Genomic DNA, 60,948 nt, shown 5'->3' on the forward strand with positions numbered 1-60,948 from the left:
TCTAAATGTTAGATAGAATTCACCTGAGTCACCATATTGTTAGTTGAAAAACATAAGTTACAATGAAGTACACACACATTTATGTACATAGTCTATAACAATTTTAATTTTTAAAAATCCCATACGAATTTTACTATGGAAACTGATGTCACAACATTCTTTTACTCCTATGACTTTTGGAATTTCATGGTTTTATTAGCAAAATAAATCATGTGAAAAAATGAGCATGGGGCTTCCCTGGTGGCGCAGTGGTTGAGAGCCCGCCTGCCGATGCAGGGGACGCGGGTTCGTGCCCCGGTCCGGGAAGATCCCACATGCCGCGGAGCGGCTGGGCCCGTGAGCCATGGCCGCTGGGCCTGCGCGTCCGGAGCCTGTGCTCCGCAAAGGGAGAGGCCGCAACAGTGAGAGGCCCGCGTACCGCAAAAAAAAAAAAAAAAAAAAAAAAAAAAAATGAGCATGAAATTTCAAATGCAACAGCATGCTGTTATATAGGCAGAATAGAGCATTTGGTTCTCAAAGCATTGCTCCTTCCTGATTATATCAGCAAGGTTTTGAATGCTTCTGAAGATGCTTCCCTGGCTACTTAGAAAATTATCTTTAATTCTGGTATTTTGCTTTCTGGAAAAAAAAATGTGTTTTTATTGAAGACGTGTTACTATTAAGAGTAGAATAAGGAACTTCTGTACTTTGATGATTTTTAAGTCTTCGAATCTTGAAGGGAAAAAATCTAACAATGTTTTATTAAGAGCTCAGTTGAGATTTCCTGGTTGGAGAGCTAACTATGAGTTGTGACGATGGAACAGGGATCAAAGATCTTGTTATGGTTCCAACTGCCCCACCACCCTAATTTCGCCCTTCAGGGAAGAGTGAGGACATGGCCGAGGCTGCCTACAAGGGATTTATGGCGATCTGACTCTCTGGCTGTCCGGTTGGTTGGGCTGTAGGGAGCAGAGGAAACACACATGCCCTCAAATTATCAGTTGAAACGAGGCAATGCACCTTAATATTATTTAAACGAACAGGAAAAATAGAGTATTTGCAGAATTAGGACCGGTCTGAGTTCTCACATAACCTGGAATCCACGGAGGCCATCCGAATGCCTCTGACCTAGATTCGGTTGGAAAATGGAAACATACACCTCAACAACAGCGAATAATATTTGGGGACGAGCTGATCTGAGACTAAGTTGCCACTTAGATGGACCCTTACCCCAAAGCTATCAGAATGGTGCAGCCAACAGATTTGTCTGTGAGGGGGAAGCAGAGGAAATGCATCGGGTCATTTGAAATTAAATCCCTTGCAGCTGACCCATGAGAGGTGCTGATGGCTTCCAGATGGAGTTTTGTCCAGTTCCCATTGGCCAGATGTCTGGGTCTGTCCGGCAGGATTGTTTTGTATGTCGAGTTGGGGAACCATGGAAATAGCATCAAGATTGACCAAAGTTTTACCCTTGACATAAGAGCATTCCAGTCAGAGAGGTGTGGTCTATAGCTTGAAGCTTATTCAGCGCACTGACTGGCTTCAAACTCTGGCTCTATCTCATCAGCGCTCTGTGCCTTTGGGCGAATTATTTAAACTCTGAGGATTAGTTACCTCATCTGCAAGACAGAGGTAATGAGAACACTGCTTCACAGCAGCATTGTGAGGAGCACAAAGATGATCTATGTTACGAGCTGACTCAGTAGGACTTAAGAAATGCTAGCCATTTCTAATTATGAATATCATCGTCATCTTTCGACAAACATCGATTGAGCACCTTTTACGTACCCATAACTGCGTTAGGTGCTAAACACACAAAAATGCATAGAGCATCATTTTGACCTTCTGGTTTGGTAGTCAATTATGGAAGACAGATGAATAAGAAAAGGAATTGCCCGAAGCAAGTGAGTGCTGATAGGAATCCAAACACGGTGCTGCGGGAGAGGGGAGAGGAAAGGGACATTTATGCACACCCACCATTGCCACTGCCCGGCATCATACTAGACAATGCCATCTTATTAGGTTTAATGCAGCCCCATAAGGCAGCCAAGATTTCCCTCACTTAACAGGGAAGAAGCAGGCAAAAGTAATTTACCCACATTCACACAGCTGGTAAATGGCAAAATTTTGTTTGTCTTCCTTTGCCCCTTCTCTGCTCCACAAGGCTGCCTTCTGAGTACCAAGAATGCCCAGACGACAGGAAGTGACAAAGAAGGGTCAGAAAATGTTTCATAAGCGAAGTGAAAATTTTTATTCTTTTTTTTTTTTTTTTTTTTTTTTTGGTGGTACGCGGGCCTCTCACCGTTGTGGCCTCTCCCGTTGCGGAGCACAGGCTCCGGACGTGCAGGCTCAGTGGCCATGGCTCACGGGCCCAGCCGCTCCGCGGCACGTGGGATCCTCCCAGACCGGGGCACGAACCCGCGTCCCCTGCATCGGCAGGCAGACTCTCAACCACTGCGCCACCAGGGAAGCCCGAAAATTTTTATTCTTGATGAATAAATGAGTTCTCTAAATGGGTAAAGGGCAGAAAAACACAAAGCAGTGGGAACAATATGTTTAAAAGTATGCAAGTATGAAATAACAACCTATCCAGAGGACTACAGTTCCATTAGGTCTAGAAAACAAGCTTTGGTATGAAGGTGGAGGTCTGTGAAGAGCCAGAAAAAAATGAGTGTGATATTGTGAATATCAGTGGGAAATAGATCACTAAAGGATACTGTTGGATGATCAGGAAGCATGTGCTTCTTTGTTATGAATGTGCTTTTCATCTAGTTATCTCCTGGGTTTAGCATAAGCCCTGGGGCAGCCATTCAGTGACTCTACAGCAGAAAGGAAGGATGAGCTGGAGTTGGTGCGAATTATGCAAAGATCTTGACACCTCCAGTGGCCCCAGAGGCAAAGAAAAGTGGGTTATGCATTTGAATGCAGTTCTTTTATAAATGCAATCAATTCCAAAGATACTTATTGAGCGTTCACTATGTGGCATGCCTGGTTTTAAGTGCCAGAGGTGTATATGCACGACCAGAACTACTTTCTGTCTTCATGGACTGTACATCTTAGTCAAGAGAGACAGAGACTAAAAGCCCCAAACAAGTAACTCATGCAGGATGGTGACAAGTGCCATAGAAAAACTAGAGCAGAGTAAGTGGGGTACATAGGGCCAGATGGGGAGGCAGCTTTTGCAATTTTAATGGGGGTGGGTGGGGGAGGCCTCATGGAGAAGGAGATATGGGAGCAAAATTTGAAGGATGCAAGAGAATGAGGTGTAACTGGGAAAAGGTAATTCTAGGCAGAGAGAGAACTCCTGAGCTGGGAATTCCTGAGGCAAGAACATGCCTAGTGTGTTTGAGGAACAGAAAGGAAGTGAGTGAGGGAATGTGAATATCAAGGGGTCGGAGGTGCCTCTGAGGTAAATGGGGGAGGCATTTGAGGGATCTGAGCAAATGAGTGACGGGGTCTGGTTTAGGTCTGGAACCGTCATCACACTCTGACTGCTATGGTGACAGTAAACATAAATAACAATGTAAACCAGGAGCAGCTGTATGTCTCAAAGGTCGTACTTGAATGTCTAAATCAATGACTCTCAAACTTTTTGACTGTGATCCATGGGAAGAAGTACATTCGATATGATGACCAGTATAAATGTACACACCTATGTAACTGACACAAAATCACATACTTAACACTGGTTACTCATGCTATATAAGTTGGACTGTGATGTTTCCTCTCCTAGTTAAGTTTATTCTGATTCATCTTTGAATTTTCTGCTTGTCACTCAATAAATTGATTTTATGAGTGTATCTGTTACAACCTGTAGACTTAAAAAATACTTGAAGAAGAATCTTTGCACGAAATGTAACGTCATAAAAAAAAATGTAGGGGCTTCCCTGGTGGCGCAGTGGTTGAGAATCCACCTGCCGATGCAGGGGACACGGGTTCGTGCCCCGGTCCGGGAAGATCCCACATGCCGCGGAGCGGCTGGGCCCGTGAGCCACGACCCCTGAGCCTGTGCGTCCAGAGCCTGTGCTCCGCAACGGGAGAGGCCACAACAGTGAGAGGCCCGCGTACCGCAAAAAAAAAAAAAAAAAAAAAAAAAAAAAAAAAAGTAACGTCATGTATCTCAAGGTGGTTAATAGTAATCAGTCTTGTTGCCTTGGTTAATAGTAATCAGTCTTGTTGCCTAACACCCTGGGTAAGGCTGGGTAATATTAACACATTAATTTTAATGTAATTGAAATAATATTAAAGTTAAGAGCAATATTCCTCTGTGGAGGCAACTGATGACAATATTTATGTTAGGTAATTCACAAAGCCACAACCTATAGATTAAACTATCAGATTAGACAAATCGATGTTGCATATTAAGTGGAAAATGAAATAATACAATACTGCTGCTCATTAGAAATCATGTGTGAACACAGTGGGTTAAAAGTTGAAATAAGGAATGAAATTTCAGGACTTCCCTGGTGGCGCAGTGGTTAAGAATCCTCCTGCCAATGCAGGGGACACGGGTTCGAGCCCTGGTCCGGGAAGATCCCACATGCCACGGAGCAACTAAGCCTGTGCACCACAACTACTGAGGTCTGCGCACCTAGAGCCCGTACTCCACAACAAGATAAGCCACAACAATGAGAAGCCCACCCACCACAACGAAGAGCAGCCCCTGCTCATCTCAACTAGAGAAAGCCGGTGCCCAGCAACAAAGTCCAAACGCAGCCAACAATAAACAAATTAATTTTTTTTTAATTATTTTTTTAAAAAAAGAATGAAATTTTAGCTTTTCCTATGACCATGCCTGGCTAGATATATATTTGTACTCAACCAAGTTACCGGATGCTCTTTTTTGTTTTCTTTTTCTTTTGTCATGGAAGGAACATTGTCAATTACAACTGACATTTTTTTGTAGCCTTGGAGTATCATGCCTATTGAACCAAACCACACACCCAGTGCCATGCTACTGGGGACAGCCAGGAAATAGGAAAAGTTGATGCTTACATGGCTGGACCCGTAATCAGTCACTTTTTAATTTATCCTAAGAGCACATTATTTATGTAACATTGAGTGACCCTTTTTCAGGCTCTTAGCCACCCTTTGAACCTTTGCCCATGTATAGTATCAACCTTCGGTTGATATGCTGAAATATTTGGATGCAGAGTTTATAGCAGAGACTAAAGCTGGGGGTGTCAAAACACGACAAGAAAGGCTTTTTCTTGTTTGATTTCTGGCAGGGATCAGAGTGGAAGTGATGGAAGGCTTGGGAATGAGCCCAATCCTGTCAGTGATTCTAGCCAACTTGGCCGACTCTATAGGTTTAGAGGGTTCATATGAGCTTTGTGTCCATAAACCTTTGAATACTTGCAGAGGAACTAATCTTACTGTCTGAACTTTTCTGAGGTTCAGCACATCTAATTGCTCTGGAGCCAAACTCCTAGCTCCAACCAGACTCTCTACCACCACCCTCACCCCCCTTCCCTCCACAAAGGCATTGAACTCTAATCAACTGAGCCAAACCTAAACTCACATAAAATGGCAAGAAAGTTGACAGAGTATAAGTCCGGACCTCACCTGCATTGAGATTGTTAATTACCTGCTCTGCTTTGCAGCATACATACCTTAAAAATATCCAGAGGCATGGTTTGTCTGTTTTTGTTTTGTTTTCATGTTTTTACAGGTAGTAGAGCTAGGCAAACTAAAAATGACCTCTATGCCACATATCCTTCAAATACAGAAATTTCTACTTTTCCCCTAGAAGATTTAGGCTGATCTTTATTATTATTTCTAGCAGATGAGGTTATCAATTCATATTTTATAAGTGAAGTACGTGGGTATAAAATTACTTCTGATCGACATACACCCTACATAGTAAAATAACTTGTGATCTACATACACTCCACATACTCAAAAATTTCATGATTCAATTTTTGATAACTGTATTATAATTTGTACTAGGCAAATGCTTAGTAAAAACAAGATTTTCCAAAGAAACCATGCTATCTGGCAGCGTGTCACACTGAGAAAAGAAGGAGACGGTCTCGGCAGGAAGATGAGCTTTTTCTTCTCAATTTACTGTTTTACATTATGCAGATCTCAGATATTCATCTTAGGGCTTTGCAGAGGTCTGCGCAAGTCTCCCCTTAGATCTAAGCTATCTCCAATGCACACATTTCCTTGAGAGCATTCTTATTGAAACCACATTTCCATCTTTTACGTCCCTGGCATTACTGTGCCCACGAAGCTGGCTCAGGATCAGGAATATGTCTCACACATCCCTGCCACATTTCCTGAGTGAATTCAGGGTTCCAGTTGCAGCTGCAGTTTCTCTAAATTGTAGATGCATTCAAGAAAGACCACGTCTGATGGTTGGAGAATAACCACCAATAATGTCCTCTTATTCTGGCAGGCACTTCCTTAAGGCATGTCTTATGCGCCCAATACTGCCAGAGAGTCCTCTGGATTTGTGCATCTTTCAGCTTCGGTCAGCAGGGTGGTTGGCCTTCATTTCCTAACACAGCCCAAATGTAGAAGTAGGTCACCGGAAGTGGCCCCTCCTGGCTAAAAGCACAAAGCCTTTACTAGAGAAGACAAGTAGGCAGGGTAGACAGATTACTGGTGCTTCCTCTTCTCCCATATCCAGGACCTCTGTCCAATGTCTAGCATTGAACATCAATCGTATTTCAAACACAGTATCCATAATGTGAAGAGTTTATTGGAACTTCCAGCAGGTAGGTAATAAGCTTCAAATACTTAAGACAAACCGAGCCAAAGAATAATAATAAGATAAACACTGTATTCATTTCTGCAAAGCTAGTTTGTTTTTTTTTTAACCACTCTCTTATTGATTCAACAAGAGGAAGCCTCCATTTTACTCCAGTAATTTAGCATTAGTGTTTGTTTCCTTCTCTTTCTACTCTGAGGTAGCTTTCTAATGTGTTTATGGATTTTGACCATATTTGGAACCACATCCATGGAGCTCAGACACTTTAATTTTAATTTGAAATTAGATTTACCATATGAAACAAAATTGCCGAAATAATTTTTTAAATCGGAAGAACCTCTGTACTTTTGAATGAATTTTAGTGTACTCCGGACATAGATAATTATTAGAAGGTATTTACAGCCTTTTCATAAAACTTTTCATCTCCAGGGTTCTAAGAGTCACTTACAGTTACATAGTGTCTTGTGAACATTCTTATTCTGGCCACTGTACAAATAAAAGAAATAAACACCCTGCCTTATAGAAGATAACATTTTAAAATTCATACTTAACTAGATAAACTCAGAATATTTACTAAAAAAAAACAGTGAAAAAACACTGACTCATCCATAACTTAGGAAACCTAAATTTCATTTCTACTGGTCTTTGCTTTCACTGAACTGACCAGTCTCCAGAGAATCGACATATCTACGTTTTATTGTGCAAAGAAGGTAGTAACAGAGTCTTTGCAGATTAAAGGCTTCTGGACTAAAGCTAATTAACCCCAAAGGAATTAATTTCTAATGGTGCCATTTCTGAAACTGGGGCTGGCAGTTGGGCGGAGCTGCTGGCAGCTGGTACATCAGCCCAGTGGAAAGGTCAGCCATGTGTGTTCCTTGGCAGAGAGAACTATGGCTTTTCCCCTGCCCCCAGCCCATTCCACAGAACCAGAGCCAGTTCCTAGGAGCATACAAGACAATTAATGAACAATTTCTCCATTATTCTTTCAGGAGGCACTAGCCACCAACCTAAGAAGTTTGGAGAGGAATTTTCCTTGGATATACTTTAGACCTTCCAGACTTAAATGTAGATAGACAAGAGGGTCCCAATTCATCTAGAGCATGCGTATCAAACCACAGAAGAGCATCCGTGTTGCATTCTTTTTTTTTTTGCGGTACACGGGCCTCTCACTGTTGTGGCCTCTCCCGTTACGGAGCACAGGCTCCGGACGCGCAGGCTCAGCGGCCATGGCTCACGGGCCCAGCCGCTCCGCGGCACGTGGGATCCTCCCGGACCGGGGCGCGAACCCGCGTCCCCTGCATCGGCAGGCGGACTCTCAACCACTGCACCACCAGGGAAGCCCCGGTGTTGCATTCTTTTCCTACAGGGGAATGCAGGTTGGGAAGAGAGAGTCATATGGGCAGAGACCATCTTGCCTGAGGGAGGCCTGAGGAGTGACTGCCTTCCCCACTTCTGGTACTTATCCTCAGATAAACAACTCAGGTTATGGGATGCAGAAAGAGAATCACTACGGCGGTTTTAATCTATGGATTTGCCCAGGTGAAATGAAGAAGATAAGGCTCTCCAGAAGGAAAACGATACTGAGGTTCTCTGCAAGTAGCAAGGGTGTGTCTACCCCATGTGTACAGACTATAACCCAGGGCTCAGCTTCCAGCCAGAGCCTGCTAGGGATCTGGTTCAACACACACGTTCATTCAATCAGACTGAGCATTATGGACTTAGGCGTATATAGTAGAATTTGCTAATGAAACCTTCCTACACTCCCTGCTCTCAAGAAACAAGCTCTCTGCAGAGACATCATGGGCAAACTTCTTTGATCTACCATTTGTAATTTCACTTCCTGTGGAAAGTAAATAGTGACTGAGAGCAAAGGAGGTCATTCAAGCTACCTGTTAATATTTTACATTTATTTGGGCTTAGATTTCTCAACCACTCCTCAGCTTATTTTACTTTGTAACAATTTTGCTTTTGAAAGCATTAAGCAGTTAGTAATAACTAGTAGGTTCTGCATCAGATTCTACATCCATTGGAGAAAGAGAGAGAGAGAGATCTTTAGGAAACTCATATGAAACAGAGAGCGATCTCCTCAATCAAAATTCTCCTCCCACAATGAATGTCCTCCCCACCACGATGTTATGGAAAGTCGGGGCACACAGATGTGTGGACAGTTCTTTTTTGGGCTCACCCCCCTACGTGGACAATTTGATGTCCACTTTATCGAAGGTCAGCTTTCATTTTGCCAGTCTGGTGGGTCAGGCCAGTGGTGGTTTTGCCATTTCAGAATGGAGGGGTGCGTGAGGGCCACCCTGCTTGAGAGAGAGAGGCCCCCTCCTTAGGAAAGGGGTCCAGGCGGCCAAGAGGAGGTTGAACCCAAGAGTCCGAGCAGGGAAACAAAGGGTTTTAATTCCAGTAAGACAGAGACGCAAGACGATCTTTCATGAATGAGCTAGGATGTCTTCACGGTCAAGACAACGGAAAATTGGTCTTACAGTGGGAAAAAAATGAGATGAAGAGGTGCTAAAAGGTTATGGAGCAAGCTCTCTGATGACGTATGTAAATTGTGGGTGGGTACACAACAGAAACACGTAACTATTTCTCCCAAGGGTGAGACTGGACTAACCTTAATAGTAGAATCATTAAGATTATGTAATTTAGGGAAAAATGACACACCAAACCTGTAAAATTAAAATGAAGGGAAAAAAAAAACGGAAAGAAAGAAGGGAAAGAAAAAGAGTGACAGCAGAACAGAAGAAAAATATGATATGAAATCATTTCCTGGGCCTAAAGCAGCATTTCCCTGATCTTCATGGTAGATGAGTGATTTTTTTTAAACAATGTTTCAAACAATTGTTTCATGTAGTCTTAAAATTCTGCCTCAGGGGACCCCAAGGGAGGTGGAGCTGGGGTGGAGGATAAGAGGAATGAATTTCCAGGTCCAGGGCTCCACTACCTCTCAAAAAACAGTTCCCACTGTAAATATAAATGGTTCCCATAAAATATTTGGCTTCTGGGGCATGAAATAGTTTGAAAACAACCTTCTAATGGTCGTAACTTGGGGCTTCCCTGGTGGCGCAGTGGTTGAGAATCCGCCTGCCGATGCAGGGGATGTGGGTTCGTGCCCCGGTCCGGGAGGATCCCACGTGCCGCGGAGCGGCTGGGCCCGTGAGCCGTGGCCGCTGCGCCTGCGCGTCCGGAGCCTGTGCTCCTCAACGGGAGAGGCCACAACAGTGAGAGGCCTGCATACCGCAAAAAAAAAAAAAAAAAAAATGGTCGTAACTTATGGTGGCCATTTAACCTTATCCTTGAGTTAACATCCATGACAGGACTTCCTAGCATTCCTTCAGGTCAAGTGAAAAATATTGGAAGGCTTAATTTACCTATCAATTTCTCTCTCCTCCCCTGTAACACCCAGTTACAAGAGTGTATTAACCCAGGCAATCAGCATGGTGTCAATTTCCTTGCCTCTCTTGGAATGGTATAACCCTCATTGGAAATAATTTTAGTTATTTTAGTAACTTTGCAGGGAAAAGTATAAGAACCAATGAATCGGAACCCCTGGAGTTCTACCCTTGCCTCAGTCTTCAACTTGCTTTATTAAGAGATGGTCTGTGGGTGGTTTTTATATGTCTGGTTCCTGAAAGAACCCCGCCACCATCACCAAATTCCCGTCTTTGCATTCTCTTTGGAAGCCGTGCCCAGCCCCATAAAGCAACCACTTGTTGTCTAAATTCTGAACAAAAGGAAAAATGGTCCGCAGCTTTCTATTGCACTTACGTGGGAAATTTCGGGCAATGCCACAAGGATTTAGTTACTAAGTGAGGTTTAAATGAAAACAGTTTTCACTGGAACTCAGACCTAAATCAGTGAGACAGTCAAAAATATCGGTCAGAATTAATTCACATGGAGAGGAGGGGAGTACTCCAAATCTCATTTCTTGAACTAGATAGGTTTCTAGTCCCTTGTAGAACAGCCTCAATCCACTATGTTTAAGTGTCATTGAGACATCTCAAAATCCTACCCATTCTGCCATTTCTAATTCTTAATAGATTTATAAGTTGTTTCTGCACTATAATTAGAGTATTATACTTCTAAATCAAAAACAGTCATCAATTTTCCTGTCCTTGTACCGGAATGTCTACCTATAATAGAATTGCTTAGAAACTCCTAGATCTTTGCTAATCACATTAGTGAATTCTTCCTTGGTACCCTATCTTATTATGGCAACAACATGTGCTTCAAATTCTGGCCACTCAAAAGTTATTTCTTACAGAAGAAGGAGTGCATTGCACATGGCTAAATGATGAGCATATGTTAACACACAGACACACACATGAACATACTTTGAGTCAATGTCTGTTATTGAGACCATAACCCATCTGGCCAATGAAAGTTACAGATTTGCGTTTGAGGGCTGCCTGTACTAATCCACCTAATTAATAAGGCTTATTCAAAATGGCAATCTCATATTGTTATATTTACTTACAGTATCTCTATCTTAACTAATAGATTCATTTGCTGTTCCTCATTTCAAGCTGTGGCTTTCTGTTCCTTGGCAGTTTTCAGTCTGAATCAATTTCAGTTTAGGGTCACCATGCCCTTGTATTCTATAGCCATCCAGTGCCCAGTTACAATCCTTCTTTGAAGTAGTGAAGACATCCAACCAGAAAATATTTTCTTTCGAAGCAGTTTCACATTCCCTTGGACACCTGCTAAATCTGACCACCTGTTGTACAATGTTGACATTTCAAGTGTTTTCTGCTCTTTTAAAATAGGAAATGTAAAAAGGGGAGTCTACTCAGGAGTTGGTATCACTCTTAAGTGAACTATTTAGCACACTCTATGCTGTTGGTCTATAATTTTACAATGAAAGGATATTTTGTGTTTGGCCTAAGATGGTTTAAATACTTAGTGAAGAACAGACTCGTACCACAACTGCTCGTCCTGGAACCCAATGAAGTCTGTTTCTTGATGAAATTCACACTGGCAACATCATTTTTGACAACCAACAGCCACTGTGGTAACAAAGACCTCTGAGTAGCGAACAGTCCCCCATCACCAGGTGTAGTGAGTTGAACTGTGGCCTTTGAAGAGATATGTCCATGTTCCAATCCCTGAAATGTATAAACGTGACCTTATTTGAAAAAAGGATCTTTGTAAATCTAATTAATGACCTTGAGATGAGTTCATCCTGGATTATCAAGAGTGGGTCCTAAGTCCAATGACAAGTGACCATTTAAGAGAAAGGCAGGGCTTCTCTGGTGGCCCAGTGGTTGAGAGTCTGCCTGCCGATGCAGGAGACGCGGGTTCGTGCCCCGGTCCGGGAAGATCCCACGTGCCGCGGAGCGGCTGGGCCCGTGAGCCATGGCCGCTGAGCCTGTGCTCCGCAACGGGAGAGGCCACGACATTGAGAGGCCCACGTACCGCAAAAAAGAAAACAGAAAGGCAGAGGGCGATTTAAGATAGATAACACAGAGCAAAAGGCCATGGGGAAATGGGGTCAAAGATTGGAATCATGCACCACAAACTAAGAAATGCCTGAAGCCACCAAAAGCTGCCAGAGACTGGAAGCATTCTACTCTTGAGTGTTCAGAGGGACCGCCGCCCTGTTGACACCTTGATTTTGGACATCTGGTCTCCAGAACTGTGACAGAATACGTTTCTCTGAAGTCACCAAGTTTGTGATAAATTGTTACAGCAGCCCTAGGAAACAAATATACTGTGATTTTCTATCCCTCTGAAACAGCAGATAAAAATATAGGATCACTTAAGTGTCCATAAATGTTACCTTTCATTTTAGGAGGCAAAAAGCAAAGCCTGGGTATAGGTGTGAGGCTGGAAAGAGGAGAATTTTGTTGAATCATATAGAATTGATGGTATGATAAGCTGTCCCATTTCAAAATCAAAAAGACATATTGACCCCTGGAGAGGAAAGATAACTGACGTGGAAGGAAGTTTAACATAATAAGTTAGACATATTCGATCATCAGGTCAGAATAATTTTTAATAGATTTTGGGTTGTGATTTTAAAAAAAGAAAACACTGCAAAGAGAAAAATCTTATAAAAATCTCCAGATATAAGACTGAATAAATAGCACATCTCCAAGAAAGTATGAGAAGGAGCTGAGGGTCCCCCAGTGTGTCTTGATTTTGTCCTCAGACAGGGTTTCCTTAGATGGACACACACTTTCCCTGTCACTTGATCCCTTTTGCATCTCCTCACAGACTGCACTTTGGGTCGTCTACCAAAGTTGGCACAATACTCCAAAGCTCACCGTGTATTTTATTGTTTGTATCGTTCCCGTTCATTTTTAGAAATACTGAGATTTTTAATTCAAGTCGTTTTATTTGGGTTTGCGTACTGTTATTTCTCACTAGTTGTGAAATAGGTCAGGTGTCTTCTTGACTGTACTAGTCTGTGAGAACTCACCATTCGAGGTATAAAAGCACCAGCTTCCCTTCAAAAGGACCGTGGGATTTCCAGGCTCTACCCGGGGCTTCCCTCTCCAGGAACAAATGTGGTTCCATCCTGCTGCCATTTTCATCTTGAGGAGACATCTTGCTTCAAATCAACGGTCTAGTCTTCTCATGAGAAGGTCATGGCAGGGCACCTCTTGTTTCCGGGAGCCTGGATTCCTTCAAGATGATGTTATTATTTTCTGTGTGGTTTTGTCTAGAGTTTGAGCACAGGCTCTGCCTCAGTTTCCCAGAGTAATATGAAGACTGGGCTCCAACCTCTCAGAGACTGCTGGAATTTGAGGAATAATTGAAAGGAAGAAAGACTCAGCAAACAACTTATGACTATGACCAGGGGCTCCTGGACCAATAAAGGTGACCACTGCCTCACTTGCAGGTCTCCATCATCTTGAATAGGCTAGTTGCCTCCCCCCAAGAATTTCTCTTGAACTCTGGTCTCAAAAATCAGGCTCCAAAGAATTAGGAATACCTCAATCAAGTCCTCCTAGCCCTCTCTGCCCCAGCCTCTTGAGAAAGATGGCAAAAAATACATTGAAAGAAAAACAAAATTTAGTTCAAGTTAATTCTGTGGCAACTCCTCCCTCTTTCCAGGTTATCAGGCCAGAAGTCTGGAGTCTTCTCTCAACTATCCCTTTCTCTCAGAACCCATATCCAATACATCCATAAATCTTGTTAGTTCCTCTTTCAGTTTATATCCAGAATCTGGACTCTTCTTACAACCTCCACCATTCTCACTTGCTCCAAACACCCATTATCTTTTTCCTGGGTTAAGGAAGGAGGCTCCTACCTCACCACCATTTTTATACCTTGCTTCTCCCACCCCTAACAGCATATTCTCCACTCAATAGTTTAAAGGGACTCTGTTACCATTTAGGTCCTATTATTTCACACCTCTGCTCAGAACCCTCCAAGCCTTTTCCAGTAACCAGTCTTAGAGCTTGTGCCCTGGTCCCCACACGTTCAAGCTCCCCTCCACCCGCCAGTTCTGGTTGACAGCTATTTTCAGGGGCCCAAAAGAGGTAACCACAAAGAGCCTCTCCTCTCCCCTCCCCTCCCCCACCCGCATATTTACTGCAATCTGAGTTCCCTGAACAGGAATCCTCTGACCAAATAGCCCCAGACTACTACTCTGTCTATCATCTCTAGGATAAAGTATGCAGGACCCACGCACACCTCTAAGCTTGAGAGATGGCCAAGAGGTGGGGTCGAGGGTGTGACTGTGGACTTTCATTTGTCCTCTTTCCCCGGCTCCAGAACTGTGAGAGGCTGGCCTGCTCTTCTCATGTCACTCAGAGAAAAGCCAAAATCTTTTGAAGTCCTCCAAGGTTATACGACACCTGCCTCCTCCCCCCGCTCCTACCTCTCCAAGTTCATCTGGTCCACGCCCTAGAGTGGTTCCTGGGACACTTAGAGGGGTTTGCCTTTCTGGGCCTTTGCACGGGTGGTTCCCTGTGCCTGGAATTCTCCTCCCTCCATCTCTTTTCCTGGATTACTTTTCTTCATAGCACAGATCACCTTATCATATTCCACATTATATACTACCATAATATTTTATATAACTGTATATACAGATTATGCTAATGTATAATTTTTTAAAAGGTAAAATCATAATTCTCATACAAATATAAAATGAAAACAAATCAAAGATTTTATTCAGTTCTTGTGAATGAATCAGTAAGATTTTAAAACTGGTTCACTGAGAATTCATCTTGCAGATTTATATCCTTTACTTACCAAAATTCATTTGCATTGCCATGCACAGGAAGCATTTTCATTGCTATAGGTAGGAAACTTATAATTGTATCAGTTTCTACAACTTAAATTCTATCCCTACAGAGTTGTAAGATAGTCTAGTCTATCAAAGACAATCAAGGTGCACACCTTATAGATTCATATCATCCCCTGAGGATCTCTTAGACAAGATTTTCCACTGAAAGGACACTCAGTGATCTCTTTTGCCCATTTTCAACTCTTGAAGATATTCAATCCTGCCAATAACTATATACTCATATTCTATATTAATATACTAACTAGTAAATACTATGTCTTCATATATGACTCTTTACCATGGTAGAGTATAATTTCCTTGAGGGCAAAGATTTTTAGACTTTCTTTCATGGCTGTATCTCTTGTGTCTAGAATAGTAATGAATACATAGTAAGCATTTAATGAATTTTTTTTGAGTGAGTGAATACACAACTCCACCAGGACATGGAATAACTATATAGGCATAGAGGAGTCTAAATCTACATAGAGAAAAATAATGGTTATCCCATAAAAGTAGTACTATTCTATGAGGGTGTCATTCACATGACTCTTGCTCTCAGTTTAAATTGTTAAGTAGAATGCTTAACTGCTGATCTTCAGCCTTCTTCAAGGCCACAGTCAATCCCCAAAATAAATATACCCTAGTGTTGTTTAAAAAACAAACTATATACCCCAAAGGTAAATTTAAATTTTTACTGATTGGAAGCAAGAACTGCTGGCTTGGGCTTCCCTGGTGGCGCAGTGGTTGAGAGTCCGCCTGCCGATGCAGGGGACACGGGTTCGTGCCCCGGTCCGGGAAGATCCCACGTGCCGCGGAGCGGCTGGGCCCGTGAGCCGTGGCCGCTGAGCCTGCGCGTCCGGAGCCTGTGCTCCGCAACGGGAGAGGCCACAACAGTGAGAGGCCGGCATACCGCAAAAAAAAAAAAAAAAAAAAAAAAGAACTGCTGGCTTGTTTTCTTTCCCATCTTCAAAATTTTGGGGATCTAGAAGGCTAGGGTGCCTTCTACATATGTGTTTTTTAATAAACTTCACTGGATATTTAGGAAAATGAAATATTTTCCATAAAAGTACTTTTTTATTTTGATTTTCAGCTATCCCCATCTTACTAAATTGTTGGTTATTCCAGAGATAGGACACATTTTTTCCCCTCTAATAGAGCATGAAAAAATAACCATTGTAGTTCTCAACACATTTGATTTCTTACCAGAAGGCCTCTTTAGTTCAGCTCCTTGGATTTCAGGTCAGACTTTCAGTGGATCTGTTTTTCCCATTCTTGGGTTGTCTCTAGGATAGCCTAGCTGTCTTTACAGATCTCATTAATAAGGTTGTTTTAAAAAGAAAGCAACAAACTAACTAAGCCCTCTTCCAAAAGCTCTTCAATGCTCTAAAAACCTCAAAAATGTTAAAGACATTCTTATAACGAACGGTCACAGCAAATTTTTCACTCAGCTAAGTGGCTTGTGCATTCATTGAATGCTAGACTCAAACAGGTCAGTCTAGATAAAATCCTACTTCATAAGGAGGAAACCCATGCTTCCAGTCTAGATAACATCCTACTTCATAAGGAGGAAACCCATGCTTCCTAAGATTCCACCAAAACTGAGATTCATTATATTGACAAGAAAGATGTACAGAAGACAATATGTGGGAGGAAAGGAAATAAACAAACAATGTTTGTTGAGTGTTTATTATGCCTCTGACAGTGGGCTAGCAATTTTCAAACACTATTTACTTTAATATTCTCAATATTCCTAGGAAGTATTTATCATCTCCTCAATCTATCACCATCTTTATATATTAGGAAATTGAGGCTCATGAGGTCGATAACCAGACCAAGGTCACAGAGCTGGCGAGTGACAAAGGCAGAATTGAGAACTACATGTCATGTGCTCCCAAGTCCCTTTTTTTTTCACGATGGCAGGCAAGCTCCAGCCCCAGTTATGTAACTCCTGCTTAAATCTGTGCATTTGTAAATTGGTAATGATGCTTAAAGTACAGCAGGAAGGAGAACTGCAGAAAAAACAGCTTTTAATCATATTCATACTTAATATCTACGTTTTCAAGGATTTTACGATGATCCACTGTAGATGTGCAGAAATGGTACCCCGTGAACTTCAGATGAGGGCTATGAAGGGTTCATGGATGCCATAGTCAAAAGTTTCTTTCCTGGGAATTTCTTAATTCCTCTTGTTCAATTGAAAAGGGGTTTGCCAATAGAATTTGTGATTCTATAGAACTTAACCACTATATATACAGTATAAGGAAGGATCTTGACTTGGCTATAAACAACATAGCAGTATGGATTTGGGCATCTCTTTTCTGTATCTATAATATTTTGCTTCAGTCACAGGGGAATGATCATAATACTTTTACCTGGCCTCACCGGGCAGTTGAAAGGATACAGTGAGATGCGAGATGAGAAAATGTTTTCCAAAACCTGATATTAAATTTATTGAATAACATCATAGTAGGAAGTGATAGAACACAAAAATCAGTGTTTTGAACTTGTCCTTCTCTTCAGTGGACTAGCTTGGTTAGTTAGTCCCCTAATTTCTCTTGCTGTTCCTACCTGCAATAACAACAGCCATCATAAGTGTGCAGAGGGCCTCCTCAATTAATCCTCACAAAACCAGGGAACCTGACATCATTCCCATGTTCTAGGTAAGAGAACTAAAGGCCAGAAATATCACATAGATCACATAGGTGAGACTCAATCTTGTATCACCTAGCTCTAAACTATATACTTGTTTTCCACACCATAACACTGGAGATTATAGTGGTTTATTCCACACAGCTATGAGTAGAAATCCTCATTTAAGTGACAGGGTTTAGGCAGTGCCTCAGACTGGGAGATCACCCTCCACCAGAGCCAGGCCTCAGCGTTGGAGACCTTGAAGGTCTCAGAAAAAGAATTCTTTTCATTTGGAACACACAGCACATCATTAAACCTCTTAGCTACGTTAGCTATTCTTTAGGTGCTTCATTTAAATGGTTTGCCTCATTAGTTGGTTGCTTCTTACTGTCTCAAAGGAAAGGAAATGAGACATTTCGTTTTGAATCAGTAAAAAGTTCAAAAAGGCCAGAATTTTGAATAAATTGTGTACTTCACCCAGCCCCTTCTGTTAAACAAGAGCCTACGTTCGCTCCTAACGCTTATTATTTCATGGTTGTGATAGAAGAATTTATAGGAAGATCAGTGGAGAAAGAAGACTCTACATTAGACACTTAGCTGGGAATCACTTAGCACAGACTTTGAAGAAAGTCTGAAAATTTGGTTTGGATGCAATCAGCCTCAAGTTCTTTTTGCCTTTATTTTAACAAATGAATCTCATGACTTGACAAGGCAAGAATGTACTAGTCATAATGGAAATGATGAAGTGTGATAAGACAAAAGAAAAGATACCATGACTTGAGAGAAAATGTTTTCCGTTCATAAAAATATAGTGAAAACAAAGGGAAATGAATGAAAAACATTGCGGCCATTTGAAAATCTGGTTTTGTCTATAATGCCTGTGTGCGTAGATCTATATTTTAAAATAAACCTGAATATTTACCCAAGCCTAAATTTAGGTCCTCTATTATTTGTTCTGCCTGTCTTTATCATGATTCAAGCTTCATATTTCATTGTGTGAAAGAAGTATGTGGCGGGCTAATGGTCTAAATACCTAAGTCTCATTTTATAAATATTTATTGCCAACTGATGTGTTCCTATCTTTGAAGTCATATGCATGGCTCACTGTGAGCCTATACTTTCCTCCTCTTCTTGTGAAGAATAACTACACAGCACTCTTGTTTATATGAGGATTGCTTCAACACAGAGTTGATTTTTTTTATCCACATCTTCTCACATCACTCATCTTTGCTTTGTTATATTTTCTTCCCCCTTTCACCTCACATTTCATGTAGCAAAGGCCAGAAGTAATAAACCAAACAACATGATCTGGGCTGCTGTTGAATTAAAGCAGTGGTACAGGCTAAGCTGATCATTCATAACCTGCCTGGAGTTGCTGCAGGGGACCTACCAGGTCCAGGGGAGCGAAATAAACAAAACCCAGAGAAGAAACTCAGAATAAAAGAAGTGAGTGTGGCGGATCCTGAACATCGAGCCAAAACCCCTGGACATGATTCAACAGAGAGTCAGTGGAGGACTTGAAGTAAGAGAATCAAGTTAAGAAACAGAGCTTCAGGAAAATTAACCTACCTGCATTGTACCTGAAGGGTTGCCATAGACTGGAGGAGAGACCAGTTAGGAGGCAACTGCAATAATATAGATGAGATGGGATGTAGAACTGGACATAAACATAGTTCCACTAAAATTTAGGCTTTGGATGATGACAGTGGAAATATATAGGAAGGTGCTGATGGGAGAGGTATCAACACCATAGAATTGACAAAATTTGGAAATATTGGATACAGGGCAAACTTGAGTAGAAAATGCAGTAAAATTTTTAACTATAGGGAATAGGAAAATGAGGGAGGCATTAATTAAAACTCAACAAGGAAGAGAAGCAGGATTAGAACAGAAGATGATGTGAATTGATCATTTTTGGACATTATAAATTTTAAGTTTTACTGGAGCCTTAATAAAGAGACATCCACAGAAGTAATGGGTGCAAAAGACAGGTGTGAGCTAAATATTTGGTTGGGTAAGACATGGCAGATGAGGACAAGAAAGGCATGTAAGAATGATTTCTGGTTTCTGGCTTGGATGGCCATATGGTGATAATAACCAGGACGAGTTATTGAGAAGGAGAAGCGTTGAGCAACCACGGGGGAGCCCATATATTCATGTTGAATTTAGGTTTCTCATGGGATATACAGGTGAAAACATTCAGAAAGGTGAACTCACATGCCTGGAGCTCAGTGGATGGGTCTAGTTGAGCAATCTAGATTTGGGAATAGCAACAAGAATTTAAAACACTGTTAAGGGGAGCAGAGTTCCACTTCTGGGAAGATGAAGTAGACATACCTTTCCATATTCCTACACTAAGTAGAGCTAAAAACCCTGTACATTATTTATAAAACAAACTTAGGAAGATTCTTAGAGGTAGAAAGAAGAAGGCAGATCTATCAGAGACATTTCATTAAAGCAGGTATATCCACAACAAATAAGCACATTGAAAGATATTCAACATCATTAGCTATCAAGAAAAAGCAAATTAAACCTACAATGAGATACCACTACCAATCTATCAGAATGGCAAAAGATAATTTAAAAAATAATAAAAAAAATAATAAAAATTTAAAAATGACAACACCAAATGCTAGCAGGGCTGCAGGGAACCTGGATCACTCATGTACTTCTGGTAGGAATGCAAAATGGTACAGTTTGGCAATTTCTTATAAAATTAAACAAGCAAATACCATATGACCCACAATTGCTCTCTTGGGCATTTATTTCAGGGAAATGAAGGTTTGTCTTCCTACAAAATGAACATTTATTGCAACTTTATTCATAATAGCCCAAATCTAGCAACAATCCAGATGTGTTTCACTGGGTGACTAAACAAAGTGTGGTACATTTATGCAATGAAATAGCCTCAGCAATTAAAAAAAAAAAAAAGGATGCACTATTGATACCCAGAAGAACCTGAATGAGACTTCAGAGAATTATGCTGAGTGAACAAAAGCCAACCTCAAGTGGTTACATCCTGTGTGATTCCATTCATATAACATTCTTGAAATGACAAAACTACAGAAATGGAGAAGGGGCTAATGGTTGCCAGAGGTTAAGGAGTGACAGGAATGGAAGGGAAGTGGGTGGCACTATAAAAGAGCAACAGAAGGGATCTTTTTGTGAGACAATTGGTCTGTATCTTGACTGTATCCATGTCCATATCCTGACTGTGCTATTGTCCAGAGTTGTGCATACCCTTGGGAGAACATGGGTAAAAGGTACATGAGATCTCTGTATGATTTCTTACAGCAGCATGTGAATCTATGAATATCTAAAATTTAAAACTTTAATTTAAAAAATACTGTGCAGGTCAAGAAAAATGTTGTATTACCTGGATATGATCTACATGGTGATGGTTTACAAGTCTCTGGTAAGGAGCATAAAACAGAAGGCAAACATGGCCAACTGAGAAGAATCATTATTCAAGGGCCTATTGGAAGAGGAGGATCTTATGTTCATAATATTAATTATTATTATTATTATAAGGTCATGTATGATCAAACCTAAAGATGACTGAGAAAGGATTTTTCTTTAATGCGTAGAGCCAAGAAATAGCTAAAGAAAGAGACTCTTAGAAAGTAGAACTTAAGCTTATTTTGGAAGTATAAAATGGATAATAGCCTACATTCAGCAATACCCCTTAAATGCCCCTAAATTGCCAACTTGTGTAGATTTTAACAAACTTGAAGAGGGGCTACGTTTCCAGTCTGGTCAATTCAGTGATGACTGAGGAAGCTAAAAAGAAAATGAGGTCAGACCATAAGAAAATAAGCAATCAATAATCCCCACCCCAAGCAGTAACCCCAACAACTACTTGAGGATGGACTTCAAGTCAATCTTGTTTTGTTCACAAGAGTCACGAGGGAAAAAAAGAGTCTGGGAAGTCCAATTTGAAATTTGGGTTAAAATTTCAAACAGGCTGAAATCTTTCATTTAAAAAGCTCTCTCTCATTTTCTGCTCCTCTCTTAGGATTGTCTGGTGGCTTTCCTTCCCTTTACAGTTAAGCTTATTAAAACAATACTTTCACTGTATTCACTTCTTCATTTTCCATTGCCTTCTTAAGTCAGAATAATCTGATTTCTGCTTCCATTACTCCAATGCAATGGCTCTCCCCAAAGTTACAGATGACCTCCCTGTTGCTAAATCCAGCAGATATTTTTCAGTCAGTATCTTCCTTGGTCTTTTTATTATTGGGGCATTTGTCCCTTTTGAGCACTCCTTTCTTCTACACACGATTTCTCCACCATTCTTTCCTAGCACTATTCCTGCTTCTATAGCCACATCCTTAGACCCTTCATGTCCTCTCCTTTTTGGCTCACTCCCTGAATTTTGATGCCCTGTAGGTTCCTGTCTCTCAGGCTGTCCTTGGAATAGTGTTCAAAGCTCCCACGTCTACACTGAACCAAGATCTCTTTCTCTTGTGATCAGACATACGTATCCAACTCCATATTGGACAGATTCATAAAATGTGCTATTTGTTCATTTATTTATTCATTCAAGTATTTATTGGGCTTTTTTTTTTTTTTTTTTTTTTTTCCGGTACGCGGGCCTCTCACTGTTGTGGCCTCTCCCGTTGCGGAGCACAGGCTCTGGACGCGCAGGCTCAGCGGCCATGGCTCACGGGCCCAGCCGCTCCGCGGCATGTGGGATCTTCCCGGACCAGGGCACGAACCCGTGTCCCCTGCATCGGCAGGCGGATTCTCAACCACTGCGCCACCAGGGAAGCCCTATTGGGCTTTTTGTGTCAGACACTCTTCGATGTTAGGGCCGGGTGGACAGAGCTCCTATCATCAGGAAGCTCATACTCTGGAGTGGATACAGCATTTACTGCATGTCATTTCTGCTTCTCAGTTGGGCTTATGAAAATCTTTGCACTCTCTCTTCTTCTTCAGTATCTCATCAAAGTGTCTCCCCTGTTACCTATCCTGCCAGGTCCTCCCAGAGAGGACCATCCCCACCAGGAACAGCTGTCTTCCCCCATGGGCTGTCTTCTAACCCTCAGGACAACAGAGCAAACTGTGGTTGCCGACCAAGTACAGGGGAGGAAAAAATGGAATGGACCTCTCCCAGATTCTGTACCACTGACATCAGATGCCTCTACCTCAAGTCTTGAGGGGTATCTTATCCCATTCAGCTCATCTAATAGTTTCAGCACACAACTTAATTTATTTTTTTTTTTTACCATATTTAGGTATATGTTCCTTAAAACCAAAATAAAACAACCAGTCTCCTGAAACTCAGCTCACAACACCAGGTATAGTTATTTAGCAGCTCCTCGTGGGCTTTTCATGTCGTCTCATCCTTCTGTTCCTTTCAGCCTTTCCTCTGATCTCTGCCTGTTGGGGGCATGGCTCACCTTGCTCCACTCACCTCATTTCCACCCCCCAGCTAAGATGAGCTCTTCCATCTTCCTATGAATACTGGTGATGTGGTTTTGGCTCAATTTTAACAACTTTACTAGGCCTAACTACCTCACTGCAAACCTGGCCACCACCCACACTCTGGGTTCAAATCCACAGGAAGGAATCCACTCTGGTTGATCTTCCTCCTAGTGATGTACATCAAGAACTTGTCCATCTATGGAGGAATAGATAAAGAAGATGTGGTACATATATATACAATGGAATGTTACTCAGCCATGAAAAAAGAACCAAATAATGTCATTTACAGCAACATGGATGGACCTAGAGATGATCATACTAAGTGAAGTAAGTCAAACAGAGAAAGACAAATATCATATGATATCACTCATATGTGGAATCTGTCTTAAAAAATGAACTTATTTACAAACCAGGAACAGACTTACAGATATCAGAAACAAACTTACGGTTACCAAAGAGGAAACGTGGAAAGGAGGGATCAATCAGGAGCTTGGGATGAACATACACACACTACAATATATAAGATAGACAACCAACAAGGACCTATTGTAGAGCACAGGGAACGCTACTCAATATTCTGTGATAAACTATATGAGAAAAAACATCTGAAAAAGGATGAATATGTGTATATGTATAACTGAATCACATTGCTGTACACCTGAAACTAATACAACATTGTAAATCAACTATATTCCAATATATTTTGCTAAAGAAGATCTTTATCCATATTGCTAATCAGAACCACTTCCCCAGGACAGCACATCTAGCTTCTCTCTCCTTGCAACTGCTCACCTACCCCCCATCATTCCACCTCCCTGCTTCTTTGTTCAAAAGCTTTCTAACATGGCATTGCCTCCATTCTCTTCACTCTGAGTTGACATGTACCATATTTCTTTTCTGTTCTCTCTTTCTTCTTATGAGTATGGAACCACAGAACTTTCCCTGTCCTTTAGTACTCTGGTCTTATGTTCTCATGCACCCCCTTGACCCAACTGGGGGTCCCTTCTTTGCAGGAGTCACTGGAGGAGAATTATAGGGATACCTGTAATCCACACAAATGTATAACAAAAAAAAGAAAAATGTACCCAAATTTCTTATGGGCATCAGTTGACACTAGTGTACAGCGGACAGGCAACGGGTTGAGGATGCAGATAGAACCATTCTGGAATCCTATCTCTGCCACATACAAGCTGAATGACTTGGGTAAGTTTAATAAATATATCAGTAATATTAATGATAAAGTCAGCTATGATTGAGGGTCTATTTCTTGTTTCGAACTTTGTATATGTTATATCTGAACTCCACAATGACTCAAGGGGAAGGTATGATTATCTAAACTTATAAAAAAGGAGCGAGACTTAAAGAGCTTGGCAGGAGGCTTTGGTTCCTCACCACCTGTGCCTCTCCATGGGGCTTCTCTTGACATAACAGCTGGCTTCCCCCAAAGTGTGTCATCTGAGACAGACAGCAAGGAAGAGAGAGACAGAGATAGAGAGATAGAAGCCAAAGGCCCTTTTATAACTTATCTCCAAAGTGACATACCATCACCTCTGCAGTATCCTATTGATCACACAGACCAACCCTAATGTCTTTTTCAGTATTTAAAAGACTCTTCTTCAATTATGAAGAAGAATTCTCTATAGGGGGCACTTCAGTTTCTATCAATTCAACAAAACTAGGTATTACTTTAATTTATATATTAAACTAATAGAACTTGTTACCTCAAGAGGTAGACTAAGCTGAAAAAGATAGTTATAACAGGGTTATTAAAGAAAGCCCTTTGGGTCAAAAACAATAGCCGTCTGTGTTTGACGTCATAGCAGGCGACAACATCAACTCTCAAAATATCCTGTGGGGAAACTGTCAGAACTCAAGTTCTAGAATGCATGGGCCAAGGGTCTCACTGAAGGATATGTCTCTGCTCACTCTTGGAGGGTGGAGCCATAAAAATATAATTAGATATTTCCAGCAGGGGTCAATGGTAAACTCACCACGCCAGACACTGAGCTCTACCATCTAGATGTCTTTCCAGTTGCAAAATATCTACCTAATATTACTTTTATCCTAAAGTAAAGGGGAGAAAGAAACATGGTTATTAAAGTTAAATAATTTGCCCAGCGTCACAGTATCATAAATAGCTGACCTAAAATTTCTGTCACCTAACTTAGAAGTTATTCTCTTCACCACTATGTTGTACGTTTAATCGAATTCATTTCTTTAACTCAGAAGATTAAAAAAGGAAGAAAAAAAACCTTGGAAGCCAAGTATTACAGGGCATGCATAACTATAATGATTAGAAATATCTTCCAACACTTTCCTTTACTGACAGTTAACTCAGCTTCCTTTGTACCCTCTCAATGGGCCAAAGGGGTCCTTCTGCCTTTTCAAATAAAAGAGCTTTCTGGAAAGTGGTACAATACATGCGTTTGCAGTGACTTTACCTTGGAGTGAGATGGTAAACGTATAGCCCATCAGTCCAAAGAGCTTCTGAGACTGGTTCTACTATTTTATGGAGAAATAGCTTTTCAAGTTTAGAAAAAAACTACTATCAAAAATCCAGCTTGGGGCTTCCCTGGTGGCGCAGTGGTTGAGAGTCTGCCTGCCGATGCAGGGGACGCGGGTTCGTGCCCCGGTCCGGGAAGATCCCACGTACCGCGGAGCGGCTGGGCCCGTGAGCCGTGGCCGCTGAGCCTGCGCGTCCGGAGCCTGCGCTCTGCAGCGGGAGAGGCCGCAGCGGTGAGAGGCCCGCGTACCGCAAAAAAAAAAAAAAAAAAAAAAATCCAGCTTGATGAAGGTTAGTCACTATCACTCTTTAAAAACTATATTCAAACAGATTGTGCTTTTTCATCTACTCATCTCACAATGGTGTGCTGAGTGGTTTAGTTATGACATTAAGTTATTGAATGAAAAAAAAATAAAGGTTGGAAAAAATGGATGCCTTAGGAGATTGTATTTATTGACCAAAGAAAATGGAAAGAGCACTTTGACATAAGCTCACCTCAGGAACATAAGCAGAATAGGTATCATCAGCTCCCACATACAGAAGAATAATCTAGAATGTGAACGTTTGGTCACACCACCAAGTCCAAGGACAGCCTGGACCAAATACATTTCGTGTTCACTTCATGATCCACTGATCTTCCATTTCTCCATGCATACACAATTTCCAGCAAGGTGAATGCAGTGTGAAACCACGTTGATTTTTTTCAGATATGAATTTATATGATTATTAAAATTGCCTTCATATTAAATCTAAAGGGAAAACAAGGAGGTAGGAATATATCACTAAGCCCTATATATACAGTTTAAAACCTTATCCATCTCCAATTAGCTAACAACTACTAATAATCTTTTATTAGTAGTTGTTATCTACTAAATTAGAAAGTGTCTACTTTCTCAGTCGTTACACCATGGGCTTGCATTTCCTACCCACATTTCTGCAAAAGACTGTTGGAACAGAGAAAACAACCCAGACCCGGCAGGTATAATTTTTAGCCACACCACCTACTACTTGCTCCCAGAGAGGAATTCAGGGTTACCAATACAGTATGGCAGGTCCCAACTTTTCTAATTTGGCAACCTCCATTCACTTGGAAAAACACCAAAACCAAAACCAAACCAATGAAACTTCATCCTCACTGAGCCCTTCCCCTGTATTGACTTGTTGAATAATTTAAAAAGTGGAAAGCAGCAAGCTACTACTCCACAACTTTTATGAAATAGATTCCTGGGTCCTATTCCAGACCCACGGTCTCAAAAATCTCGGTGAGTGGAGCATGGAAATATGGGGGTTTTTTGTTTGTTTTTGTGTGTGTGGTACACGGGCCTCTCACTGTTGTGGCCTCTCCCGTTGCGGAGCACAGGCTCTGGACGCGCAGGCTCAGCGGCCATGGCTCACGGGCCCAGCCGCTCCGCGGCATGTGGGATCTTCCCGGACCAGGGCACGAACCCGTGTCCCCTGCATCGGCAGGCGGATTCTCAACCACTGCGCCACCAGGGAAGCCCGGAAATATGTATTTTTAAGAAGGTTTCCAGGTGATTGTGTACATTAAAGTTGGAGAATTTCTGGCCTTGGACATGAAGCCCCATTTGAAACTTTCTCTGCCTAAATGTTTTACTCTTAATGACCTTACCTTGTCTTTCAGAAGAAGCCAGAAGAATACTCTAAAGAAATAAAGAATGATTGAAAATAAAAACACAGAAGCAAAAACTTACACCCTCTTTATAGTGAAAGAGAAAAGAGGTAGAAATCCACTGATGTGCAGAGAAAAACACAGTCCAGAAATATATAAATGCATTCAAGAAACAGCCAGATAGGCTAAAAAGAACATTACGTTGTACATAAATACATCTGCCGTGTAGCCAAACTTCATCTCTTTGCTTTGACCCCTTCTTTCAAAGCAACATGAGTAATTCTGAAGCGACTCTTCTAGCCAATTTGGTTGAGTGTTTTTGACAATTATTTTTTCCACAAGAAGTAATTAAGCCAAATGTTTCACTGTTGTTCCTGTTACAACAAAAGCACTGAATGGGACATCAAAAACAAAATGACAATCAATTTAAAAGTATATCTCATAATTAGGTAGGTCCTTGGGGATAATATCTGTTACAAAGGGAGAAGCGGGTCCTTTGGCCAAAAGATATGTGTCTAACCCAGATCTGGACAGTTTGGATGTTAGAATCTTGAGGCTGAAATGCCCTCGGGGAGATTCTAACTCAGTTCTTTTTATAGACAGAGACAATGAAACCCAAAGATGTGAGTGGGACTGAAGAAGACAGAGTTATTGCCTGACAGAGGCTGTCTAAAGCTTGGTTTTCCTGACTTACGCTCCAGCATTTTATTTCTCCTCACTAAAATGTCTCTGCTCCGCAGGTTACCAACTAAAGAAGTATTTGGTTGTATCAGCTGTAAATACACAATCCACGGGCAGAAGTAGAATAAGGCAGTTGTGTGTAACCAGCAGAATCCTAGGGTAAGAGCAATCATGCTCCTGGTGGAAAGGCAATAAAGCATATGGCTGAGGGTGCAATGGTGGGTTCGAGGCTTCCTTGGGTTGAAACCCTACTTCTTGTCACAAGCTAGGTGTTTCACCTTGAGTGGGTTACTTAGCTACTCTGTGTCAGTTTTCTCACCTGCAAAATGGTCGCTATGGTCCATCTTTGAAAAGGAAGTCCCACCTCCTAGAGTTCTTATAAGGAGTTGCTTTTAAAGACTTGCATTAATAAGACAAATACCTTTGTGATTTGTTTGAATCTGGGTTCAAAAATATTTCCTGAGGACCTACCACACTTTTCTGTGTCACCATATATAATGCCAGTGTAAACCCAGTTGCCTCCACCCTTACAAATCTGTAGAAGCAGAAGTGGTAGCACTGAGTAAAACAGGCTGAATTTCATAAGCTCTTGCTCCACATTTTCCAAGATGGAATTGAGTCAAGTCCATAACCCATCCCTAAATTTTACCTAGTTCTGCCTGGGAAACCTCAGGTGTTTCCCATGTGCCCATAAACCACCCAATCAGCTTCTGTTCTACCAGGTCTCTCTCAGGTCCTTCCATACCTCCAGTGGGGATCCGTCATAATGCCACTGCTTCCAGAGGCCACCTTGACAATGCCCAAATCTGGTGACGATCCTATCTCTCACGGCTCCCAAAGCTGTAGGACCATTTTCTATGCCTCACCCACAGTGCTATTTTCAATGCAAAATTTGGGAATATGGTCCTCTTCTCCACAGAGTATCACAATTTGTTTCTTGGGTACCAAAGCAATGACCCCTTGACATGGAGTCATTGATGTAAAGGCTTCTTCCTTTTCTGCCTGCAGCCTCTTCTCTCCACTGGTCTAGACCCAAGCCCTGGAAGTCTGACGGGTGGAGGGTGCAGCTTTCCCCACCCTACTTTCCCCTGGGCACCTACTTCTCCTTCAGGAAAACGACAAAAAGAAACCTCAAGCAACCTGATTCCTAGGGGTCGGCACATGTACTGATCAGATCCCTTCCTGGTGAGGCTAAGTCACAGTTGACCTCATCCTCTCCAGCCCCAGGTCTCATCTCCTTTCTCCACCCGCCCCACACCATTTTTTGATCAGCTGAAAGGTGTTTTTTATAGTACATTTTTACAGTACATTCCATAGAATGTACTTCCAGGGCTTAATCCATGTTCTCCCACTTCTGCAATGACTACTTTGAACATCAGTTTTCCAAATGATGGATGGATCGAATCAGAAGCATAATTGGGTATTTGTTCCTTATAAAATGGGTTCACACTACATGTCCGGTCTTGGGAGGTGGTTAGAGCCCAAAGATCAAAGCTGCTCACCTTCACCCTATGATGCCTGGTTGCAGGAGTGATCTGGAGGGCCCCCAGGTACAGGCGTGAGAAGAAGCTCTCTTGGGAAAAGGAAGCCATGTTTATGCTGATTCTCTGTACCCTGTTGACACTTGGCTTGCTGGGACATTGATGGGGCCGTCGAGCATTTGCTTTTGAGGAGTCACACGGCCATCCTACCTACTGGGCAACAATTTAACTTGGAGAGAACTCTTCTGAGTCCTCTGCCCAGACTGCTTTTGTAAAGCAGCTAAATGAATGATTAAACCAACCAAATTAGCTAGAATCTTCAATGTAATTCAAATCTTATCCCACGTCCAAAAGGAAGAGGCTGTATTTGCTTGCTCCGGGTTTTTAATCTGAGGCCATTAGTAGTAACTTCCTGGCAACAACGGGCCTGTCCATGATCTTAGGGAGACTGGTGATTTAGTTAGTTGATTTCAGGATTGTGAACCCCCACAATAATTTGGCATAAAAATCTCTACTAAGTGTATTATTGTGATACCATTTCAAGCCATTTCATCTAGTTGGCAATTTGATCATATTTGGGATATGATTACTCAGATGGAAAATTAGTTTTATTTTCTAAAATAGCCTATTTAATGAGAATTTTACTTAGAGTCTTTGAAGGATTCAGAAAACAGTTGACCATGAAACACAAACATTTGTTATTGAGATCAATGGTGAGAAGCTTCCCTGGTTCAATTGAGAAGGGTTTGAGGATTGTCTTCAAAGTGCTTGGCAACTCGAGGACAATAAACACTCTGCAGCCCAATGCTTTGTCATTTCCCCGCCTCAGGCCTGCCCTTTCTGGCATACATTAGCAGTGTTTGCTATTTCTTTCTGTCTCTCTTTCACAATGGAAGAGTTTCCCCATAATGAATGTTTTTCTCCCATGTGAGTCCCAAGCTTTTCAAACAGCTTAAGCTATGGTCCTGAACTGTGTGGACAACTTCATTAACGAAAGGCGTACTCCCTGGGATCTTTGGTGCTACATTATTGTATTTGTCTTAAAACACTGTGTCCCCCACATGACAATGATGCAGGCACCACCACCACCACGACAGTCAGAATGACAGTAGCAAATTAACTCTGGCCCTGGGTGGCTCTTTCGGTGCTCTTTTCTAACAGGGATTAGACCTTCTCTCAACACTTCCTCTAACTGCTTCCCGAGCAGAAATCAGTTTCTTAAAAAGACGATCCTTCATCGTTTTTATGCCATCAGTTGGCCTAATATTTCCCAAAACTGCTTTCAGAGTTTAGCTGCCAAGTCTTCTGCAAGAAAAGTACTTCTCTGGTGTCCCTCTAGTGAATTGAAGGCGTGGTAGGATTCCTAGGATGACAGACTCTTCTCAAAAGTGAACACAGTCAAGTGGGGCAATCGTCTGCACCTAAGAAGTGTTGAAACAGCTCTGTGAGCCTTGCTTGTGGATAAGCAATTCGTCTTCCTTATTTTTTCTTACTGTAGGCACTGGTGACATGTCAATTAAAGAAACCCTGAAAGGGAGTTACGGAGAATTTCTATGGATCCTGCCTTTTCATACCAAAGAGAAGAAAACATCGGATCGTAGAAGAGACACCAAAATTCTTTTAAGGAAGAAGACACTTGATTTGATGCAGGAAGGAATTACTGCACTGCTCTCTTCCCTTTTGTTTGAACACATCCTCAGACAACTGATTTCTGAGAAAGGACCAAACCTCTAAATGAAATGGATTTAGATGGTTCCTTTAAATGATGACAAATTCTCTCTCTCTGCCCCATATATATGTATATATACATCACATGTTAGATGTGTAATATATGTATTACATGTACATATATGTGTTTTTACATGTACACGTATTTTTATATATTTCTATAACTGACTTGTTTTCTTTCAGTTATTTTTTCTTACTTATGATAACATCCGTATAAATTTCATAATAAAGTTACTCATTTGTAATTCAGTGGGGTTTTTACTTAGTTCCTAATATACATTCATTATTAAACTTGACCGGAAATGAAGGCTAATGCATGTGCTAATGTGTGCACATACACACAATTACACACACGCACACATCACTGAGGCCATACAGTAAAATACTTCGGATGAAAGGTTTCCTCCACAAAATATAAGCATAGAAAAGACAAATTAGTAAATATAAAGCAAAACTATAATAATTCTCTTTTTCTAATTTTAGAAAATTGTAACTTTCCTACCTAAAACAGATAAGAAGGGTTTGGTATGAATTTACATAAACTGGGCATTTCACTTGGAGATAAGTAAACTGTCTGGTGAGTATAAATAAAGTACCTGTGTTAAAAAGTTAGAAGTGTGTTCAACACTCAACCCTCACCTCCACCACCACCTTCTTTTCCTTGGAACATAAGGAAACTAACAAAAAAAAAAATGGAAGTATGGAACAGAAGAAAAAAACCTGAGACTTGAATACAGACCTGGCTTGGAATCCTAGTTCCAATTAATGCTACTTAACCATGCCTCAGATTCATCTGTAAACGGGTTGTCAATATCTACTGTTCTGGTTGGCTGAAACAACAATGCGGGAACAGCAAATAAGATGATGAATGGAGACATGCTTGTTCATATGGGCATTTATGGAAGTTAGTTTCTCCATATAACCTCTGGGATGGGCACAGATAATAAAGAAAAACCTATAGAAGAAAAGGGTGTACAATCAATCATTCTGGACTGTACTTGTGTGATTCCAAATTGGGCTGGTTGGTCCCAGTACTTTTCTTTCCTATGTATGTAGTTCTTGAGCCCTGGTTGTTCCATGCAATTCCAGTTTTTTTATCCAGAAAGAAAAGGAGGAAGAAAAAAAAGAGGGAAGGAAGAAGGAGGGATGGAGAGGAGAAAAGTGGGAGGGAGGGAGGAAAACAGGGAATGTCTCTTTATTTCATGTTACTTGCCACTACAAGAATTTTCCCATTGAGAAATGGGAAATTTTAAAAAATGAATCAAATATAAATATTGCTGGTCCAAGTACTTGCAGCCCATTACCAACCTCTGCCATAGCAGTATATATTCTTTTTCTATATGCGCTCTCTCAATTCAGCTTTTGTTCTCTCTCTCCCATTCGATCTATTTTTCTCATACTCTTCCAGATAATTACAGTAGAAATGAAATGACCACCCAGCAAACGACGTGGCAATATGTGTGCAAGGTTGATCTTGGGAAACGAATAAGACAAAAAAATAAAAATAATAAATCCCAAACAGGTCTTTTTATTTAACATAAGGCCAAAGAAGCTATCAGGCGTTGCTGAATACTGTCCACTAACTGTACAAAATATTGACTGCATGCCTCGCAAACACCAAAATATCCGCTGGAATGCCATAGAAATAAATAACTTCTGCTATAAACACATGAAAACATATCAAACTGTTATCTCTTTAAACATATTGTAAATAAAAAAATTACCAGTACTTCTACACAATAAATATTAAGAAACCATTGACATAGTTGAAATGCACTCATATAAATTAACAACTTTAATTACATTAGCCAAACAGACATTGGTTAAAGAACTGCATGTAGTATGCCAAAAAAAAAAAAAACCAAAAAAAAAACAAAACCAAAATCAAAATCAAACAAACAAACAAACAAACAACATAAACCACAGAACATAAAAGGTTTTAAAACAAAACAGGCTTCAGATTATCTTGGCTTTCATAATTATATTTTTCTTTTAAAGAAAAATATCAACCCATTGTCAATGCACTGTTTTCCAAAGCATTTAAATAGAGGGTAAACCCCATTGGAAATTAATACAGAAGAAATGATTCACTTTATGCATAAAAAATAAATAATAATGTAGCTGAGACATGTGGTTTGCTTCTGCTCTTGAAGACGTGAACAGCTTCTAAGCATTCATTTTTCTCTGACCCATACAACAGCTTCTCAGTGATAAAGGGTTTAATTGAAACACACACAGTGTCCACCCCCAAGACTTCTGCCCACTTCTACAAGTTCCATTTACTGTGTAGGTTTTCAGGGTGACGAAGTTTACTCTACCTTGAAAAGGGAAGTTGCCAAAAGGCCCACAGGAAATCATTTTGTCAAGTGAACATGATAATTTGAATCTACGCTTAATACCGTCTCTGATTTTTAGAGTCATCTTGATGTCCAATCCCACGAGGGTGACAAAAAATTCATTTGCTCTATCTAAGAGGAGAAGGCAGGTACTCTCCTTCAAATCAGTGTGGAATCAATCTTAAATAAGTATGAAATCGGTTGATCTTCAGGGACAAGAAAATCCCAACTCAGTGTGCCAGAATTCACCTTACTTTTTGGAAAAGAAAAGAAAAGAAAATGTTAATCCAATCTACAACATATTTATCATTCTTAAAAAAATATTTGGTCATAAAGGCTTTTCAAAGCTTTGAAGACTGGTGTGGGTAGATTTTTTAAAAGCCTAGAGATGGCCCTACAGAAAGAGCAGAGAGATGCAAAGATCAGATGACGCCACACTTGTTTTAGGAAAACAGACAAGGAAGACCCAATCTGGTAGAATTTAAAAGCTTTCTCTTTTGACCTCATGCTATTCCTTGAAAAGTGTGGCTGTTCGCAGAGCTGCATAACTTCCAAGATTATTAAAGATAGTAGTCATTTATCATGTTATTTCAAGGCCGTATACACTTAATAAAATATTTTGGTTAAAGTTCAAAGATGTGTAATTTAACGTAAATGAAATCTTCCCATTAAAATATTGTCGTATGGAATATCATTTAGCTCTGCTTCTAATGACTGTGGCCACTCATCAAACCCCATCGTACCTTCAATATGTCCAGGACTTAAAGGCTTTAGTAGATGGCATACGTATTTGAGATGAATGGAAGCCACAAAGTGGTATCAGCTGTTTTTCTAACCTCTCTTTGCTTTGGTCATTGCCTGGGCCAGCTCTGTTATCACACAGTGAAATACGACTTGGTTTCCCAGGCTATTTACAGGTTCCCCAGGCTATTTACAGGTTCCCATTAGTTCCAGCGCCAAAAAAAAGAGGCAGGTCAAAAAGCCCTCCAACCTCTAGACTTTAGTAAATATAGCCAGGTAACGACATTAAATCTTGCCTCCATACAGCCTAGTGTGATAGCAGACTGATCTGGACTCTTTCTCAAGAAGAGCTAAACCACCTTGAGTAATATCTGGCTTCTCACTGATATTTTATTTTCCTACTATTACTATTTTAAAAAAATCTATGAATTGACATAGGGCTGATAGCTTCAATATTTTGCAGAATGCTAATAATGTAATTTTCTGAATTAGACTTTGTTTTTCCAATTTTTGCAAACTTCACACAAGTCAGTACAAATAAGGTTCTGTATTTTAAAAAGCACATAGATGAATAAGTTCTGATCTAGGCAAGTTAAATACTGTAGAATAAATGAGTAACAATTTAGCTTTAAGCATGTACTTTGATATTTAGAAAACCAAGTGGTTTTTTGTTTTTGTTTTTTTTCCTTCTTGCATCGAATCGACGCGTACGAATCTCTACATCAAGAGTTTGGGCTGTAAATGTAAATAGTCGCAATTTTTACTACTGCCCTCCATCCCCACTCCCCGTTCTCTTCCTCACTCCTACTCAAACACCTTTACCTCGAATTATTTATCGTTTTACTAGCAACAACATGATTTTTGAGCCCAGCTGTGCAGAAAGTATTTCTCAAAACCAGGCCTTAATCATAAAAAAAAAAAAAAAAAAAAAAAAATTAAAACAAAAACCCAAAACACAACCACCTCTTTTATTCTGGCCTAAAGGTTAATTTTTTTGTCTGAAAAGCTTCTGATTTAAGATTGATTCCAACAGATAATACATGTGTGATCCAAAACTAATCAGCCTAGATTGAACGTGAGTTTCCTGTTTTGTTTTCCCAGCAGGGAGTAAATAACTTGTAGAATGGGGGTGGAGGACAAGAAACAGGAGGGAATTGGATCCCTGTACATTGAAAGAGGGTCTTGGTGAATATTCACTGGAATTCCGAGGCTTTTTCCCATCCAAATTTCTGAAATGTGCCCACCTAGTTCAGAGTAAAAGCAAAAAACGATAGCCTATCCTTCTTAAAAATACTGTGTTTTGCACACAAACATTCATTGCTTTAAGAACATTAAAAAATGACAGCCTGAAGTGCTTAAAATGTGTATGGACACAATGCGCCACATGTATACATACACACAGACATGCATGTGCCCGAGCACTGTATATATACACATACAAGCATGGAGCGTTCCATGAATCTGATTGAACTTGATAGCCAACAGTGTACAACTACTGTACATCCAGTATGACACGTCCTGTTTCATGGATGTAAAAGGAGTCAAAAAACCAAACTTCTCAGGTCTTTCAAGCCTGAACACAATCCACCTACTCAACCTTGGATCCCAACCCCTGACTCATTGACGGTTAATGATACCAACCACAGACAGACTGTTTAAAGGCTCACACAAATGTCTTTGGTGTATGTGTCTATTTTTTAAGGTACAAAATAATAATAATAATTAGAATTATAATAATAAAAATAGCTATTTTGTGTGCTGTAGCAGTTCTTTTATAGCTCACATTAAGTGCAGCTCAGAACCCGCCCCGCCCCACCCAAAGAAAATACTTGTTAAATAAGGATTAGACAGGTCAAACACCATTGTAGTGCAAATAGTAAACGATTAAAAAAAAAACACAACATTTACAAAATATAGAAATGTTTGGATCCAACAGATGGACAAACATATTCCTTTCAAGTATCTCTCCTTGAAGAAAATAAAAATTAATCAGGTTACTTCCAATACAAAAAAGTCTCTCTTTTTTGTTCTCTCTCAGGTAAACAGTTTCAAACCTATTAGGTTGCATAGTTCTAAGATCATAAGCACCTTAACGAAATGTAACTTGGTATTCTTCTTTCCTTTGATCTTTCATGCTTCCCTTTCTTGTCTCAATGTTTTTTTCAGGTTGGTTTTTGTTTTGTTGTGGAAGTGGTGCAGAAAAAGAAGGTGTGACCGGCTGCACACTTTCTTTTACCAGAACGTGTGCGTGTGTGTGTGGGGTGTGGAAATGCCTGTGTGTGTGTGTGTGTGTGTGTGTGTGTGTGTGTGTGTGGTGTCTGTATGGTGTGTGTGTCCGTGTCCGTGTGTGTGTGTGTGCATGTCTTTGTGCAGCATGTGTGTGTGCTGTGTGATGTATGTGTCTGTGTGTTGGTCCATGTGTGCGCTGGGCTGTGTGTGTTTGTGTGCGGTATGTGTCTTTGTGTGTGTGCGTGGGCTGATATACACAGAGAGAGGGTCACACAGACATACCTTACGACCTGGGTTACTGGGTGGGAAAGTGCCTATAACTGGCCCTTTCAAACTCATGGCTTTCTAGATGCTATTTGGGTTGCGTCAGCCCACAATACTGCAGACCGGACAAGTTGACTTCGAGGCTCATACCGAAAGGGAACCGAAAAGGAGAGGACAATATTCCCATTTGAGCAACTGCTGTCACCCCTTGAATGCTGGAGGGAGAAGTGAAGGGTACCCCATTTTCCCTCTCCCCCCAAATTCCCACCTCCTTCAACTGTTTCATCTCGGAGCCCTGGCTAAGGAATTTCTCCACATCTTCCTTCATCCGCTTCAGGTTCTGTCTTTAGTTTATATTCGTTTGTTTGTTTAATTTCTATGCTTCTGGTTGTTTCAGTCGGAAACCTTAAACATGTCTTCATGTCACCACTGTCTTCTCCGGACCATCTTGCTCCTGTCCCCCCTGGGCTGGGCGCTCTACGAGCATCCGCACTCCTCCACAATCATGTTCTGGATGTCCTTTTTGATGATGTTCTGCCCGTCGTCATAGTACAACATGGACATGGGTCTCAGCTTGGTGGGCACACAGCACGACTTGAGGTTGGCAAAGGGGCTGTGACCCCGCATGCGGTAGTGGTTGATGACAGTCGAGTGAAAGGAGAGCGACGAGCCCGACGTCCCTGCTATGTGGCTGGGGCACTCGCCCTCGCAGTAGTTGGCGTGATAGCCAGAGGGGGCGATGATCCAGTCGTTCCAGCCAATGTCCTTGAAACTAACAAAGAACTGTTTCTTGCAGCAGATGCTGACCTTGCCGTCACACTCCAGGCCCCGCCGCCGGCGCCGGTGAGGGTGGTCTTCAGACTGGCGGGCCTGCAGCATGAGGAAAGGTCTGTGCGACTGTTCCTTCTCCTCGTCCCCTCCCGCCCCTCCTTCTCCGTCCCTCCTCTTCCCTTCCCCCTCCTCTTCTCGCTTCTTCTTCTTGCCCAGGAGCACCAGGCTGGCGCCGGTCTCGTGGCACTGATCACAGGCAATCCGGATGTCCAGGGAGCTCTTGCCCTGGTCCAGCAACCGCTGGATGCAGCTGGAGACGGGGAAGATGTGCCAGGTGCTCTTCCGGGCATCCACCACCTTCTCGGATATCAACACTTCATTCCTCTCCCCCCTTAAGCCCACTTCCTCGGCCTCCTCCCCAGCGTCCCAGCTGCCCTGCGGGCGCTTCTGCTGTTGAAAAAGGTGGATGGTGACTTTGGTCCGGGTCCTGTTGGCCTTGGGGACCTTCAGGAAGAGCCAGATTTCTGCGCGCTCCACCACGGACAGGTCACTGCCTTCTTTGGAGATCTCAAAGTGCAGCGTCTTCCTGGCTGTGCCTGAGGACGAGACAGCACAAGAGAGAGCGGGGATACTGTGAGTTCTGGGGTTCACGGCCACTTCCTAATTGCAGGCAAGCGTGGGGGCCTCTGTTACAGACCGTCTCCAACCGGGCTCCTGAAATGAAGGCCCACAGATCTTAAGGACGGTTTTGACATTTTTTTAACGGTTGAAGAAAACTAGGATGCTGTGACCTGTGAGAACTACAGGAAATTTAAATTTCAGTGCCCATAAAGTTTTACTGGGCAGGTAAAATAGGCTCATTTCTTTATAGGTTGCCTACAGCTGCTTTTGCACGAGAACTCGGATTTGAGGAACCGTGACAGACAGCGTCCATCTGGCCCAACAAAGCTTAAGTGATTTACTCTCTGGCCCTTTCCAGAGAAAGTTTGTCAACTCTTGCTCTAGAAAGAAGACAGTCTGGATCTGAGTGTGTCTGGGAGGCTCTGTTAACGAACTGACTTAACCTCAGTTTCATCTTTTATAAAATGGGAATGACATAGTGACATTTGACCCGTTATCCCATAGGTTTGGAAGGACCCAATGGGATAACATAGAGGAAGACACACTATAAACTCTAGCAAGCTGTGGAAATACTATTATCCCCAACGCAAATACCCACCCCACCCCCGCCCCGCCGCTGTGTAAGTCTGCGTGGCGTGTACCCACACAGCTAGACTCCTCCTCCTCCACGGCCACAACCCACTTCACTCCCCATCATTCCTTTCCCGGGTCACTGCAACAGCCTTTTCTTTTATGTGCAAGCGGCCAGGCGGGCGTGGAGTCAGGCCCCGTCTCCCATCGTTTCTCCATCAAGCAGGTAAAGGGATCTTTCCCCCACAGGTGTATCTGTCTGCATCACTTGTTCCTTCCAACCCTTGACTGAGTTCTTGTTTTGCCCTCAGTGTAAAACAGAAACTGCACAGAACTCTGGGCTCTGCCTGAGCTGCTCCCACCTTCCACTTCAGCTGTCTCTCACTGCCCCATCCTCACGGCACAGACACACAGCACGCGCATCTCCTACAATCCCTCACCTCCAGGCAGTGACACTTGCCGTTCTCTCTGCCGAGAAGACTCCTGCTCCACAAACACCATCCTCAGTGGCTGCGCCTAATAAGGTTTCCGTTTTCAGACGGGACGAGCCTCTTCCTCAGCCACCTCTGACGTCTCCACCCACACCCTCCTGCCAGTCTAGCTTAGGACGCCCCAGGTCTGAGGTCCTGTCTGTCTCATTCACTGTCATAGCCCAGAATTCAGCAGAAAGCAGGCAATTACCTGCTTCCTTAGTAACACGTGGAGGCGCCCTTAGCACTGAGTTAGCTTAAGAGATCCACCTCCTACCCCCTACGTCCCCCAGACCACCGCCTGCATGTACCTGCTTCTCACTCCGAGTGCACGCATCCCGAGCCCGAATCTGATAACCATGTGAGAGTTCATCTCAGAACTCACAACTCCCTGGGGAGTTGCGGGGGGTGGGGGGGGTCTCCCTGCCTGGATTTCTAGAGCTAACGGAAATCCAGCCGTACTTATCACTCTCAGCCCTGAGATGTTTACGGTACTATAAATTTTAGGCCCGGTTTCAAGTTCTCTGCGGCAGAGAGCAGGCTCTTCTGTGCATGGCGAGCTGTAGACTCTGTTCTTAATTTAACTCACTCTGCACGGTGTGATTGTGCTAGTGGTAAATTCGCGGAGGCCGGGGCCGAGGAGGTTTGCATAGGAAAGGTGCTGCGGCATCTCTGTATACACTTTGGGAGGACACCGGCCCTGAGGGCGGTGGTGCTGAGGGGCAGACCTCGCATCTCTGGCGGGAGTTGAAATGAATCATGAAGTTCGGTTTATGATTAGATCACCAGAGCGGGGAGCAGTCAGAGGAGGAAACTGTCTTTTTTTAGGAAGCACGATGACTTCTTTTTTCCAAAATGGGAATCCAGTACTCTCTTTTGCTAAAGAACGGCGGGGTGGGGGGGTGGGGGGAGGGGGATGGTAGCTATTGTTTGTCTTTTAAGAGAGCAAAAGAGGAGAGTCCAGGAGACAGAGCTTCACCATTTAAATCTAAAAAAGACGGTCGGCTGTAGACTCAACGTGGTAGGGTCCTGGCGAGACCCCGAGGAAAAAGCTGCCGGAAGCTGCCCCAGGCTCTGCGAACCGGCCCGGAGGACGGTGTGATCCCCTCCGGCTCCGGCACATCCGCCCTGCTCCACGGAGGATGTTAACAAGCTCCCCGCTGTTCTCCCTTCTGCTTCCGAAACCCTAAACCGCACAGGGTGCCACCCTAAAGACAAAGAGGTAGTAGCTGCAAAATTAGAGAAGCCAGAGGCCACAGGGTTCTGTTTTGTTTTTCTAGGAAAGGGTGTGAAACGGGAGAGTCTGTCCGTCCCCGGGCTGGGAGAGCCCTCTGGGTTTGACGTAACTCGTTCCCACAGGCTCTGCTCTGCTGTAACCCATGTTTGCCAGTGGGGCGCCGAGGGTGAGGGGAGACGGTGCCCGGGTAAAGAGAGGGTCCAGGCGGCAGTGGGGACCCACCCACGCTGGACTTTCCTTGAATACAATCCAGAGAAGTCTACACATGCTGGGAGGAGGTGGTGAGATGCTCACTGGCCGACCTGTCCAAGCGACAGCGCGTGCAAATTGCCTTTGGAGGGTCAGCGAGGCCGAGGCCCCTTGCTTCCAGCAACAGCCTACAGGGCGGCCCCTCATTTCACAAGGGCTGGCTTCTGGTGCGAGATATGCCTCCGCCCCTTCTTCACAGGCAGCCGTACTTGGAAGCAAATGATTTAGTGTTCCTGAGAGAGGATTGTACAAAGAGAGTACTCATTAGAGGGGGCTCAATCTGTCAGGTGCTGTTATATTAGGATCAGAGAGTCATCATAAAATGACTTTCATCCTGGTCCTGGCTGGCAATTAACTGCCTGGCATCGCCTGCGTACTGGGAGGAGGCACCGTGCTGAAATATGCATCGGTTTAACGATCTGAGCAGAGACTCGGCTTCCCTGTATTTGCCTCCACTGCCTGCGTACGGATCTCTCCCCCATATTTCTGACATTTGGATTTTCCCCCTACTAATTGACATGCCTGTCGCCTCCTTCTCCTGGTGTCCATTTCTGGAACTGCTATTTGTATATTGCATGAGGTTTTATCAGGGAAAAAAATAAAACTGAGATCCAATTTCACGAAAATGCTGTTGCCATAATGCTCAGGAGAACGGGGGGAAGAGAGAGATTCAAGGCTTCCTAATGTCTACCTTACATGCAGGTACATTTTCAAAGTTCTATTGTATTCTGACTTATTAAGCAGTGCATTTTTCTTTCTTTTACATCTAGCTTTCATTGCAGAAGGGGGTGGGGAGAAGGAGACAGCTAGACGCTGGATGGAATTCATATATACCAGGGCTGTAGGTCTCAGAAAGATAGTACAACCCTCAAATTTCTCAGGCATGAAAAATATAAGTAGTCACTTGATTATATTTGCTTTATCTGTGTTTTACCTGAGACAGATGGCTATACTGGAGTGATGCTTTCAGCATGCTCCAATCCTCAAATCTCTACGCACAGCAACTCGAAAAATGGAAGGAGGTTGCCTAAGGCTGAGGTGTTCAGGATCAATTGCTAGTCAGTTTCAGGTTTGACTTAAATATCTCCTGCTATGATATCTCGGAATGGAAGTCTTCCCATAGTGCTTTGTGGTACAGCATCAGTTTATACAGGTGTGCACTGGGTTCCTACACTGTTACCTACCTATCTAGATATAGCTGGAGGCTTTGCTAACCTTTCATTACCTACTCTCTGATAATATTCTTTTCATCCTCTGTGCTATTTTTTCTCTCCCGAGGCTTGTGAGCAAGGCTTGTATCACAGCCTGCTCCGCCTGAGTAATTCACTAAGAAAGTCCCACGCAGACGCATGTGGGTGATAATATTTCATCACTTAAACCTCTCTTGAGCTCGGTGGACACATACCAAAGGGAGAGCAAAAAAGGGCCTAAAAATGGGTAGGAGGGGTGACTACTGCACCTTATAGGGGAAACCTCAGAAATGTTGCCGGACGGGAGGAAAGACTTTGGAAGGCTGGAAGGGAAAACACCTGAAAGCACATTTTCCTTTGCTTTTGTGCTTTCAGAATTTTTCAAGTGTTTTTAAGAACTCACTCACTGAACCGGCATGCCAAGGGTTAAGCAGCCAAGCTCCTGGCTGTTCCCCTCCGCCCACATCAGAATACAAAATGCTGCTCCATCCTCCCCATAACCCCGGCTCCAGCATCTCAGGTTCATGGGCGCCTGAACAACGCCAATGAAATAAGCAATGCTAACAAGCAGTGTTTCATTTGTGATATGGTTTTTCCCTCACCGGGGTCCTGCTCAGAGTATGCTGCCCTTCTCCATGTGGGTAATGATTAAATCCCTGAGGTTAATGTAAAGAGCCTTGTTGTTTATGGAGAAGTTAAAGTCACCATGGGAGGTGGAGGGGGGGGTGGAGGGAAGCCTCCGGTGTAAAACGCGGCTGTGACTTTAATTTTCCGTCCTTCACCAAGGTTTCCCTGTGCCTAGACGTGGTCTAGTCATTGGTGGGAGAATACAGAGCTAGCATGTGTGTTCCCTGAAGCACTAATTTTGCATTTGGACTGTTTCCAGGGGTTTCTGCAAAAAGCAGCAAGTGAGGCCTTAAAGGTTATGCCTCCTTTAACCTACAGGAGAGGGTCTTGCCTGTAGCAGAACTACAAGTTTGGTGATGAATTAGCTTTTGATTTTTTTTAGCCTGAATATCTTTTCTTAGGATGTGCTATTGAATTGTAAATGCTCAGCCACATTCCTGCATCTTTCATTTAAAGGGTGATGAAAAAGTTTAAGTATTTAGAGAGAAAGGGATTTTCGTTTCCTAAAAGAAGTAGAAAAAAATTTTGAAGGTTCAACCCACAGTCTTTCAGAGACTTCTTTCAAAGTTCCTGAGAACTCTTACACTTTGGATTTTGGAGCTAGGAATCAGTTGGGAAGGAAGCATTCCGAACGACAGCTAAGAGATCGTGCCTGAGGATGTTTTAGCAGAAGAGGAGGCAAGAACGAATACGTGTTTTCAGGAAAAGTCCTGGGAAGGTACGATTCCTGGCTCTCCAAATATGAAAACTGCATTTCTACCCTGACACTCTACCCACACCCCGACTCCAATGCACCTCCTCCACCGGCCCAAACCACTAACACATCTCTTTCCACATCTTTTCCCAACCATTTCTCTCTACACTCCCGGTTCAGAAACAAACACATCCTCCAAAGCCGTAAGCTCTGTTCCCACAAGGTGTTAAATAAATAGACTTTCTCCTCCCTGTTCGAAGTCACTTGTCATTTGTTGCTGTTGAAAACCGTTGATAAGACAGGACAACTAGGCAACCACATCAGGGGAGATGGAAGAGGTTTTTTTGGAAAAGCCCAGGCGGCCGTATTAGGGAGAGATGTGTGAGCAAAGCAGTATTGCTGATGATTCATGGTCACATTTCTCCCAGCTCTGCTTTGTTTGCTTCTGAAATTTATCATTCCTCTGTCTTCCATAGAGCTCCGGAATGTTCACATGTATCACTAGAATTCCCATTTCCTTTCCTTCTGTCTCATTTCAAATGTTACAGGTAGTAGTCATGTCCCTCCCAACCCATAAAATCCTAACTGTTCCTGCAGAATGATAGGAAGGAGGGGGTAGCTGATAATCACCAAGATTAGGGCGATTCAGGCTAGGGCTTCCAGTAGGTGAAATTGTGTTTCCCTAAAAGATTAACTGGTTAAGGAGCAAAAGTCTTTGGAATGCGCCCTCTTGTGGCGGATCATTTCCCACTATTCAGCGAAGAAACTGTGTAACCCCTAAAGACACCCTCCAGTGAGGGTGAATTCCCAGGCAGGTTCAGAAGACTGACGTGGGGTGATGGGAGTCAACTCCACCTTGAGACGGCTTTCTTGGGGTGGAGGAAACTAGTCATCCTAGCAAGCTGCCTTCGACCCCTGTTTGGGAACGTTTGTGTACATTTCTAACTCAAATCTTCTGTACCTAGCATCTTCCAAGGGAGGAGCTTTATGTGTTCCTTTCAAACCCACATGGCTGGGCTATGTGAGCATTTTCTATTTCTTGGTGCTTGATGTGTCTTTCTTCCCCTATCCATTCTTCAACAAGTGCTATCAATTGCTAACTTCATTACCAGAATCAGAGTATAAATTTGGCCTCATGGGAGGACTCAAGGATACAGTGTTATTGTACTTTGACCAGCTATTGTCACAAATGAAAAAAAAAAAAAAGAGAGAGAGAAATTAAGATAGAGCTGTCAAGAAGACCACTGATTTTGACTTCAATGACAATTATGGTGATAGCTGGCTTGGCCCTACCCATCTCTTCCTCCTTTCCTTTAAGGTGTTAAAGGAAACAACAGAGGATTCTGTTGCCAGCCTTGCAAAGAATACCTCACCTCGGTGAGCAATCTGGGATGACAAACTTGAAAATAATTTTTGTTTGTGGGAATACATGTCAGAGAGCCTGAGGGCAAGGCTTTGCTGCTTAGTCAATAACAACTCATATCAGCCTTACCAAGATGGGGTGCTTTCTACCTAAGCACAAGGGGACAGACTCAGTTCAACAAGTTCCTGGCACTTGAGTTTTTGGAGTTCCTCAACTGCGGTGGCCATGTCTTGGCCTTATTCAACCATCCTGGTGAGCAGAGGCCACAATTAAACAGGAATCCCCAAATGAGGAATCTTGAGGCTGAAGGATGCATCTAGGGGTGAACATCTGTGACATGCATGCAGGTGACAGATGACTTACTGATTGGATTCTATGCTGTACAGAACAGTTTCTAAAGAAAAGAAAAATGAATGCCCTTTGCTAGCCCCCTGAACCTTGACATTTGACGTCGTCTGAGCACTGCTAAGGTTGAATTGTTCCAAAAGTAACAAGACGTTTTCGTATATTCACTACAATCATCCCGAAGATAAATCTCTTTCCTGGGTCAGCAAAAGAACAGCAAAATACTCACATGGTACTTACTCTATTTGGAGAGTAGATTGTCCACAGAGCAGTCGTTTTTGTGAAATCATACAAAATCGACTTAAAGTTGAGGCGTGAAACTTCTCAAACAAGAAGAACAAGCAAGCGCGTCATAAACCTTTTCTAAGAATCCAGCGGCTCACCCAAAGTCAAGTTGTAAACTCAACCAGGAGGACTTTTGCATTACAGACCTTAAACTTTAGTCAACATGTGAGACAAATGAATCCACCTTTTCAAAAAGTAGCTCAATTTCTTTCAAACTAAACACCTACCAGAAAAGATCTTTTGAAAAATGACGAGAGATTTCATATAACTGAGAAAAAGACCTGGCACTGAGATGAGGGCCATAAGTCAGAAAGAAGGTAAAAAAGTCAAATTCTTTTACCGCAGAATCCCTCAATGCCGAGAGAGTGATTTGCTACACAAGTCAGAGAAGTCAGAAAGTGGGCATATTGCTAGCTAGCATCAGGCATAGAGTTAAAAGTGGCCAAAGGCAGAGGTCTACCTAGTCATATGATGTGGGAAAAGCCAATTGAGGAAGAGCTGCAATTAAGGCCATTCTGTGTGGCAATTGGTATATAGGAACATATATAGGGTCCCTCTGTGACAGGAGCAGTCCCTAGACCACTGGAATCCATTCCCTGCTCAGGACCCCAGGAATGGTTGAGAAAAACTGGGTGGCAACTCAAAAACTCCAACCTGCCTTTTTTCACTCAATAAGCTTCACAAGATAAAGTCAAAAGTGTGTCCTTTGCAGCTGCATCAAAAAAAAAAAAAAAAAGCTTTAAGCGAAGGAAGTCAGACGTTCTTGAAAAGAAAGAAGCTTCTGGTGAGACAGCTCAACTGCCCCGCAGAACACCAGGGCTTTTCCTACGAGGGGAAGCCAGCAAGCCTGCAGGCTATCTCCCCCAGAAGGATGCCCAGGTCTCTCATGGTTTTCTTGGAAATATAACATCTGAGTCAACAGGTTTTCAGGACTGGAAATTCTGAGTGTTGCCTTAATTGTTTATACTGCTGCGGCAAACTTTTAAACAGCAATGCTGGGAGTCCCGGCACATACTTTACTGGCCATATGCTCCACCAAACAAAACAATGGCATTCCTTTCAAATGGATTTGGCAAGGGAGACAGTTCTTTAGCCTGGCATTACCATGAAAGTAACATGAAATTAACACATCTGTGTGCCTGGGCTGCATGCTGGGGCTTGTAGGCTGGCAAAAGGATCTGGGTCGCCTAACTGTAAAAATAACCTGGCCCCCAGGGTCTCCAGCCCGCCCTTTTGACAGGTAATTTTTTTCTTCAGCAACAGGTTAGCTCGGTCCTGAGCCAACGGTGAGAATCTATTTATTAAAGTTCTTCCTCTTAAGGATGGAGGGAGCCCTCAGCGTAGTATCTGAGAGCACTTTGTCAAGGTTGCATTTCTTGGCCGAGAGCTCTTAGTAACTTTACAGAGAACAAAACTCTTTTTTTCTCTTCTTTTTTTTTTTTTTTTTTTTGGTTCAGAGAGCAAAAGTCAGTGCTCCGAAAGGGACTGCTGGTTCAGTGTCATCTGTTTCCTAACCCCCCAGCCCCCAAAGTGGCTTTTCGCTGCCTCGAATGCGATGTTTGTGCTCTTACAGGCAGAATTTCTAAAGGTCAACATGACTGTCACTAATACGCCCTGCTTCTCGGATGTGGCCCCTGACTGGATTTTTTTTTTTAAAGAAAAGGGGTCGTTTTTGAGACAATGACTTCATCTGTGCCATGCCGCCCCGATCCCGCGCTCGCCGCCCCTCCCCTCCCCCCAGTAAAAACTTGGGATGGGGTCCGGAAGCCTCCAGGCTCCCCCCGACACCCCGCCCCCGCTGCTCCCGGCCAGCACCCCAAAATGCCCGGGCTTTCCTCCGGGCTGCTCTGATCTGGTTTCCCCGGCAGGCCGAGGGAGCCTCTCTCAGAGCGGCTTCCTGCTCCAGATCCGGCCGAGAGCTTCCTCCGGGGCGACGGGCTGAGATACGCAAGTGTGACCTCGCCACCTCCTGCCGGGGCTCAGCCCAGCAGCCCAGCTCTGTGCGGTCCTCTCCCCCTCCCCTGCCGTCCCCTAATAACTCCCGACCTTGCCCGGCAGGGTACCCCTGGAGGGCAAGAAGTTCCTCCCAGGACTGTCAGAGCAACGTGACCCCCCCCCCCCGCCCCATCCCCCCAGGGCCGGCACCCACCTGACTCCGCGAACGTGATGATCTCCGAGGTCTGCTCCATAAGTTCATTCATTTCTGCCCTCCTGCCGATGTCATCCTCTATCTCCACGTACCCGTTCTCCCCGACTTTGCCCACATGAAGCTTTCTGATCGCGTTCAGAAGCGCCGCCTTGGGTACCGGCTGGGTGACATCGGGTCTCTTCTTCAAGTGCAGCATATTTAAAATGTGCTTCTTGACGGCCTCCACCATCTCCGGCTGAGAGTTGGGTACGTCCTTTGGGAGGGTGGCCAGCGCACAGGACGGGCAGTCGGGGGTTGCACTGTGCCCCTCGGATCCCGGGGTGGGGGAACTCCTCACTATAATCCAGCAACTCGCCAACAAAAATCCTCGCAGCCAAAGCAAGGGCATCCTGGCAGCAAAAGTTGTTTTGATTGCCCTTTTTAAAGGCTCTGCTTTTCCTCCCCCCCCCACTCACGCACAGGTTTTTTTTTTTTTTTTTTTTCCTTTTTGGTTTTTTTTTTTTTTTTTTCTTTCTCCTCTTCAGTCAATTCTCTGGAACAAGAACAAAAAGTTTTCTGTGAAGTTTTGTTTGCAGGTTCCCTCTCTGAATGCAGTCAGTGCTGTAGGTTTGTAGCTGTCAGGGAGGAGAGTTCTGACTGTCTCCCAGTAAAAGAGAAGGAGGGAGGGAGGGAGGGAGGGAGGGAGGGAGAGACAGGGTGGGGGGGGGAGACAGACAGAGACAGAGAATGGATGGGAGGGAAAGAGAGACTGGGAAAGAGGAGAGAGGGGGAGAGAAGAGAGAGGGAGAGAAGGGGGAGAGGGAGAGGGAAAGAGGGAGGGAGGGAGGGAGGGAAGGAGGGAAAGAGAGAGAGGGAGAGAGGGGGAGAGAGAGAGAGAGAGAGAGAGAGAGAGAGAGAGAGAGGGAGGGAGGGAGAGAAAGGGAGTGATTGGCCCTAAGTGAGTGAGTGAATGAGAGGGAGGGAGTTTGTCTGTGAGTAAAGGCTGTGATTAGGAAGGGGAGGGACCGCTTTCTCTGCCAGGCTGCCTGCCTTCTCCTCACCGCTCCCTCACACACACCTCTCTTCAAATATCACCCTTCTCCTCTGCAGTTCTACTTTCCCTTCTGAAAGAAATTCTCCTGATTTGCTGCTGATTTGCTGCTGCCTCTTTCCCCTTTCTTCCTATGCCCAGTCCCCTTGCTTCACCTTCTTCCTCTTTTGCAGGGGAAAGCAAAGCCCCAGTCAATGGCCCGTCTCCATCAACAGGGAGGACCAGACGGAAACAGCCTGCCCCCAGCACCCCTCCATCCAGCCCGGCCACAGCCTGGAAGGTGGGGCTTGGAAAGAGGGGTCACCGGGGGCAGCCTGATCTTGCTGGCCAGAGGGAATCCTGCAGACCCTCCTTTTCCCCCATTCATTCATATTTCAATGTTCAGGGCCGTCCACACTGGCAGGCTATCAGAGGGGAGTGCAGTAGAACTTCCGCTTGGGGTCATATAATGCACTCTACTTTTCCCAACTGCAAAATGCAGCCGGGCATTGAAAGATCCACAGGCAGGCAGGCAGCGTGGTACATGCTCTTGTCCTGTGAAGCTCTGTCCCCTTCTCTTTAGCCGCCGCCCCTCCTGCCCGGCACACACACTCCCGGATGACAGCTCACCACCGCTGGCCCTGACTTCACAGACAAAATGCAAAATTCCATTGGCCTTTCCCACATTACTTTATACAAATAGTGCACTCCTGTGACTTGAATAACTGGTCCTAGGGGGAAAGAATCTCTAAAATATATTGGCAAATTATTTTCTCTGTCATGTGGTAGTTTGTTCAGCCTGCCCCCTACCCCCATCCCGGACCAGTCTGTTCACGGACTGGCCTCTTGATGGCTTCTTTTTCTCTCAAAGGAACAGCACAGATGAAATCATCATGGATTTCAGTGTTCACGGAAAAAGAAAAATGTGAAATTTTAAACAATGCCTCTCTGAGTTTTTTTAAATTCTCCTCCCCCCTGTCCCCCCCCCTTTTTTCATTTTCTGTCTTATTGCTTTTATCTTGCAGAAGTATCTTTAAGAGGTCCATCTGTTAAAGCTTTCCTTCCCTCTCGGGTTTGGTTTTTTTTTTTTTTTTTTTTTTCCCCCACACATAAGTCCTCTCAGTTTCTGTAGATACAGTCAGCTTATATCTGACACCTAGTGTGTCCAGAGCATTAGAGTCAAGCAATGCACTTTGGGTAGGAAAAGTTAATAAACAGCATTACTTGCAAGCATAAGAGCCGAGGGCAAGGGGAGGAGGGCGAGGCCAGTGTGATACTAAGTTACAATTACAGTTTGCACAGGTAACAATGCTTTTCTGAATTGGATACCCTGCCCCCCTTTGCTGAAGCATCTGCCTGCAAGACTTTGTCTGTTACCATCAATTACACTCTGCTATTATTGTTAAGATTTTGTTGACCTTCCCTAAAGAATCTAATTTTTTTTTTTAATTGGGGGATGGTGAAAGAGAATGGGGAAGGAGGGGGAGCATTTGTGTTCACCATCCCTTAATAAAATACCCTGGAAATAGAAGACTTATAATCTACCTATTTGGCGTCACATATACAATACCCAAAGCATTTTGTAGCCCAACTAAGTTTTACAAGAAAGGCTGAACTAGAACTCAAAGTTTCACGACTACAAACAACTTGAGAGTCCCAATAGCTGCATTTAGATAAGAGCAACTCATCATTTGAACTCCCTCTGTATGTGAGTTGTGTGTGTGTCCCCTGAATTTACTGTTTGTGAATGCAACTTAAAAATCAGCTTTCTCTTTGGCACGGGTCCTTGTATAGAGGTGCTGAACTGGGTTGTAGAAACACATAATCTATTTGCATGCTCTACTAGTAAAAGCTTTACTAACTTGCTTGCATACGTAAAAAGGTACAGATCACAATCTGCATGGCAGTGCCAGTAAGTTGTAAAAGGCTTCCTCACCATCCTGACTATGAACGTGGAAAGAGCTCAGAAGTAAGAGTGAAAAAGCATTACCTTTCCGGTCCTCTCACCAGCAGACTCTTGTCTCATGTGGTAAGAGCTGTCCAAGTTCCTCTTCATGGTATTGGCACTGAGCAGTTTTATACTGTACTACTTATTTGTACAGTCACACACGGGTACCAGTCAAGCAGAAGAGGGCTGGGGCTTTGTTTGGGATTGGTTAGGAGCAGCATGACATCAGCAGATGACTGGTTTTTCCAGTGTAAGACATATTTCATAACTCATTATCTAATGGAAAGCCTTTCTTGGCTGCTGTGACACTACTGGGTGATCACTGAGGCAGTGAAAAACCTCTGACTGACGGGACTCCCTTTTAGAAAAAATCCCCGAATCCAACAGCTCTATCTCACTGAGGTTCCAACTTTCAACTTTTCTTTGACCAATCATGCACACACTTCTCATTATATCCAGGCTTGGTTTTACATCTTCACATAAAACATCTGTTACTTCATGAAGTTGCCTCTATTTACAAAGTATTTTATTGTTTCTAACGGTGAAGAAAAATTCACAGTGCTCTTCAGAGAGATTCTGAGTTTACTTTTTCAAATAAGATAGTTCAGGAAGGCGAAAAAAAAATAAGAAAATATGTATACCTATATGGGATGATCTCCCCTCCCCTGACTTACACTATTATTTTCCATCTTGAATAACTTAATTTTAAAAAATAAGATATTGTATGGAGAAAAAGAAAGGGAAAATATGTATACCTACAGGCTGATAGTCTACCCTCTGCTGACTTACACTATTATTTTACATCTTGAAATTGAATGCCTGCTTTATAAATCATTTATCACCAAGAACTTTGGAAATAGTCATTCTCTGCTAGTGAACTTTATGAGTATCCTTCCCAGTCTTTAGAATCCCAGTCTAACTAGAAAAAAAAAAAACAAAAAAACGACATCATTCTTCTTTACCAGAACGTCAAGTCCTATGATTTCTAAATTGTTACAAATATAACATGAGACTAATGAAAAGACGTGAACGTTTCTTGAAACAGGAGTTAACTTGGTCAGGGTGTTTTGGGGGAGGGAGGAGGCAGTGTTAGCAAGCCAGGGAAATAACACAGGAGAAAGGACTCCTCAGACAAAAGTGCTGGGGGATGGTTGTTTGAAGGAATATAGCTGAAGCCTGAGCTGGGCACTCATGACAAGTTGAATAAAATGGGCAAAATTGGGAGCTAATGAAAGCCATATGACCACATATGCCATTTTGTATGCAGGATTTAACATGCATAAAATAAACTTTTCACTGTGCCCACAAGCGAAATATAGAGGCTCTGGCCTCCTGATGTGTAGTCTAAGCAGGTTCCTTTAGGACACCAGAAGTCTGTCTCAGGGGCTCTGTCTTGGCTAAACACAGAGAAAGTGTGGGTGCTGAGCTGTGTATTGGGGTGGGGGGAGTATTCTAAGAATTGCATAGGCAGAAATGAAGTAGGAAATAAAATCGTTAGGTTGTACAGGACCAGAGGGAATCTGAGAAGGAAAGATAGAAACTGGATCGGTGTTGGTTAACTCCAAAGCTGCCCGTCAGTTTCAGACAGGACGGACCCAGCCCCTCTGTAAGAAAGGAACTTCCCCATCCTTTTCGCATGAGCGGTCCAGGACAGCAGTGTCCGGCCGGGCATCTAAAGGCTCCCCTCCCCCCAGCGTGAACGTTGGTGTTCTGGAAATACCACCATGTTTATGAGCTTGGGGGCACAAACCAACCCGGATGAGACCCCGATTCCACTGCTGACTGACCAGATAACATCAGGCCTCCGTGTCCTCGTCTATAAAGTGGGGTCCACAATACCCCACTGCAGGGTCAAGCACGGTGCCCAGAAAACTACTAGGTGATATGATTTCTGAGATGCCCCGGTGCCTCTCTCTGAACGTGTGTGTCACAGGAATCTGCGGCACCCCGACCAGAGGAGACACCCTCTCTCGGGTGACTCAGATCGCGTTGGCCGCGGAAGCCACCGGAGGGCCCACCTGCCTAGGCCAGCCCACCAGCTGTGATGTCATTTTCCACCTGAATCCCCAGCCCCAGAGCTGAGCCACGCTGGAAATGCCTCCTCACTCAGTGGCGATGAGGTGGGAGTGGGAGGGGAAGTTGGCAGGTTAAAATAACTTCTGTCGACTATTCTGGATGGCGGAATGATCTTTTCCGTCCCGGACTCCAGGCCCCAGGGGCGGGGAGCTGGTTCGCCCAGCTCCTGATCAGCATCTCCCGTTCCTTCCTCGGCTTGGTTTCTCTTTCACTTCCTGCCCCCCTCCCCCCGCGGCTCCCCGACCCCGGCCCTGCGGTCCCGCTGCTTGGCCTGCTACTGTACCTTGAGCAACACCTGCTGGCAGCTCCCGGGGATCACGCCGGATCGCGGCCGCCGCTCGGGCCCGGCTCGCGGGGCCGGAGTCCGGGCCAAGCCGTGCGCAAGCGGCCGCCTCTATTTTTACCCCGAGCACCAACCAGCAAGGGCAACTTCTTTTAAGAGCAGCTCTTGATTTTTCCCCCCTTTTGGCAGCTAGAGAATTCAGAGAGGGAGGGGGGGAAAAATCACTGATCAGTGAGGGCGGCTGCGAATCTCTGAACCCAGCCATCAGGGCCACGGCTGAAAGCACGGCCAATGTCAGGGACCAGGACCGGGACCTGCGGGCCGGCTCCGGGGCGGACAGACGCGCGCGGGGAGCGCTCCAGCCCCGCCGGCTCTGTCCCCTTTCCGATCGCGGAGCCGGGTCCTCCGAGCCGCTGCGCGAGCACGGTGGCCCGCTGCCACCGCGCTCTGCACCTAGTGCAGGCGGCCTGATTTACTGGCGACTTCACAAAGCTCCCCGACTCCTCGCTGGAGCCTTCTGCAGGGCTCTGTTCTCGCCTGGAGAAGCGGCCCCTGGAGAATCCGGTGGAGCAGCTTGCTTCGAGGAGCCGGGAGGGAAACTGTGGTACCTTATTTTACTGTAATTGCAAAAGGCGCGATGTGCCAGAGATGTATATTTAGAAGTTGTATGTTTCTACTTTTATGTAAATGGAGCAATTAGGGCCTGTCTTGCTGCTGCGAAACTCCAGGGCTTGTGCCTTGCTGGGAAAGCTGGTGTTTTCAATCACAATTAGCGAGCTGGTCAAAACCCAAAGTTCCTTTAAGGATAAGGGCTCAGTGGTGTGAGCGGGGGGGAGAGACCAGCGCCCCGGTGCCATCCTGGGGCCCGCGGTGACACACACCTCGGGGCACGGCTAACCTATAGTGGCGTTTACCCGTGGCAACAGCTGTCCCCGTACAAAGTTGGCATAGATCAAGGAGCGAGAATGTTCATTTTTCCTTCTCAAGCAAACCGTCTGTCCTTCGGCTTCCATCCATGCTATTAATTGGTCTCTTTACTCACTACTCCTGGAACAAGGAGACAGGCCTAGAAAAGGGGCCCGTTTTTCATGGCTCTGTGGTTTTCGCTGCTGCTCACGCTTTGCTGTTATTCTGTTTAAAAAATAATAATAATAAAACACCAGGAGGCGTGAACGCCCCAAGCAGGTGACTGGGAAGTTGTCATCTGATTCCATTGAAATGGCACGAGGCTGGGGGGCGGGGGGGGGCGATTCAGAGCTGCTGAAGACTCAGGGTGTTTTCGTTCCTTCCTGTGAAAAATCTGTTCCCCCAAAAGCATGATTTCTGGTTCATCCCGTCTGGGAAACGGAACATAAAACGTGACTAGAGGGAGAAATCAAAAGGACTCGAGGTGTTCTCAGCAGCTGACGTGTTATTCTGGGCTCAAGGCAGGAAAACCTTGCCCCGATGGGGAGTGGACTCCCTCGAGAGGCAGCTCGGGATCCAGAAAACGTGGGCGGGATCCAGAGTGATATTTGCTGCAGCGAGATTTCTGGAGTCTCATCAAATGGTTTGGGTTGAATACAAGATTGGCAACCCCTGCCTGTTTCCTGGACAGCTGGAGCCTGCCCATTGCCTGGGATCTAGGTTAGGTAGAGAGATTTGGGACAAAGAAGGATGAGCGTTTCACATTCCAAACTGAGTTAGGAAGCTGTTTGCTTTTATGTCAAATCAATGAATGAATACAGCTAAACAGAGAGAGAGAGGGAAACATTAAAATTCCTCCAAGGGATGGACTGGGAGTTTGGGATTAGCAGATGCAGACTATTATATATAGGACGGATAAACAACAAGGTCCTACCGTATAGCACAGGGAACCATATACTTCAATATCCTACGATAAACTATAATGGAAAGAGCATGAAAAAAGAACGTATATATACGTGTAACTGAATCACTGTGCTGTACAGGCAGAAACTGTCAATCAACTATACCTCAGTAAAATAAAATTTTAAAAAATCCTCCAAAATTCATTAGAAGACAACAGGGTCAGAAATGGTTAATCCAAAAACTCTCATTCCTAAGCCTCCCACTTCTCTGAGAACCACCAGAATATCCCACAAGGCTTTGTGCTATGCTCAACTGCTCTGTTTGAAGAGTATTTGGGAAGTGCCTTGTCTGAACCAAGGGAACCCAGATGCTAGAACCAAAATGACTAAGGAAAGAAAAGCAACAACAAAACCCAAACCAAAAAACCCCAGTCAACAAACGGCTATCTCTCCATCTACAGCAGTGGTTCTCAACTGGGATGATTTTGCTCCCCGGGAGACATTTGGCCATGTCTGAAGACATTTTTGCTTGGCCTAACTGGGAAGGGAGGTGCTACTGGCCTCTACTGGGTGGAAGCCAGGGATGCTGCTTAAACATCCCAACAGTAGACGAGACAGCCCTCACAAGAGAGAAATTACTGGCCCCAAATGTTAATTGCTTTGCATTTGAGAGTTATCATTTAAAAGTTTCACCTGGGCTTCCCTGGTGGCGCAGTGGTTGAGAGTCCGCCTGCCGATGCAGGAGACGCGGGTTCGTGCCCCGGTCCGGGAGGATCCCACGTGCCGCGGAGCGGCTGGGCCCGTGAGCCGTGGCCGCTGAGCCTGCGCGTCCAGAGCCTGTGCTCCTCAAAGGGAGAGGCCACAACAGTGAGAGGCCCGCATACCGCAAAAAAAAAAAAAAAAAAGTTTCACCTACTTTCCTTCCCATCCATGACCCAAGGGGCCTTAGCAACCAGGCAAGAGACTAATAAGTCAAGGGATTCTGCTTCCTCCTGTGCCTTGTGCTTCCTGATTAATGGAGGCCCACACCACACAGCAGATACCGACACAGTGACGGTACCTCTCAGGCGTCCCCACCAACTTCCCAGTGGGGCCTCCGTGTATCCCCTGATGGCTTTATGTTCTAGTCAAAAGCAGAATCTTGGTGACCAGCAACAAAATGAGATGAGCTGGCCCCCACCCAAGTCGTTAGGAGGCAACAGATCATGGAAAACAAAAAGTGAATGAGGAATGAGTTATTCATTTGAGCAATTCCGTGTCAGAGAAATCTACGCACTAGTGAATGCCCTGCAGTAAAATTCGCAAAAGCGAGATTACCATGCCTTGCTCCCAGAGCAAACAAATATGATGTGGCTGATTTTATTTGTTTAATACCTCAGGGGAATGACACACAATCAATATCCACAGAGAGAAAACAGAATGCTTTGCTAAATCCTAATGCATGTTCCAAGCAAGATTATATTCTCCAGACTTCCTTAGGAAGGCCATGGCCCTTCAGGTGTGTGAAGGAGCCCACCTCAGGGAAAATAATCATCACCATCAGCAAATGTTGGTGAGACCCACAAAAGGGAATTTGCTTGGCTCTAACTAGCTTAGATGTGAAATGCTGTTGTCCCAAGCTTATCGTTTAGTCCCTGAGTGACCTGGATCATCTAGAGAGGGGAGGGTCCGTCAGAGACTGTGCTGAGATGAACAGAGCACGAGGGGAATGTCTTAAGACACTCAGAAGCCATCTCATCAACTCCAACACCTGAATCGCAGTCTCCTCAGGTAAATGTTTATTTTAGAACCAAAGGCCAAATGCTTCAGAAAAGCCAAATGCTTCAGAAAAGCCTGCATTTCTTCCCAAGAAGTGACCATTTAGTACTCGTGAAAAACTCAATCTAGAGGGAGAAATAAGCATTTTTAACCTCTAGAGAAAAATAGATATTGAAAAAGAGGGAAAAAAAACACAAAAACCCAACACTAATGCAAATGGAATAAACCTGCCCTCAAAGGCCTTCCTGACCACATATATTTCCAAATTGTTTATCAAAACTCAGTTCTAATCCAATCAGGAAACATCTGGTTGATCTTCCTATTTGCCCCAGAAGACTACGAAAAGTACTTACAAGAGAACGGATAACAGATTGTCCTAATCGTGGTTCTCACCTGGATGCCCTTGGGTTAAAAGTTCCATGTCGCCGACTTGAGGACATATAGGCTTAGCCTATAAATGCCATCGGACTGATAAGAGCGGAAATCTTGATCTTAATCCAGTGTCGTCTCTCCACAGAAATGCCCCACAACTGGCTCCTAAGTTGTAGCTTTGGAGGGAAGACACGGGAAAGGCTGGGGGCAGTCCTGTGTGTATTTCTTTTTATCAGTGAATTGCTGCCTCCCTCGTGTGCTAATAGAAAGAGTCCAAAGGTTCTGCCCCTCTATCAGAGCACCTCCAAGGCCCATCCAGGCCTGCAGGATGGGAGTGCCCTTGTTCTGGGCACGGTGTACTTTCATAGACACTGGCAGTGTGCTCTGGCAGTGCCTTGGCTTGGTTAGTAAATATTTACAGGTGCCCCACTCTAATTTTAAGAGGGTCAAGTCTGCAAAGGTGCCTTGGCAGGCAAGACTTCCTGTTAGTCTTTATCAGCTTGGAAAAGCAAACTATAATTAAGCACAGTGTTTGGAGAGTTTCACTGAAATCTCTGGAGTCTACAACTAGCCTTCAACTTTCAAAAATTAACTTATGGCCACTGTCTGTTCTTTTTTTTTGATATTCATCGAGTTCCTCTTTAAAGACGATATCAAATGATAGAGGAAGGAAGAACTATTGTACGCGAAGGAACAAAGCTTCAGAACACCTCTCTCCCAACAGGCCAGGGGTGATTTTGTGACCACTTAATGAATGGGAACACGAAGTCCATCCTGTACTTTTGCATCACTGGAGTATGAAATGAGGATAAATAAAATGGTGCTCCCTGTAGAAAAGAGTTCACCCAGTAAGTTCCCCAAATTTCAAGGAGCTTTTGTTTTATTAGATGCTGTTAGTTTCATGTTAGTCACAGGGAAGAAAGATGCCCACATGCACACGCACGACTAAATGTAGTCAGTTTTCTCAGCTGGTGCTGAAGTCACTACTGCCCACTAAGAGTGAGTTACTGTAATAATCCCCCTTTTATTAATCATAGGCTGGAGGAAGCAGAAAGTGGGTGACATCATTAGGCAAAGGGCCGGCTAACTCATGTTCCAATTTACTCAGCTTTATTATAACATCTCTCAAGTGTCATATGAAAGCGATTACCGTTTCACACTTTCCTCCTCTGAGCCATCATCCCTAACCTTCAAATCCAAACTCCCATAGAGAAGCTAAGCTCTCAGATGGAGGCACGTAGAGGCCAGATCTCACCAAGGGTCCTTGTCCCAAGGAGGAAGGACCTGCTCAAAACACCTCTTCCCGGTCTTAAGATGCAGAGGAAGGTGGTCTCTAGAACCACAGCATCCCAGTAACTCTTGGCTTACTCCAGCCTCTGACGGCAGAGGACAGCTCATTCCGAAGAGGACCGGAATGATCTGGGTGGAGGCAGCTCCCCATGGCCTCCTGGTAAACAAGGGCATAGGCTCTGCGTCCCAAGGATCTGAAATGTGAAAAGCACCATTGGAAGCTGTGCTCAAAGGTGGTGGTTAAGTGTGTGGGCCCTGCAGCTAGACAGACTGGGTTCAAATTCAGCGTTCGACACTTTCCAGCCGCGGGATGCTAGACAAATTACCTATCACTAGCTCAGTCCCCGATGAAGGCTGATAATACCAGTATCTCCTTCATAGGACCCTTGTGAGGAGTCAATGAGTTAATGCCCGCAAGGCATGGAGAACGTGCCTGCCAGAGAGTAAGTGCTACTTAGCAGTGTTACTTCTCCTTTCTCTAAAAGGCTTTGCTGGGCTTTCCTGGTGGCGCAGTGGTTGCGAATCTGTTTGCCGATGCAGGAGACATGGGTTCGTGCCCCGGTCCGGGAAGATCCCACATGCCGCGGAGCGGCTGGGCCCGTGAGCCGTGGCCGCTGAGCCTGCGCGTCCGGAGCCTGTGCTCCGCAACGGGAGAGGCCACAACAGTGAGAGGCTCGCGTACCGCAAAAAAAAAAAAAAAAAAAAAAAAGAGTAAAAGGCTTTGCTGACTGAACTGACCTTTCCTGGACCCTGCCGTGTAGACCACTGGATAGATGGGCAAACGTGCTATGACAAGGCATCGGGCAGACTGGTTGGTCCTGGTGAGCCCCGCCTGCACGTTTGGGCCATATCACTGGCTTGACTATTACTAGTCAGTCCGCCTCTCTGTGGCCCGGTTTCCCCATGTCCTATTTGTCCGATAGGGAACTTCTGACGACTGAAAAAGACATGTGACTGAAGTCAAAAGGAGACGTTGGTTTGAAGATGCTCAAGAGCTCAGACTCAAGATACTGTGGTTTCTTTAAAACGTTTTGAACAGACAAAATTGTCAAGCTGAGAAGTGGTACCCGCTCTCTCTGAGTAAGTGAAAAAGGAGCATCTCCATAATGTGTGTGCACCAGAAGACAAAATGTTTTTTTTATCAGGGCCGAGTTATACTTCATCCTCTTAAACTTGGGCCCTTGTAGAAGTATTTTATCAATGTCCCCACCCTTCCCTTTACTTGCAGTCCCCTCCTGAGGGTATTTTAAGGAGTCAAAATAAAGATTACTTAGGCGTGTGTGACAGACAGAATGATAGACCAAAAGAGAAGACTGGGGCTCTGTACTATTTAGATAGTGATGAAACTGACTCGATGAAGCAGAATGGAGTAATTACACGTTATTACTTGGGTAGTTTATTACTTGGGTTCACCTTTGCTCAGTGTTGAATTATAAGCACTCGGATAGGTGAGAGGTTTGGCTCCCAAAGATCATCAGCTGTTGCAGGAAGGAACCGCCAGACCATATTCCATAAGTAAAATAGTCATACATTACACAGCAACTTTAGGATCTCCAAATTGGAACCTTCCTTTCGACAGCAAAGGATGCCAGGATATCTGCTGCCCCCTAACTGATACCATGAAGAATAGCAGGTCCTTTTCAAGAAGCAAAGGAGGGCTCAAGGACTGAGTTTAACTCTATTAGGTTGTAGGTGTGAATTTGGCCACTTCCACGATTCTGTCTGTGGCCGGGAAGGCAAAACTGTGGAATGGAGTCATGCTTTGCCTCCATCTTCTCCTAGTGAGGAGGGACTCCTGATTTCTAGCAGCTGCCACTGTGGAACTAGGGCAAACGGATGACAAGCACAGGTCATACACTGGGTTTTGTTTGTAACAAACCAGAAGACACTTTCACGGGGGCATTCAAATCAACATCTCCTTCTGCTCTACAAATTTCTGGGAGACCCAGAAAAGGAATGTGACCTCCAGGGAAAGTGAGACTCGTCAAGTGAGAATCTGGAGCACCCCTGACCTACCAGGTGATGCAGCTGTTATGCAAGTGGGAAGAGGCTGAGGCGCCCTCTTCTGGTGCATCAGGACAGAAAGAAAGCTCATGAAGGTACCCATCAGGGGAACCCAATACCCAAACTGGTGCTTTTTAAATAGCATCGGTCCTGAGCTTAAAAGTAACACAGGTTCTTTGCACAAAATGTGGAAAAAATAGATGACTATAAGAGATGTAAATCACATATAATCATCCCTACCAGAAATAATCATTATTAAAATGTTACTCTATATACATACATACCTATATATCTATATGATTATACATACTCATGTATATGTTTGTATATGTATATATAATATATATACATATATAAACACAAGAGTGTGCACATGAGTATGTGTAAGATAAAACTGAGATCAGATTGTAAATATATATTGTAAATATAATTTTGCACGATGGTGTTTTTCATTTGTTATTTTCAATGGTCCAGTTAGTCCTTGAAAAATATTAATGGCTGGGGAGTAATCTAGCATAGAGATGTGTCTTTATTTTTAAACCAGTCTACTATTATTGTTCACTGAAGTCATTTACAAAATTTTGCAATTATAAATAGTATTACAGACATATTTTTACATTTTTGAATGCATCTCTGATTATTTCCTTCAGATAAATTCCTAGAAATTGAGTTATGGGATCTAAGAGTACGGATGTATTTCAGATCGTCATATATATTGCCAAATTTCTCCCCTGAAGGGTTTTACTTATTTACAACCAGTAGTGTAAGGGCACAGCTCTTGCCCCATGATCTAGCCTGGAGGTTATTGTAGCCTTTCCCCCAGCCCAGATATGGTGTATGGTTTGTTTTAACTTGAATTTTTAAAATTATTAGTTAAAATAAAGCATTTTATTGTCCATTCTCACAGTTTTCTTTTGAGTAGCTATTCATGTCCTTTTGCCCATTGTTTATATTTTTTATCTATAAGAACTCATAGGGCCTGCCGATTATAATTGGCATTATATATATATATTATAAATTATATATATTATAGATATATTATATATTATAATATATAATATATTATATATTTATATATTATATATAATATATATTATATATATTATATATTTTATATATATTATATATATTTTATATATTTTATATATTTTATATATTTTATATATATATTATATATATATAATCCCCTGCATCAGCAGGGGACACGGGTTCGTGCCCCGGTCCGGGAAGATCCCACATACC

At 43.5% G+C, this 60,948-nt stretch overlaps 1 protein-coding gene across 3 annotated transcripts; it reads right to left on the bottom strand.

Moving 5' to 3' along the window:
- Positions 1-32,525: 32,525 nt before the first annotated feature.
- On the bottom strand, positions 32,526-56,701 carry INHBA (inhibin subunit beta A). Of its 3 annotated transcripts, none has more exons than XM_067042885.1 (3): positions 56,434-56,701; positions 47,159-47,690; positions 32,526-37,954 (listed from the first exon to the last, which is right to left on the bottom strand). In XM_067042885.1, exons 2-3 carry the CDS (start codon positions 47,544-47,546, stop codon positions 37,065-37,067), a joined length of 1,278 nt encoding a protein of 425 aa, XP_066898986.1. In that variant the 5' UTR covers positions 47,547-47,690; positions 56,434-56,701; the 3' UTR covers positions 32,526-37,064. The 3 variants fall into 3 exon arrangements, with proteins under 3 accessions (XP_066898986.1, XP_066898985.1, XP_058930216.1); XM_067042884.1 differs by lacking the exon at positions 56,434-56,701 and adding an exon at positions 52,475-52,954; XM_059074233.2 differs by lacking the exon at positions 56,434-56,701 and adding an exon at positions 50,158-50,234.
- Between the last annotated feature and the right edge of the window lie 4,247 nt (positions 56,702-60,948).

This window comes from Kogia breviceps, chromosome 9, assembly GCF_026419965.1.
Source record: "Kogia breviceps isolate mKogBre1 chromosome 9, mKogBre1 haplotype 1, whole genome shotgun sequence".
In the NCBI taxonomy this organism is placed as follows: Eukaryota; Metazoa; Chordata; class Mammalia; order Artiodactyla; family Physeteridae; genus Kogia; species Kogia breviceps.

Bases quoted from the DNA above. Each gene is read 5' to 3' on its own strand.
- INHBA (XM_067042885.1), bottom strand. From the start codon at position 47,546: ATGCCCTTGCTTTGGCTGCGAGGATTTTTGTTGGCGAGTTGCTGGATT. The intron at 37,955-47,158 runs GTGGGTGCCGGC...TCTCGTCCTCAG, and splicing joins CATCACGTTCGCGGAGTCAG to GCACAGCCAGGAAGACGCTG.